At 36.1% G+C, this 61,739-nt stretch overlaps 1 protein-coding gene across 3 annotated transcripts; it reads left to right on the forward strand.

The window, feature by feature from the left end:
• The first annotated feature begins 3,128 nt into the window (after positions 1-3,128).
• On the forward strand, positions 3,129-29,873 carry LOC129259277 (uncharacterized). Of its 3 annotated transcripts, none has more exons than XM_064098726.1 (5): positions 3,129-3,310; positions 23,615-24,412; positions 24,913-25,076; positions 25,583-25,848; positions 26,423-29,873. In XM_064098726.1, exons 2-5 carry the CDS (start codon positions 23,630-23,632, stop codon positions 28,057-28,059), a joined length of 2,850 nt encoding a protein of 949 aa, XP_063954796.1. In that variant the 5' UTR covers positions 3,129-3,310; positions 23,615-23,629; the 3' UTR covers positions 28,060-29,873. The 3 variants fall into 3 exon arrangements, with proteins under 3 accessions (XP_063954796.1, XP_063954795.1, XP_063954794.1); XM_064098725.1 differs by lacking the exon at positions 3,129-3,310 and adding an exon at positions 22,809-22,969; XM_064098724.1 differs by lacking the exon at positions 3,129-3,310 and adding an exon at positions 23,013-23,432.
• Positions 29,874-61,739: the final 31,866 nt, after the last annotated feature.

A 61,739-nucleotide genomic window follows, 5' to 3' on the forward strand; every position in this document is an offset into this window, starting at 1 on the left:
CGTCGATAAAGACAAGTGAGCTGAATTTTGATTGATCCAGCAGGATATTATTTTGGCCTTAAATTGGATGATTCAGTTTCTTTTACTGGGCCTTAAGAATGCATGCAAGTTTTATTCAAGACAAGGGACAGGCTGATATAAACAGACAGACAGACAGCACAAACTCTGTGATCTTTTTTTTCTTCTTTCTTTTCTCTTGTTGTAATTTATACTTGTCGTGTTTGAACTTTCAGGTTATAAAATATGTCAAAAAGGAGATGTCTTTTTTGAGACGAATGATAATGTCCTTAATATGTTATCGTTAAATGTGAGAGGTATGCAAAACGCAACTAAAAGGAGGAGTATTTTTCATTGGGTGCGAAAGCAAAACGTAGATATTGTAAAGTTGCAGGAGACCATAGTTGCCTAAAGGATAAAAGCTACTGGGCAAGTGAATGGGGTGGCAATATACTATTTTGTCATGGAACGACGCATAGCAAAGGAGTCGCCATCCTTTTTTGAAATTGATTAGATATAAACATTAGACAAATATACAAAGACTATTGTGGAAGAATTTTATGTATCCATGCAGATTGTGGAAAGGTACATTTCCTTATAGTTATTATATATGCACCAAATATAGAAAATATGCAAATACAATCTTATAAAGATTAGTTGAATGTTATTAGAAAGGAATGGAATGGTGAAGAACACATAGTAATTGGAGGAGATTTTAATTCCATCTTAAACCCCAACATATATAAAATGGGTGGAACAAAATCTAGTAAAAAATTTTGTTGAACGGATCAAAGATATTATGATTAATTTCAATTTGATGGATATCTGGCGAAGTATGAATATAAATAAATCCTGTTTTACTTGGAGACAAAGAAGGCCTTTTGTCCAGTGTAGGCTAGATTATTTTTTTAATAGATTGCGATCTTAGGCAGAAAATTAAGGAAGTTGATAAAACTTCTGCCCTACGAACAGATCATTCTGCAGTATGTATGTCAATAAAGTTGAGTGAAATATCCAGAGGAAAGGGATACTGGAACTAAATACATCCCTTTTGCAGGATGACAATTATGTTAAAACACTATCAGAAATTATTAAAGAATGGAAAATAGACTTTATGCATATGGATCCACAAATAAAATGGGACTGGATAAAGTATCAAATTAAATCATTTACATTTAAATACTCAAAAAATATAAATAAAGAATCTTATCATGTTAAAAATGATCTGCGGAAGAGATTAGAAATCCTCGAAAAGGATCTAACAACCTTGAAAAACACAAAAAAAATTCAAGAGATAGACAAATTAAAAAACGAAATTGTTAAAATTGAAAATAAAAAATGGAAGGTGTTATAAGGGCTAGATGTAGATGGAATGAAAAGGGAGAAAAAAAAGCAACGATTATTTTTTTAGGATTGGAAAAAAGAAACCAAACAGGAAAATGATGCTTTTCTCTTATAAAGGATGATACACAGGAATTGATTTCAAATCAAAAAGATATTTTAAATATACAAAAGGAGTATTATGAAACAATGTATAAATCAAGAACCAAAAAACGACGCAAACCAGGAGGCGGAGAATTTTGTACAAAATTTACAAATGCCTTCTTTAAATGAAAGTGAAAGAATTATTATAAACAAACCGTTAAAAAAGAAAGAAATCAAAGAAGCATTATATAGTATGTCGATGAACAAAAGCCCTGGGAATGACGGCCTTCCAGCCGAATTTTATAGATTAAAAAAAAAACATTTTAGAAGATATCTATATAGAGGCGGTAAGCCTAAGTTTGGATGGGGGGGGGGGGGATTTACAACTTCGCAAAAACAAGCAATTATTACATTGATTAAAAAGGGGGGGAAAGATGAACGCTATCTAGAAAACGAGGAAAGAGATAGAGGGCGCAACAGCTGCGTTAAGACGTATTTTACATCCTCTGTTTTGGAACTAAGATATCTGGAAATATCAACGAGAGAACTAACCATCCATTTTCAGTAATTAGGATATTAATATTCTAATATCAACCTTTTTAAGATTTGGAGATCATTTTTTATATATTGCTGTTTTATTCCATATTTCGAGCGTTTTATTTGGTAATTGGATCAACATGTATGCTGAGAAAGCAACGCCACACCCTGAATCGCACCTTCCCCGAGGACCGAAACCCGTTTTCATCCGGACAGATAACGTAAGAAATGAGGACAAAAAACCAATTACGGGTGAGGAAATCTATGTTAGTCTTGTGAAGGTGTTCAAGAGTGATGTTGTTCCCGGAATTCAACAGATTCGACGTCTTTGGCGGATCTATTTGACTTCCCATGCCGACCGTGTTGAGCTGATATCGAATGGGTTACTGCTACGTGGGGCAAGCGTCCCTGTTTATGACGTGAACCCATTCACTCAGTCAAGAGATGAAAACCTTACGAGAGTTACTGTTAAGGATATACCCTTATCCGTTAGTGATGAAGTGATAAGAGCTAAACTACAGGAGATGAAGTATGAGATGCATGGCGAAATATACCGCCAAAAACTAAGGGTAAATGGTCAGCTAACTAACTGCTTGAACGGTGATCGTGTTATCTACATTTCTCCACCATCGCAACCTCTTCCCAGGAAACTTGTTTTTGGGAAAACATTTATGGCTCGCATTTACCATTCCGGACAACCTGAGAATGCCAGTGGCGCCCATGCAACCTGTTCCAGGTGCTTACAAATAGGACACCACGTCTCGAGATGTGTGAACGAAGTAAGGTGCCAAGTATGCAAGCAACCCGGACATATGAGGAAGGAATGCCCGAACACCCAACAAGGGATAGGGAACCTAGCAACGTACGACGCTTCTTCGTTTCAATCGCAAACGCAAATGCCTACTTCGAGCGAGAGAATCAACGTACATGATGAAATATCTCGATCAACCAACAAGACACGACAAACTCGTCTTGCTGAATTCGTATAAAAACTGGTACAACAGCCTTCGCAGACGCAAAATACGAGTGTCGACACTACAACAGCCGTAGCTTTAGATCTCCGATCACCTAGAAGAACGCGATCAGCTTCACGCCCAAAAGAAGGTTCATCCGCGTACGCTTCAGACGAGCGATGCACTACGCGACTATGCGTAACAACATCCGCGATTACGATGATCAAGTGGAAGCATCGGAGGGCGAAGCTGAAAACAATCGAAGTGAAAGCGATGTCGACGATGACACATCCATGTCACCCGAGACTCCCCCGAAATCGTCGACGAATAAAGCAATAAAGCCTGTGAAACGGAAGAAGAAAGCTACAAAGAAAAAGAAATAAAATTTCCACAACGATGTGAGTATACAAACATAGAGAAATCAACATGGAAACCAATATAAACGAAGGACAAGAGAATTATGAAAACGAAAGAACTAGGAACTGGGGTAAACATGATCACGTACATTTTATAACATTGAATGTGAGAGGGATACGTGATTCAATGACGAGAAAGAAAATATTTATTTGGTTCCATCGTCAAAAGTGTGACATAGCTTTTTTGCAAGAAACATTTTTGTCACAAAACATAGAAAATACAGTTTCTAAAGAATGGAAAGGTACATGTATATTTGATAATCGGACACATCATTCAAAAGGTGTAGCAATTTTTATTAAAGAAAGATTACCTTTAACTGTCATCGACACATATTACAAAGGTGATGGTCGGTCAGTTGCTGTTAGATTGTTATATCTAGATCGTTTTTATCTGTGTTTAAATTTTTATGCACCTGCTAAAAATACAGAGAAAGAGCATTTTTACTCATCATTATGTAAATGGGTACAAAATATTAAAAAACCATATGACGTTATAATTGCGGGTGGAGATTGGAACTGTGTTCAAAACAAAAGTAAAGACACGAGTGGAGTTTGATACGCATATTTACCAAAACAAAACTTTGTCAAATTTCGAAAAGAGAATTACTTAGTAGGTGTATGGAGAAAAATGTTTCCAGAGAGGATGCAGTATACATGGAGACAATTGTCAGTTAACATTCATTCAAGATTAGATTATTGGCTCATGTCAAAAAAGCACTTTCCATATACACATTCCATAGATATTAAACCTGTGTTAAAATGTGACCATAATGCAGTGTCAATGAAACTCAATATCTTAATACATGACAGAATAAAAGGTTGTTGGAAACTGAACAACTCGTTGCTTAAAGAAGAATTGTTTAAAGAGCATATTAAGCGTATTATTCACAAGGTTGATATGGATTTTAATAATAGATATGATAAACAATTTAGATGGGAAATGTGTAAAATTCGAATAAAAGAATTTAGTATGAAATATGCAGTTGATCTTAAGAAAAAGAAAAGAAAAAAACATTGTTCGGATGTAAAATGAATATGAGAATATAGATGTCTTGAGTGTAGAAGAAATAGATAAAATGAAGAAAATAAGACAAAAGATAGACAAATGTTATGAATATCAGTGCAAATGTGCTTTTGTGAGATCTCGGGCAAAGAAGCGGCTTGAATTTGGTAAAAAGTCAACCAAATATTTTCTTTAACTTGAAAAAGCAAAAGGTAAAAAGAAAGAAATAGATTGTCTTCAGATTAATGGAAAACTTATTAGAGACGAACAAAATATTTTGAAAGGTATACATGATTATTACAATGCACTTTATAAAAGAAGTGATATTACAGATTTAAAGATTATATATCTGATGTCAATTTAAATGTTCTGAATGGAGAGGACGCAAAATTATGTGAAGGAAAGATTACAGAAAATGAATGTCTTGAGGCCTTAAAGTCAATGAAGCTGAACAAATCACCTGGGAGTGATGGACTCAGCGTCGAATTTTATAAATGCTTTTGGGAGGAAATCAAATATATGGTAATTGATAGTCTCAATGAAGGTCATGAAAAGAAACAGTTGTCTTGTTCACAACGACAGGGCATACTTACCTTATTGTATAAAACGGGTGATAAAAAACTCTTAGATAGTTGGCGTCCTATTTCGTTGCTAAATATTGATTATAAACTTGCTGCCCGTATCCTTTCTTTACGATTACAGAAAGTGATAATTAAACTGATATCACAAGATCAAGCTGGATTTTAAAAAAATCGATCTGCTTCTGAATGTATTAGATTGATTCAAGATACTATTGACTATTGTGTGTTTACGAAGAAACAAGGTGTTGTGATGTTTTTGGATTTCAAAAAAAGGTTTCGATACCATTAATCATGATTTCCTATTCTTTTTGTTGAAAGAACTCAATTTTAAAGATTCGTTTTTAAGATGGATAGAAACGTTCTATAATGGTGCATGTGGACGTGTTTTAAATTTTGGTTGGATATCAGATGAATTTGCAATAGAGAGAGGCGTAAGGCAAGGTTGCCCACTTTCGGCATATTTATTTATTATTGTTGCAGAGGTTTTAGCTCAGAAAATAAGACAAAATAATCAAATACAAGGGATCCAAATTTCAAATAGATTGAACGATAGAGATATACGTATCGTACAATATGCGGACGATACAACCATTTTTACTGATTCTATACAATGCATCAAAAAGATAATGAAATAAGTCGAGACGTTTGGAAAATATGCTGGGCCAAAAACCAATTGGACTAAATCAAATCTTATGAAAATAAATAAAACAATGAATCTAACAATCTCTTTTTTACTGAAGATCCTATAAAATGTCTTGGTGTTTTTGTTGGAAAAAAATATTCTGTTGTTCAATCTCTCAATTGGGAAAATAAAGCTCAAAAAATAAAAAAAATACACTTGACACATGGAAAATTAGAAAATTATCATTACATGGAAAAGTGATGGTAATAAAATTTTTAGTAAAGTCACAGATAGTACATACTGCTACCGCAGTACCAATTCCTTCTAAAATAATCAAAGATATTAATAAACTAGTTTACAATTTTTTTGTGGAATTCCAAAAAAGAAATGGTGAAACGTAATGTTTGTCATAATCCTGAAAAAGAAGGGAGTTTAGGAATGGTTGACCTAAAGACAAAATGTCGATCACTACGTTTATCATGGATCAATAAATATTTTACAGGTGAAGACAGTGCTTGGAAAACCCTGTTTGAATATTGGACTCAGAAAATCGGCGGGGATTTGCCTCTTTGTTTGAGTTTTAATTGCAAAAAGAATGATATGTATCGTATTTGTATGAAAAAACATTTGCCCATATTTAATGTTGACATGTTCCGTTCATGGGCTGATTTAAAGTATATTGATATATTTAAAGTAACGAATATTGAAAACGAAATTATTTGGTACAATAGTAACATAAAGTATACAAAAGATGTATTATGTTTTCCTAAGTGGATAAAGAACAATATTTTGAAAATTAAACAAATCGTATCAGGTGGTGAATGGAAGAAGATTGATTCAATATGCACTATTTTTAAAGAAAGAGAATTACTTTCTACCTTTGAATTGTTGAAAATAAAAAAATGCGTTCCCGAAGTTCTGGCTTGAAAAAATACGTGATAGTGCACAAAATGTAAATAGCATGTCATCGAAATCCAGCACTATTGAAATATCAACAGGTGACTCTATAGAAATCAATGGCATGAAAGCCAGACATTATTATTATTTGATGATTGAAAAGGTGAAAAGAGACCTCCCTTATTTTCATTTTTTGGAACGATTTCTTTGGCTTGCCTCCTGAATTTAATTGGAAACGATTATTGGAATTTAAACTTGATTTTATAAACGACAACAGGATTAAACAATTTAATTATAAATTAATTCGTAGAATACTACCAAGTAAAGACAACCTTTGCAAATGGAAAATTAAAAATGATATTTTATGTAATATTTGTAAAGTTCCAGAAACCAGTATTCATATTATTTTACCTGTCAAGTGGTAACAGTGTTTTGGAAAATTGTTTCTAAATTAATAAATGCTTTGTTCGATGTAAAGACTGTTTTGAACGAAAAAAATATCTTGATAGGTCAGGAAATAGTAAAAACAGTAATGAATGTGGTTAACCTTATTATATTTTTTCACAATTTGTAATCTATAGGAATTATATTAGTAAATGTTTTGGAAACGACAAGCATTGTCATGTATTTTAATCATTTTATAAGAAAATATGGTGGGCACCTTTTACTCTATTGTAATTTTGATTAAAAAAAAGATTGTTTAAACTAAGATTTTTACCCTCTTTTTATAAAGAGGTCTTATATGCCTATTTTGAGTTAAGAGATCTGAGTAACCATGATTCATTTTCTCATGAAAGTATTGTTTGGAATAATAGACAAATGAAAATAGCTGGTGTCAGTTGTTTGGTGAAGAAATTGTTCAATATCGGTATTTGGTTTATACAAAATTTATTTGATGAAAATGGTCAATTAATCCCTTTTATAAAGTGGCAACAAATTGGCTTTAAAAACTATCTTCCTTGGCGTTCAATTGTTTCTGCTATTCCACAGACAGTTAAAGCTTGTTGTTTCGAGAGGCGACATTTGTTTAAAAAGTTAGATATTTTTATAGTTTTTGGTAATAAAAAATATTTATATCAAAATTGTCAACCAAGATCATAAATATGAGATTAAAAGAAAATAAATACCTAACCCCTATTTCTGAAATATATTGGAGATCAAGGTATGATATAAGTGAAGATGATTTTAGTTTTATTTACGAGTTGCCTTTTAAAGTTATTCCAGATACAAGAATAAAAATATTTCAATATAAAATAAATACAAGATGCCTACTAGTATATGCAAAGTTAAAGAAAATGAAAGTTGTAGATAATGAGATGCGTTCTTCTTGTAAACAAGAACAGGTAACAATTTAACACCTGTTGGTAGAATTTTCGCATACTCGAGATTTTTGGAATGAATTTCTAAGATGGTGGCATACTAAATTAAAAAAAAAGAAATTATCCAAGTAAAGGATGAAGAGATTTTATTTGGAATTAAAAACAAGCAAGATGTGTTATTGAATCATTGCCTTATTCAAAGAAAACTTTATATCTGTGTAGATATATTAGTATCCTTCCTTGTTTTGACTTGTTTACCAGTAAGAAAAAAGTGTACCAAACAGAAAAGTGTATTGCTTATAGGGACTCTACTATGTATAGATTTTTTAGAAAAAGGAATCTTTTAGATTTTGGGTAATGTAGACGAACAGACCTGTATTGCTTCTCTATGTTTCTTTCCTTTTCCCTTTGTTGTTTTTGTATGTATCTTTTTTTATCAAAATGTAACCTATCCATACTGTACACTGTTATTTTATATTGTTATTAAACTTCTTTTGTATTTATGTGTATGAGATGTTTATACTGAATAAAAGCGTTTCAAAAAAAATATCTGTAAATGTATTAAATGTACTGATTCATGACCATTCTGTCATGCAAAGATTGCCAACGATAATAATAATGATTATATTATTATTATCAATTTTATGGTTATGATTGCCGCCACCATTATCACGAAATACTGCTAGTGCTACTCTTACTACGTTTTATAGGGTTTGTTAGTTACAAACATCCGCGTTTGCAGAGCGGGGATAAGGCGGGATGACCGCACCATTTCGAGAAAAACCGGGGGAGATTTTCTCGAAAGGGTGGGTGGGGCGAGGGGGGTCAAATTAACGCACCCTTTCCGGACAACCGGGGAGCTTTTCACGAAAGGCCATTAGCTCTCCGAACCAGTTCGTTCTATTACAATTAATTAATTAACCAATACCAACAGTTTATTATAAATATATTATTAGCACTGGCGTACTGATAGAAGGGGGGAGCTGCTAACCACCTCACTTAATTTTTAAGACCAAGAAAAAAGGGAAAGAAAAGGAAACAGAGACATAGATGGAGAGGGGGCAAAATTTGACATTTCGTCAAAAATCTAATAGAAAATTTGATTTTCAAACGCATTAACCTTGAAAAACCTTCATATTCATAACTTAAATGAAAGAGGAAGTTCAAACGGCGTATCACCAACTTATTGACAATTAGTGTTTTTGCGCGAGTAACTTCCTTTTTGTTTGTTTCGGATGAGTCTGGTTTTCCCCATTTTTTTTTTGGGGGGGGGGTCAAAAATAAGTTTTTTTCCGCTATCGTGTCAAGCAATTTGCAGCAACAGTCGCACGTTTGTTAAAAAAAAAAAAAACATACGTAACAAATAGCAGAAAAGGGGTTATTGTTTTGTACAAGAATTGAACATTGCAAACCATAATGAATATTGCATAAAACATATGCTTAAAGAGTAGGGGAAGGCGGGGTAAGTTGTGACACTTTTTGCATTTTGCATGTTAGAATTGATATGACTAATAATATTGTAAAAATAAGTACCTAGCCTTTAAATTTGATTCTTGGGAAATATTTTTCACCTATATATAACTTTCTACCCCCAAATGGCTCAACTTGCTCCATATGTGGGGTAAGTTGTGCCACCTTCTGGGGTAAGTTGAGCCAAAATAACTATGTACAAAATGTATGCGGGAAGAAGCAGCATGTTAATTTTTCATTTCAAGTCTTTTCACTTGCTAATTCTCTATAAATACTAACATCCTCTAAAAGTAAAAGAACTGTCATGTGAATCTACACCTTTCTGCCTGCATATCAATGGCTTTTCGATTTTTTGTAATTTTTTCATTCTTATTACCATAAGGATTACCATGGCTCAACTTGCCCCATGTTGGCTGGCTCAAAGTACCCCAGTCCGAAATTAATGCGATATTTCACATCCACACATTTCTTATGCATCCATCATTTAAAAGACTATGACAAGAATGAAGATCCATACCTGGACTAAGAATACTGTTCTTATTTCTTTATTATATTTAAAGACGTGTGTGGGTAAAAAGCACTCCTCTATTTTACACTCTTTTTTACTTTTTTGGCTGAAATTCGTATTTTTCCATCTAAAAAAGTACTTTTTGTTTCAAAGTCGAAAACAATATGGTTGGGTAAAGGGTTATGTAATGGGTCATCAATACATGACACCACCACAATGTCTGACTCATTCATTATTGGCCTGGGGGTGGTGGCTCAACTTGCCCCTATGCTCAACTTACCCCGCCTTCCCCTACTGTATTAAAGATAGCAAATAAAGATCAGTACTATATTCAAAGGAATACAAAACTATGTGCTCACAGAACGGAATTTTGTGTTGGGAACGACGGTCGCAAGTCATTTGTGACCAGCCCTTCCAAAGTCAACTAGTCCTTAGGTAAACATCCCATTTGGTTCTGCTCTACATAGTCCTTAACAATGCGATTTTTGCATACATATTAATTTACGCATGTCCTTCTCCCACACCCTTCCCCGCTCGGCTGCTTTGCTTCCACGCCGATCATCCCCCAATCACCACAAGAAATCGACTCCTATGGTTGAAATAGTATGAATGTCATTACATTGTACATTCTTCACAATGTTGGTAAATGACATAATGTATTTAAGGCTAGGATTTTTTTTGCAATCATAATAATCATTAAATCATTAAGATGGCAACACATTGAAAGTTGAAGATCACTCTTTTTCATTTAAATTTGAAGTAAAAAAAAAAATCGAAATTCCTAACCATGTGTGTTCGTTTCAAACATATCACACTCAATTAGAAGCATGTAGCATTAAAATTGAAATATTGATGTTGCCAATTTGAGTAACATAATATAAATTTAACCCTTACCCATAATAACATAATTTCTTTTCTAAATGTGTTATTCAGTCGGCCTGTTCGTACAGCTACAACTAAAACTCTTGTCAATCTAACATGCTTAAACAAAACGACATTTGAATAAATAATCATTCCTTCAAACACAGCAACAACTCCAGCCACGTTCCCTTTTAACCAACATTATACTAAAGAGTTTTATATTCCTATTGAGCCAGATATTCGGCACACTTTTTAAACAGTAAAACATTTTACACAACCTGTGCTGTGTCGCTTTTTACCCAACAACAACAGCAACAACCATGTTTCCCTTTTACCCATCATATTCATAAATACTTAAAATGTTACATTCCTCCTCGTGTAAAATATTTGTTGAGTAAAATACTGCACATTTATTCTGAAATAAATTACTCAACCTGTGTAGTGCCGTGTTTTACCCAACAAATGTGTTCCCTTTTTACCCAACATAAATACTAAAGATTGTACATTCTCCATTGTGTCAAATGTTCTGCACATTAGATAAGTAAAATACTACCAAAAAAAACATGTTCCCTGTTTACATAGGTAAAGGGTTTTTTTTAAGACTAAATATTGATCAATTATTTTTCAGAGTGTAAATTCGAATCATCGCCCTTAAAAGCCAAGTCCACCCCAGAAAGTTGTTAAATGAATCGATAGAGAAAAATCAAACAAACATAATGCTGCAAATTTCATCAAAATCGGATGTAAAAATTAAAGTTATGGCATTTTTAAGTTTCGCTTATTTTTCACAAAACAGTTAAATGCACAACTCAGCGATATGCAAATGAGAGTCGATGATGTCCCTCACTCACTATTTCTTTTGTTTTTTATTGTTTGAATTATACAACATTTCAATATTTGAAGATTTGACAATAAGGACCAACTTGACTTAACCATAAGCTGTTAAAATAATGGTAACTCCACATGTTCAGGGAGTAATAAAATTTTGTTTCACATGACAATGAGGAGAGAATGAGAATATTTCATATTTCACATAATAAAATACAAAAGGAATAGTGAGTGATGTCATCAGTTCCCTCATTTGAATACTGAATAGGATGTGCATATAACTATTTCGTGAAATTAAGCGAAACTTTAAAATGTCAGAACTTTCTTATTTTACATCCGATTTTGATGAAATTTTCAGTGTTTTGCTTGTTGGATTTTTCTCCTTTTATTCAAATCAACTTTTTGGTGGGGTGGACTTTAACAATACTTATCCTTTTCCAGCATTGAATTCGTAAAAAGCTTCTACAGTGTATAAGCTACAATCTTCGCCTTTATGTAGAAAATTACAAAAAAGTGCATTACAATAGAGAATACCAAGTGAGATCAAAGGAAAAATATTTTTTATATATAAAGAATCGATGAATGAAGTCCCCGAAGGGGGTGGGGGGGGGGGGGGCACTCAGTATATAATGCATAGTGGGTATGTGCCGCGGAGGGGACCCCCATTTTTACACTCAAATTTCCGCTCCGAGGCATAGCATTTTTGTCTTATTGAGAAAAAGAACAAAGGAAGCCGCTCCAAAGCATAGCATTTTCTTCTTCTCGAGAAAAAAGAAGAAAAAATGTCCCTTGCCAGGGCTTCGCATATTTTCCGTTACGCCGTTCCGGTCGCAATTTTGGTGAAAAGCGACCGCAGCTCGCTGTCCGACCTTGCCTCTGCGCTAGCGCACCCGTCCGTCGTGCCGCCGGGTTAGCTGCATGCACGTTCCATAGGGATGCAAACGCGCTCGCACGCAGGCGACCCGTTCCAAGGACCCCCGTTTTCACAAACATTTGTAGCTCCGAAGCCCGTTCCGAAGACCCTCCTTTTTACAATAAGCCCGCTCCAGGGCCCCCGTTTTTTGTCTCGCCCGCGGCACATACCTACTACTTTTTTGGTCGAGTGCCCCCCCCCCGGGATGATGTCATATCATGGCCACTACATGTATTCAGACGGGAATGTGCAAACAATATTCCAATATTGCCCTAGCTATTCCCACGGTTGTGTACGAAACTCCAAGCAGTCTTTCAAAGATATTTGAATATACACGCCTGATTTGTTTTCCTATAAAATGGCATTATTTGACTTGTGCCAGACAAGGGAAGAACAAAAATATTACGTCTGGATCTATCAATGTATAATAAACTACAATGTGGCTAAAAATTGTCTGAAAATGAGAGTTCAGTGTGAACACGGGCATGCCCTTAGCATTTGCGAGTGACGGTACATAGTCTCCAGTATCACTATATACATACGCCTAATATTTTTTCTCTACATACTGTATGTATACATAAACGTGTGCATTAGCGTACCTACGGGGGAGGGGGGGGGGGGCACAGTCTGCCCCCCCCCCCCTGACGAGCTTGAATACCTTTTTTTTTGCTTGTCAGTTTTTTTTTCTGGTACGAAATCCTTTATTTGTGTATTCAAACGGTGTATCACCAACTTCTTGACAGTTATTCGTGTTTTTGCACGAGTACCTTCCTCTTTGCTTGATTCGGATGAGTCTGGTTTTCCCCAATTTTTTGGATTTCTGTAAAAAAAAATGAGTTTGTTCTCGCTCTCGTGTCAAGCAATTTGCAGCAAGAAAAACACATACATAACAAATAGCAGAAAAGGGGTTATTGTCTTGTACAAGAATGGAACATTGCAAACCCTAAATTGTTTTGCATAAAACAGATGCTAATAGAGTACTGTATTAAAGATAGCAAATAAAGATTAGTATTGTATTCAATGGAAAAAAAATACTATGTGCTCACAGAACGGAATTTTGTATTGGGAATGACGCTCTCAAGTCATTTGTGACCAGCCCTTCCAAAGTCAACAAGTCCTTAGGCTTAGGTAAACATCCAATTAGGTTCTGCTCTACACAGTCCTTAACAATGCGATTTTCGCATACATATTAATTTACGCATGTCCTCCTCCCACACCCTTCCCCGCTCGGTTGCTTTGCTCCCACGCCGATCAACCCCCAATCATCACAAGTAATCGACTCCTATAATAGAAATAGTATGAATGTTAACATACATTCTTTACAATGTTGATAAATGACATAATGTATTTAAGGCCAGGATTTTTTTTGCAATCAGAATAATCATTAAAATCCTTAAGATGGCAACACATTAAAAGTTGAAGAGCACCGTTTTTCATTTAAATTTGAAGTAAAAAATCGAAGATCCTAACCATGTGTGTTTGTTTCAAACACATTACACTCAATTAGAAGCATGTAGCATTAAAATTGAAATATTCATGTTGCCAATTTGAGTAACATAATATAGATTTAACCCTTAAACATAATAAAATAATTTCTTTTCTAAAGATGTTATTTAGTCGGCCTGTTCGTACAGCTACAACTAAAACTCTTGTAAATCTAACGTGCCTAAACAAAACGACATTTGAATAAATAATCATTCCTTCAAATACAGCAACAACTTCAGCCACGTTCCCTTTTAACCAACATAATACCTAAGTTTACTATTTCCTATTGTGCCAGATATTCTGCACACTTTTTAAACAGTAAGGCATTTTACACAGCCTGTGCTGAGTCGCTTTTTACCCAACAACAACAACAACAACCATGTCCCCTTTTACCCAACATAAATACTTAAAATGTTACATTCCTCGTTGTGTAAAACATATTCTGCACATTTGTTGAGTAAAATACTACGCGTTTATTGTGAAATTGTTCACTCAACCTGTGTAGTGCCGTGTTTTACCCAACAACCGTGTTCCCGTTTTACCCAACATAAATACTAAAGATTTCAAATTCTCCATTGTGTCAAATGTTCTGCACATTAGTTAAGTGAAATACGGCAAAAACATATTCCATTTTTACATAGGTAAAGGTTTTTTTTTTTTTACTAAATATTGAGCAATTATTTTTCAGAATGTAAATTTGAATTATCGCCCTTGACAATACTAATTCTCTTCAAGCATTGAATTCGTACAAATCTTCCTAGCTACAAGATTCACCTTTATGTAGAAAATTACAAAAAGTGTACAACAATAGAGAATACCAAGTGCAATCAGAGGAAACATATTTTTCACAAAGAATCGGTGAATGAAGTCGCACCATGTATTCAGACCGGAATGTTCGTACGATATTCCAATATTGCCCTATTCCCATGGTTGTGTACGAAGCTTCATGCAGTCTTTCAAAGATATTTGAATATACACGCCTGATTTGTTTTCATATAAAATGGCATTATTTGACTTGTGTCAGACAAGGGAACTCATAAATATTACGTCTGGATCTATCAATGGATAATAAACTACAATATGGCTAAATTAGAGTTAATGTGAACACTTGCATGCCCTTAGCATTTGCGAGTGACGATATATAGTAGCTTACATTTGTCTTCGCACATATTCATATCACTATATACATATGCCTAATATTTTTTCTCTACATACTGTATGTATAAACAAACGTGTGTTATGTGATGGGGGGTGGGGGGGTTATTTCCTATTGTCTAATGCCAATTCGTCCAATTACCAACTCGTGTACTATCAATTGGCCTACAATTAGTGGGTCCACCATCCACATGGTCTAATTGCCATTTCATCCACTCACAATTTTGTCCAAAACTATTTGGTTCGATGGCAATTTACCAGTTGGCCTGATCGGACTTGGTGTTGATTGAGTGACATGAATTAAACAAAAATAAATGGGTATTACACTAACTGGTTTTCAGACGAAATGGCTATCGACGAAGTGGTGATTAGACGAAGTGATTATTTGACTAAATTGCTGTTGAACCAAATGGTTGTTAGACGAAATCGTGATGGATGGAAGGGCATTAGTCCATGGGTGGCGGAACGTATTTTCGTCGGGGGGGGGGGGGGGGGTGGCAAAGCAAAAAAAAACACTTCAATGCCAAATTGGCATTTTGAAATGTGGAAACGTTTTAGATAATATTTTCATGTAGACGATTGACTGAATTTGTATTAACTGTTTAATGAATGAACTTCCTTTTTATGTTGAAAATTCACCTCAAAAAGATATAAATGTACTTCTAACAAGAGAATCTCAAGATAATTTTAACGAGAACTCAAAATTTCAAACACGTAAATTCCCAAAAGAAATGTGAATTAAAATATCATACCTTAATGTTAACAGTTTAATTAATAAAAAGGATGAAATAGAGTTGTTTTTAGAATCTAATCCATATGATATTTTTTTCAATGTGTGAAACCTGAATGGACAATGATTTTCCACCTGGAAGCTTACATATAATTGGATGTAACTTAGAGAGAAAAGATAGAACTTGTGGAGCTGGTGGTAGTGTTGGCTGCTGTATTACATGTAAATCAAATATTACATATAAAAGGAGAAATGCCCTTGAAAATATTTCTTTGGAATTAATGTGGATAGAAATCAAAATAACCAATCAGAAATCATACCTATACATGTAGGTATTGTGCAATGTCCTCCCAAGGCAACAATAGATATGTTGAAGAATTAGATAGAAGAATTAGAATATAACATTGAAAACATTTGTAATATAAGTAATAAAATACTAATCACAGGAGACATGAATTGTAATACGTTAACAAACAACCTTTGTCTCGGAAAATCACAGACTTGTGTGACTCCCTTCAGTTTAGACAAGTGATCACAAAACCAATTCGCATTACTCCATACAGTGAAACACTAATTGATCTTTTCTTATATCTGATAGCCTGGGTACATTGCCGTGTGGTGTTCGATCGGTCGGTATAAGATCATTCCTGGATATATAAAAAAATATCAAAGAAAATAAATTGAAATCATATCCAAAGATTACAACTATGAAATCTTTTCGTAACTATGATACACAAAACTTCAAACATGACCTTATTTTATTAAACTGGGATGAAATATTTTCAGACAAAGAAAACGTTAATATGATGTGGTTAACTTTTTATAATAAGTTTATTGAACTGTGTGACTAACATGCGCCTTATGTTAGTATAAAAAAAATAATAATACTGCTCCATATATAATAAATGAATATTTGATTATTAGAAGAGACAGAGAATTTCACAAATCTAAATTCGACTATTTTAAATCTATTGGAGATGTAAAGAAAATGAGTTACTTTTGGTCTGAATGTAAACGTATTCGTAATGAAATAAACAATATGAGTAAAAAATCAAAACGTAAATATTACAGCAATAAATTTAAAGATTTCTCAAGTGATCTGAAACAAAAATGGAAAGCAATACAAAAGTTTTTGCCAACAAGTAAAACCAATAATAAGTATTACAATTTGAGGGTAAAGTCATAGAGAATAGTAATGAAATTGGTAATGTTTTCAATCATATATTCAATACTGTAAGAGACAGAATTGGTTATTCAGACACACAAAGTACAAAGGCAGATGCTGGTGATGTAGATGATCCTTGCATTAGAAATATACCCAATGTTGATACGATATTTTGTTTTACAGAAATATATGAAGAATTTGTATTAAAAGAGCTAAACAATATTGATACGACTAAAGCTTATGGTCTAGATGGCCTCCACCCTCGATTAATCAAAGATGCTGCATATTTTATTGCAAGACCTATTACCTATATATTTAGGTTTTCTCTGAGAACTGGTTGTGTTCTAAATGATTTTAAATCAGCCAAAATATACCAATACATAAAAGTGGTGACACGTCACAACCAATGAACTACAGCCCTATATCGATTCTGTCGGTATTTTGGAAAAAATATAGAGAAGGGAATTCATAAACATTTGTATAAATATTTAAACAACCATTCATTGCTTACTGATAATCATTCGAGATTTCGACCATTTCATTCCACAAATTCTTGCCTCTTTGACATCACTGAATATATTTTACAAAATATGACCTCTGGCTACCAAACGGGTGCTGTATTTTTAGACCTTCGGAAGGCTTTCGATGTGATTCCGCATGATAAACTATTTAAAAAATGTTATTGTATGGTATACAAGGCACAGAATAAAACTGGTTCCAATCACATTTAACAAATAGAATACAACGTGTCATCATACATATTGTATACATACTTGTAAGCAAACTCTCTCGTTTCGCTGCATGTATACGTCGAATTAAGATTTATGTAACACAGAAAACAGTAACTGATTTATATTATTCTATGTTTGTACCACACCTAGATTTGTGCATTATTATTTGGGGAACCTCGACAAATTACTAAACTACAACAAGCTCAAAATAGATATGCTAGAATGATTTTGAATGTCGATAGATATACACCAACTAAGGTTCTGTTACATACCCTAAACTGGCAATCCGTCAAACAACGTATAAAATTCAATTACTCTATAATGATGTATACAATAATTAATAACCTTGTACCAATGTATCTAACAAGACTCGTTTCCTATAGACCAATTTATTACGCTACAAGATATGCTGCAACCAATCCTTTACATGTCCCTACACTTAGAACAGAATATATGAAATCAGCTTTTTCTTATCAAGCAATCGTCATTTTTAATAAATTTCCTTTAAATATACAAACTTGTGGATCATTTGTTAATTTTAAGCATTGTAATCAACTAAGTGTAGAATTTTTTAAAGTAAACCTAATACATTTTAACTGAGTCCTGATCACATAATCTTACGTTATATAGTGGGCTTTTAGTGGGGTTTGGGATGGGGAGGGATTTTGTAAAAAAAAATTATTTTAATCTATATTTTATATATATGTTTACCTGTTTAGCACTTTTTATTTGATTTTAATAAAAAAAAAACAAGGATAAGACTCCTATAATGACGTTAACTGGCAGCTGCTAGTATTTGTCTTCATCTGCCACTGATTTTATTATATTACTCTATTTTTAAGTATTTCTATTTATTATGCTGGTGTTATTTGTTGTTGTTTTCTGGTTTTATAGTTGCTTTCTCTGTATGTTGTATGTAATGTTTTACTCTTTTTACATTGTATTATATATATTGTTGTAATAATGTTTGTATTTTAACAGGGCTCTCTCGTAAAGCAGTTTTTTAATGACAAGACTAACCCGGGTAAATAAAACAAAATAAATAAATTAAATAAATAAATAAACAAAGGGCACTTTCCATTTGAAAAAGGGCATTTATTCCTACGAGAATTTTTTTTAGGGGGAGCACGTGCCCCTCCCTGCTCCCCCGATTCCGCTGCCCCTGCATTAGACAAGATAAAAGTAAACCATGTGACGAGTGGGCGAGTTGGCAATTGACAAATCGGCAGTTTACCATGAGGGGATGGCGACAGCATTGTGCCATGCCACAATGCTGTTTCCCAAGGTCACGTTCAACAAAAATAAAATGATAAAGGATAAACAATATCAAGAGTAAATCATCATAAACATGATATACATGTATGCGCATGGAAGTGCATCGTGTATGTGTGAGGATGTTGATAAATCTGTTTACATGAATTGTACTGTTAAACGTTTAAATTGATAAATCTGTTGACCAATACACATATGGATAAACAAAACTAATCGATTTGCTAAGTTGCAAATAAGTGAAATAGAGGAGGTACAGTGTTTGACTGAGTATATGCAATACTAAAATGGATATGAACCAATGTTAAAATGTGACAAAATCTTCAGAATATTACAACTGTATAATTTTACAGGATTTTTTCTAAGTGTAAACTTTTTTTGATACGCACTGTAGTGTAGATTTTGTTCACATAACTATGACTATTTTTAAAGTAATGTCAGTGTGTTAAGACGCATTTTGAAGCAATATTTGATCTTTTAGGCAAAATGGACACATTCACAACATTGTAACTAATCCAAATGGTAGTATTCATTGAAACCATAGTGTAGATTCTAAATCATATCTCCCAGGTGGTTTCTAAATTAACTATGTCCATTTTGAAGTAACAACATCCATCTTAGACTCCTTTATTGGAAGCCATCTTGGATTTTTTTAGACATGCAGGACCTTTGATTTTCTTTTTACATGTTGTAACCTATCCTTATGTACTACTTGACCTTTTAAATCAAGGGTTAGACAACATAATCATACCCCAGGTGGATATCAAACAAATTATGTCAATGATTTTTAGGTAACAAAAGCCATTTAAGACTCCATTTTTTTAAAGCCATCTTTGATTTTTGGACCGCAGACTTTACTTAGTTACTTGTCCCAGCATATTACTTGACCAAATAACCCAAGGGTAACACACTAATTCATGTTTCTCAGGCAGATATTAAACAAACTATGTGGAATTTTAGGGCTTTTTAGGTAACAGCAGCCATTTTAGACTCCAATTTTGAAAGCTATCTTGGATTGTTTGACATAGTGGATGGCTGACTGTCCTTGAAACTTGTCTCAGTTACTATTTAACCCTTAAAACCACCAATGAATAACACCCAAATTAGATACACTCAAATAGGTAATACATAAATTGTGAATTTTCAATCTATGACAGGCATTTTTACTGCATCTTAGAGTTCTAGGTACTATGTAGTGATTATGTTCACTCTTGACTGCATCAGCAGACCTTTTACGCCCTAATCCATTAAGTAACCCCCGAAAATAAAATCGAGACTGGATAAAGAGTCAGTTACACTAATTTTCAGTAAGCGGCTCCCATTTTACACGCCATGTTGAAAATAAATATTTCCCTGGATGCGAATTTTGGTGTATTTTTAGTATGTTATTCCTAAGATCAAACGCTATAAAAAACAGTTGACAAACATTTTTTTTGCAAGTTTGGAGTGTCAAAATAGAGCAAAAACTTATAGAATATGGCGGCCATTTTTTTTTCTTTTTGCCAAATTGAGGATTTTAACATCAAATTTTGACTCAGCGTCCTCAAATTATGCTCAAACACTTCTTAACTAAGCATTAACACGGTTTTCCTAAGGCAGTCCACTTTTTCTCAATCTGGACCTGATTACCTTCCCATTCTGTGTCGCCGTCCCTCCCTACGCCATATAGCGGAAGGTCGATAAAATACCTTATCTTGTTATCAAAAACTAGTGTACGTCTCAAGAAGTAGACAACGACACCCTGCCATATAAGCTTCTTAACCCTTACCGAAAATCACTACCGTTTCTGCAAAAGTTCCATGAGTATAGTATGGCAACATACCCCTTTCTTTTTTATGAAACTGGATGGTGCAATATCTTCATCCTCGCCACCAGCATTATCATCTTCATCATCATCATCATTATCCTCACTACCAGCACTACCACCACCACCACCATCATTACCATCATCACCACCACCATCGTCATAAGTTTAATCATCATTAGCCAGTTAGCAGGTGGGCTATGCAGAGTGAACAATAACATATAGGTTCCTTATAAATTCTGCATTTTGTTTGTGATAATCGGACCGATAATATTCAATAGTATTCATATTTGGGCATGGCCTCGGGAGCAGGAGTGTTCGGGGTACGTTGTGGGGAGGGGGGGGGGTGCTGCGTGTATGCGTGTGTTATTTTCCATAGGCAGCACCCCAAGGAATTCTAGACGGAGTGAATCAATGGGGGAAAAAAACTTTTTTACTTGTAAAATTTCTAAGGACGAAAATAACTTTCAGTTTGGAGTAATATATATATATATATATATATATATATATATATATATATATATATATATATATATATATATATATATATATATGGGTGTGTGTGTGTGTATACGTATAAATACATTTATGTTACTCCAAACTGAAGGTCATTTTCGGTACGAGAAATAATGATGTTGATGATTATAATTTTTTTTTGCTTGTCAATTTGACATCAACAAACCCATTCAAAAAATCGTTCCCAGGGCCATGTGTTTAGATTTTAGATTTATATATATTTAAACAAATATAATCGAAGTTGTAGTACATATTCAAAACAATATAGACAGTTCAGTGATATTTTATAACACATACAAATTACCTGAACTTGCCGAGAAAAGCAATGCTTGTATTAAAGGCAAGTCCCTAAACTTTGTTTCAATACTTATTAACAAAGCTATATACGAAAATGGGGACGGAAAAAACAATCTACAAAAACAAATCAATAACAAGAATAAATTCGAGGTATAGAATTATACTAAGGAGAAACAAAAAGGCAAAGGATACATTCTGGTATGCATTTCAGGAGAGAAAATAAAGACAGTTGGTAAATCAGATTAAAACATCAGCTCTAAGACCCACCTGCATTACCATAAAAAAGGGTTATTGTATTATTGGCGCTCACCAAAATCGTTGTTTATTATAGTACATATTTTTATCTTGAATGAACTTCCCATGTCATAAGAATGATAAGCCAGCTAGATGTTAATAAGTAAACGGATAAGTGTAGCATTCAGACGTTGATGGATATTTCCACCATTTATATTTGGGTTGATACGCTTGAAACAAATATGGCATGTCAATAATGATAAACTTGAACTCAAGAAACACTTAAAATAAAATGTATAACAAGACCATTCACATTAACAGTTAAATGTAAAAAAAAATGACAGAGGTACAAATTTAACGCCCCCCCCCCCTCTTGGCTATTTAACCTGGCAATCGTTTGAAAACGTTTGAAACAAATATGGCATGTCAATCATGATAAACTTGAACTCAAGAAACATTTAAAATAAAATGTATAACAAGACCATTCACATTAACAGTTAAATGTAAAAAAAATGACAGAGGTACAAATTTGACCCCCCCCCCTCTTGGCTATTTAACCTGGCACTCGTTTTGTTTACGCCCTCCTTGGCGTCTTTACTCTCAAAATTGTCAGAGCATATCAGGTAACAAAGTATCCCATTAAATGCCATCGAAGATCTGAAGCTGTTAAAAATATATATTGGATGATGGGGGGGGGGGGGGTATTGAGTGAGCATTTAATTGAACCGCCCCTTTAAATCATATTTGTATGTTGTTTTCCTTTATTGATTTATATTGAACTTTAGGCCTACTGCGTTCAAAGGGGTTAAAACACGGAAAGGAAGATATTGACGCACTTTACACAAGGCCTGATAGTGATTTAGGAATATTAGTTAACAGTTTATCTGTATCAACAACAATTTCAAAGTTCCTGTTTACTCAAATAAGAATCAAACAGAAATAAATAAATTTCAAAGTTTATGTTTACTTAAATAAGAAACAAACAGAAATAAATAGTGTGTCTTGTTTGAATAACTTTGATAACGAGGTTAATGATTGCTTGAATATCATGCTTTATTGTATGATAATTGTCATGATGATTGCAATTCGTCTGTAGACTCATGGGACATTTCACACGCTCACTTGAAAACTATGATTTGAATTCGAATTCTCGGTGACTTGCCAATCAAAACACCGCATCGAAAATACAAACTACGATTAGTGAATGACAATTGTCATGATTGTATTATCTACGGAAGGGCTTGAAAGGTCACGTAAGTTCTGCCTCCAAAATATGTTTTGGAGGTCAAGCCTTTCACACGCAAAATTCATACCATAATTTGACAGAGTAAAATTTGAATTCATGATTGTGATTAGCGTTCGTGGTTCTGTTCTAGTTTGGTTTCAAACGTGCTAACAATTAGTCATTAGCCTTATTATTCACTGGAATCATTGTTTAATTTACGATTTTTTCCGTGTGAAAAGGCGGTTTCAGGGTTGTGACGGCAACCTGCGTTTGCAGATATCTCTCTCACACACCCAACAGCCACACCTGCATAGACCCACATACACTCTCATCTCTGTTGTTTCAAAGGTGTGAGGACACTCCACTCCCACTCCGCAAACGCGGACGGTCACCACAATAATTAATTTATTTGCGTTGCAGAAAAGTAAAACAAGAATTACAATGTATGTTTTGATCCTTTTGAAGGATGTCATCATTTCATTTTCATTCAGGTATTCAGTATATGAAAATTTACTATTTTTCAAAATTATCAAACTCCTATCAATCAATATACTCAGTGTAAAAACAATTGAAAAAATAAGCATACAGTTGTTACTTTATAAGCTTATATTAATAATTGACATAGTGAATTCATCATCTTTTTACGAATGCATTTTTATCATTTGTCATGCAGTCTCCTGATGCCACCATGCCTGTCTCTCTCAGTGTCTGGCGTGCCAAGATCGGCACGTACATGCGCCGTAAGCAGAAAGTATATGACTACTTCTACTACCTGAGGAGGTATGTTTATGGTCTCAAATTAATTGAAAAGGCGAAGAAAGCAGCTGAACACTCAAAAGAAAATGACAATAGCAATTGCCACCACTCATCTTCTAACAGCTCTCCAACTGGTGAAAATGGTAAATCTAGAAACGCATCATGTCGACAACATCAGCCTTCTGACGGTGTAAACCTGAAACAAGCCGAAACTGAATCACCGGGTGACCGTGACGTCAATAGTAAGGAAGTGGAAGCAAGTTCTCAGACTGGTTACGTCGGGGGCAATGGTCCTTCTTGTCGCACCAAAACCCCCGATCACATCGCTCAGGATGGGTCTAAGTGTGCTGATGGTCGTACACTTGCAACACATCCAACATGTTCAACCGAGAAGCAATCCATTCCTGTCCCTGATCCTTCTGACACCAAACCTACCAAGCCTTGTGACCTAGACGAGTTGGACCTGAGATACATAACCATTCATAGCACATCACATGCTAGCCTCCACAATTCAACTCAGATACATGGACAAGACAAAGGTGGTGGCAAATCGGGGGTATACTCACAGGTAGCTACACACATCGCTGGCCATCAAGATGGCGTCAAGCAGGACCTGGAGAGATCGAACCCTTTAACGTCGGAAATAGATGACCAATCTTCATCTATTTCTGAACTGGATACATCTTGCAACGCTGAGCACACATTGTGTACTTTGGTATGTCTGAAATTAGAAAGTGTATCTCTCTCTTTATCACTACCTTTTCCGAAGTAAGAGTGATTAGGAATATACTGTTATCAGAATAGTAAGAGAGAAAAAAAGCATTATAAACGTTTGCCTTGCAAAATAAATTTAAAACCATTATAAATTAAAAAAATATATATGCATTATTCAACTTATAGAGTAATTGTAACGATTTTGATTGCATGAACAATTATTTCCTGGTACCAATAGTTACCATTGTACAATATTTATAATCCAATATGGTATCTGGAAACTGTATTGAATTTTCAATAAAGCTGATATTCAAATAGGCAGAGGCGTTTTTCAAAGTAAAAACAAAATAAGTTAATCAATTCGCAGGTTAGGTTTTGTTCGCACTCCCTGAAACAGAAAGAGTAGGAAAAATATAAATTTGATAAAATTATAAAATAGTAAAGTAATATGTGTAATATTTGAAGTATCTTTCTGCCACATGTCCCTCTCTTCCTTTCTAGGAGGTCGAAACATTTCATGAAACACCAATCTCTCCAGTCAGGAGATTACGTTCATCCAGTGGAGACGCAGATAAAATACAAAGGAATTTATTCTGTTCTAGTATGACCAACGTGATCCTCCTGAGGTCTGGTGACGTGGAGCAAAATCCTGGTCCAAATAACAAGTAAGAAAATGTAAATAACATCATTATTATTTTTATCATTTTATTATTATTATTATTGTTGTTGTTATTATATCATAAGTATTAATATTTTTGTTGTTATTAGTATATATTATCATTAATTGTTATTATTATTAGTATTATTAAGTACTGGAAGGGGCAATCAAATTACATGCATTGTATAACCAACCTTGCCTCATGTTTTGGTATATTTTCATGACGGCTTTAATCCAAAAGAATATCGACAGAGTCTAACCGTATATCGGTTGACTGTGTGAACACATATCTGTTTAAACATCATCATTTCTGCAGCCAGCATGGCCCGTTGCAGTATACTTCCTTCCCAATTTCATCTCTGTAAACTGCCGAATCTAACAGTATTTATGAGATATTCTGTGATTTAACACAATATATAATTCTTTCATTGTAACTAATTGAAAGAACTTCTCTCTGAATCTCTCTTTGGGCATATACGTATATGATCTCTTGGGTTTTTGTATACGTTTTAGCCCTGGGAATCTAACTGAGTTCGAACTCCATCTCCTTGCTGACGGTATGGATCCATCAGACTTCAGGAAGGTTGGACTGGCTTTAGGATTCACTGAGGCTCAACTAAGTCGGTTTGAGAGAGATAACACTGGGAACATAATGCAAGCAATCTATAGGATGCTTTGCGAGTGGCTGAAGACAGTACGAGATAATGAAGCGAGGGCGATACTGTCCAAAAAGTTAAAAGAAATAAATTTGGCACAGCTCGCCGACAGTGTACAGAAAGGTATTAATCACCACCTATACTACCGCCTTGCAGAGAAATTATAAAATGTCATTATGATAAAGATAATAAATATTGTTTGAACTATGATGATTATGATTGTAATGCTGATAATTGAAATGAAGATTGGCATTGATTAAAAGGATGAAAACATATCAATATGATATTAATATAATTATAGTTCAAGGTAATAATAAGAATAACAGTGATGACACTGAAAATGTTATTGATGAGTTCCTTCATATCAATAAATGAAAGTCATACTAATGATTGCAAGAGACCAAAGTTGTTATTCATTCTAAGCCATAATGTGGCGCAAATGATAAAAGAAAAAGAAAACGTCAAAAACATATTTTAGATATAAAAAATCGATATAAGAATATTAAAGTGACAAAAAACAAATGTGGCGCAAATGATAAAAGAAAAAGAAAACGTCAAAAACATATTTTAGATATAAAAAATCGATATAAGAATATTAAAGTGACAAAAAACAAGTTGTTAAAGTACATTTAAGTGAAACTCATAAAGAAATGAAATTCATTTATAGTTGAGATTTTTTATTTCTATATCATCACAGGTCAAGTCGGAGATCACATACTATCACTGACAGAAGACGAATTCAAACGGGTCATCAAAGAGGTCAAGAAATATTCTGCCGTTCACCACTGTCAAATTCAAGCCGATCCACTGAACAGCGACCTTATACTTGAATTTAATCGGATTTTCACAAATTTGACTTTGATGGAAGAAGATAAGGGAACAAAGCATAAGACACCGTTACTCTACGAAGACCTACTCAAGACCAAGGTAAACGGGGTCTTTCCACAACGCTTGTTGGTTGAAGGTGAAGGTGGTGTGGGGAAGACAACTCTTTGTGCAAAGATCGTTTGGGACTGGATTCATGAAGCAGCTTACCAAGATTTCAAACTGGTACTTCTCGTCCTCCTTCGTGAAGTAAAGGATAAGACTATTGGAGAGATTATAAAGTCCTACCTCCCAGACGACAATATGGTTACAGCCATGCAGCTAAACAAGTATGTCTTTTCCCATCAGACAGACGTCCTTCTCGTTCTGGACGGTTTTGACGAGTTTGCTGGCGATCTTGATAGCTGTTACCAAATCGCCCTCATCATCCTGAATCGGGTGTTCAAGTCAGGGAAAGTACTAATCACATCAAGACGATGGAGATCAGATGAGATACGGAAGATTACAGAGCTTAGAAAGCTTTATGCCTTCATTGCCGTGGAAGGTTTCTCTGATGAAAATCTATCTTCCTACGTCACCAAGTTCTTCCATCCAGACACAACTTCGGCTGAAGATTTGAATCGATTTATATCAAATAACGATGTGATCAGAGAGAACATGGCTCCATACCCCATATACACAGCTATGCTGTGTATCATGTGGAAAGAATTCGATGGCGAACGTCGCATAGCAATGTCGAAATTACAAACATTTTCTCAGCTGATTGATGAGATGGTCCAATTCTTGGTCGATCATTATCTTTCAAAGCTCGGTCTGACGTCAAGAGACGAGGAGTGGCATGTACAACGTGCAGAAATACTTCTCCATCTATCCAACATCGGTTGTCTTGCCTTCCAGGGGCTCATGGAAAGACGATTGGTGTTCAGCGAACAAGAGTTCAAGAGCTGGCCAGGATGTGTAAACACAGGTTGTCAAGTTGGAGTACTCACTAAACAAGCACCGATCCTTAAGAGGAGACAACAAAGGTACCATACACATCCCGCAGACTCATCTGTGCAGTTTCCCCATAAGCTGTTTCAGGAGTATCTATCAGGGATGTATCTGGCATCTCTTCACAACTCAAACAGAAGAGAGTACGACAGATTGATGAAGGATATAGTCGGAAATGCACATGAATTCCTGGAGCTTCTGTACTTCACTTCGGCCCAACAGAAGGAGGTCGGATTGGATATCATAACTCATCTCATAGCGTCAACGTCAACACGATCAATGAGATATGGGCGTACCGATGATGACTACATTGTCGATGTTGCATATGAGAGTCAAGACCAAACAGTGGCCAGAGCTGTGGCAGATCATCTATCGACTTCATCCAGCAACACACTTGAGATCGGAGAAGAGATGCAGGCCCACACGGTATCAGGACATATCTTCATCATGAATCATCGTAAAGTGGTAAACAATAACCCCCATACAAACGCCCTCTGTATTCAAAGATCTAATGTTTAAAATCATAGGTCTTTATTTATTTTATTTTTTTTACCCCCCAAATTTAAAACAAACGAGACCAAAAACTACAGTCCCTCAAAAACATTCAATAAAAAAAAAATAAATGAACATTACTGGGCCCAATTTCATTGGTTTTTAATTCTAATATCAGTCATAAAATGCACCCCTAGTAAAATAAATCGAATGAGGCAAAACAAACAATGAAGTCTCAAATATTGAGCTTTATTGAACTTTATTGATCCTCCTTGAAAAAGTAACATATAACAAGATACATGTACATTACAATTACATGCTAACGCATATGTCGAAAACGTTTAAAAGCAACAAATATCGATAATTAAAGGAAATTGATATAAAGACAAGGAAGACGAGGAGACCTTTGGAAGCCAGGCTTGTAATAAGGTCCCTCAGCATTGAAACAATACGTTATTTGTTTGTTTAAAGCAAAACCTGATTCTAGCTATTAACTGGTTGATAATACTAAAAATAAAAGAAAATATGTTGTACTAAGTTTATACAAGGATACATATGTGGTTAAAAACTATTTACAGAAGAATAATGGATATGTTGAAAAAAGGGAGTTAAAAAATGAATAGATAGATAGACAAATAGAAAGATAGAATAACGGGGGAGCACGAAGTTACAAGATAGTAAATGGCAAGAGATAAGAGATTTATAACAAAATCTATAATTGAAATGACTACTAGTACTTAATGAAAGGAGTACGTGTACATTTACCAGTTGGCCGAGACATTTTACAGAATTTATATTGCTAATCACATAGTTCTGCATGTATTTAACAGAAAAACAATTATACATCATCAACGTACTTTAATATTCAAAAATGAAAGTTTCAATTTCCATTTAAAAACAGAAATACTAACAGACCCGGTAATGTTGGAGTTCAAAGAATTCCATAACTTTGGCCCTGTACAGACCAGTGTTTTCTGAGAAAATATTGTCCTTGCATGAGGAATACGCAGTGCAGTAGCATTTCTTGTTGGGTAATTATGAAATTGGTTGTTCCTATGAATTAAATATGCTAACGTCAATGGCAAATCACCTCTATAAAAATTATACATGAGCGACCCCAATTGGATAACACTTTAAAAACAAATAAAACGTAAAAGGAGGGGTAGAAATAAAATAAATGTTTGTATGTTGGTTTGTTGTTCTTAAAAATTACAATAGTGTTAAGCCTCGGGTATGCAGAGTTTACTCAAACTGATTGGTCCAATTCGAAAAAAAGCATGAGACTTGGTTTCAAATTACTTAACGGACTTAATGTCACAATATTCAAATATTCATGAGGATAATAAATTCGGTGGATTCCCAATACTTTGCACCATTACTGATGCGCATGTTGGTATATGCATTTGAAAGCATACATGCGAATTTTCAACGCATGTCGAAGCGGTTCGACCGGAAGTGCTTGTTACTATAGGGTCTAGGAGGTACGAGAGAAATTTGCCTGCACATTTTTTCGCAATGTTAAATCCATTTTTGTGTGTATTTTTGCGATATGTTTGTCATTTTTGAAATTCGACCACTGTGCCCTGCCTTCGCCTGGGGGGGGGGGGGGGGGTACTCATTCACCCCTAGATCCGCGCCTACCAGTAATAACGATTATTAGACCAAAAGAGAATCGGACCAAATTGGTATTGGATTCAGTGGATATAAGACAAACGCTCAATTGGACCTAGTAGGTATAGGACCAAAATGACAATTGGAATAACTGCCAATGACGTTAGACGAACTATTGGACGAAATGGCTATTGGAAGAAGTGTCTACTAAACAAGGTGGCATTTAGACGAAAAAAGAAATAAGTACCAGCTGTGGCTGCATGCTAATAGACTTAAACAAATATATTGTTTTCATTTTTACATCATGTATAGGGATGGGCAAATCAATAAAAACTGCCAAGGATTTGGGAGAAAAAAAAATGACGGTTGATAACGGTGTCGGGCATTTATTTCAAACTCGATTCAAATGTCGTATGGCTCCCCTTACGACGACAAGTCTACATGCATGCTATGTCGCGAAACTCAGATCGTGGCGATTTGCATCGGGCAAAATAGCCAAACCCACTATTATATTAAACAGGGATATTGGATCGACCGGGAGTAACAAGGGCCCACCTCTCTGATACATGCACATACCATTTCTATAAATCAACACGGAGACGAGTCGCTAGCGTTTATCTTCAGAATTATCATCAACAAACATGATTTCAAAAAAAAATAGTGTAAGCTTACTTTACTCGTGCAACTTGTACGGTAGTAATAGGTCGAAGAAGATGAACATTTGAGGCAGAACAGAGTCAGCTTCTCCTCTCAACCAGGGGCGTCGCTAGGCCTTTTCCGGGGGGGGGGGGGGAGTGGAGGCCCTGATTACCAACCAATATCGTTGGCGATTACCGACTTCCGACGACCATGATTCTTGGAAGTGTTCTACATTTTCCCTTCCTCACCTCCCCCCCCGCCCCTCATACCCAGGATCAGTTTCTATTTATTTTCTTAACGCGCGGGGTTAGTATTAACTTAATTTTCATTTTTGTAAGCAACATAAGGTATTTCATATGGCCTGAAATATAAATTACCATGTGAGCGCAAGGCGCGAGCTTAATTTTTTGGACATTTTATATATCGATCCCTGAAAATTGAGAGCAGCTTTTGTAATTATCATGGGGGTATTTAACTAAATGATCCATCCGAGCGCAAAGCGCAAGCAGAAATTTTTTTTAACATTCTGGCCAGCAAAAAGACCTTTTAATAACTGTTCGCATTGCATTAAAGAATGAATTTCTCCGCAATTAAGAAATGCGAGCGCAAAGCGCTTGCTAAACCATGTTATAATGTGAAGAGGAAGAATATATACTAACCAAACAATAGTTGGTGCGAGCAGTGGCGTACCGTGGGTCACGGCATGGGGGGGGGGGCACCAGCAAAAAATTGAGTCACTTAGAGAGCGCGCAAAGCGCTCAGTTGCCAGGTATATTGACATAATAGAGACATTAAACGGATATTTATCTCACTGATCACATAATGCGAGCGCGAAGCGCGAGCTGAATTTTTTTAAAGGGACATTATAAGCAAATTTTTGTAATAAAAATAGATGCCTGTCTCGCTAAACAAACAATGCGAGCGCGAAGCGCGAGCTGAAATTTTGAAATATTGACCCCAAACAGGGACATTGTAAGGACTATATTTTAGGAATACATTAAGAGTATACATATCTCACCATAGTCATCTACTGTGAGTGCCAAGCGCTTGCTGATTTTGTTAGAATAATATACATCTAAACTCATGAAGTACTTGTCGTCATTGTTATCATGATTAACATACGCATCTCACTAATCAAGTATTGCGAGCGCGAAGCGCGAGCTGAAAATTTAGGAAATTCAGATCTGAAGAGGGACATTTTAAGGCTTGTTCGTAGGAATTCACAAAGATCATACGCATTTCACTAACCAAATGATGTGAGCGCGAAGCGCGAGCTGAAACTTTTGTATATATTGACCCCAAACAGGGATATAGTACACATATCTCACCATAGTCATCTAATGCGAGTACCAAGCACTTGCTGATTTGTTAGAATTACATCTTAACACATGAAGCACTTTTTGTAGTCATTGTAATCATGATTTTCATACGCATCTCACTAACCAAATATTGCGAGCGCGAAGTGCTAGCTGAAAATATTGGAAATTCAGACCTGAAGAGGGGCATTGTAAGGCCTGTCTGTAGGAATTCACGAAGACCATGCGTATTTCACTAACCAAATGATGCGAGCGCGAAGCGCGAGCTAACATTTTTGATATTCAGATCAGAAAAAGGGACATTTTAAGGATTGATTTTAGGATTTCATGAAGAACAGACATATATCACCAATCCACGAATGCGAACGTAATCACGTACAGGAAATGGTTTATATTAAGACCTTAAAATGGGGCAATCACTTTAAGTAGTCATGAAAAAGAAGCATACGTCACTACATAAAACAATAATAATTCGAAGTGCGAGGAAATATATTTGATGTATATTGACTTGAGGTTTTTTGAAACGGGAGGTTTTAGTACAACAGGATTATATATCTTGTTAAACAGACAATGCGAGCACCAGGAACAATGAAGACATAGGCCCTGCGCAAATTATGTTTCATAAAGTTATGTTATTTTTTAATGTAATATAACATAACATAATTTTAATATAATGTAACATTATGATTAACAGTAATTTATTCTTTCCCCACTACATTTGTCTCCCTTTCTCCCTCTTTTTCTCCTTTCCCCCGTTTTTTTTTTTTTGGGGGGGGGGGGGCAGCCGATTGGGGGGGGGGGGCACGTGCCCCCCATGCCCATTCACATTGGTTTTGGTAAATAGTCATGGCACATGGCACAAATTAGATAGATTAGACGATATATGCTATTGAACTATCATAATTGGTATTTTATTGTCTCCACATACTATGCCGCTGCCCGTTCTTGCAAATACTGTACACAATAGGAAAATCTGGACATTGAAAAGTCATGTGGACGGACTGCTTCAGAGGACCTGGCTGAATTTATGTGCTCCTCAAACACCCTGAAATCTGTGACGATCACTATGCCCAATGACCTTGAGGATGCACACATGCATGATGCGTTCTACTCGGTGCTTGCTCGTAATGCCACTAATACAAAGGTACGTAGAATCATGATTTCTTCTTCTCATTTACCAGTACCGTGTAAAATAATGATAACTTTTTTGTGTATGCTCCGGTGTTTGTACTATCATCATTGTAAAAAAAAACAATTACATATTATTGCCAAGAATGATTGCAATGACCACTGCAGGAAATAACAATTTATGGAGACTCCTGTCTAATAACGAAGATAAATTTTATTCTTATCAAAAATGTAACCAACATCTTTATTCCTAAACACCATCACGTGTTCCACTCGTTGCTTGCTCGTAACACCACAAAAACTGTTCATTTAACGATATTTTTTTTTGTTTCACATGACAAATAATATGATGTCAGTTCAAGTCATTGTTATATTATTATCAACTATAATATCATCATTGTAAAAAAAAATGAATAATTATGCATTTCAAGGAATGATACCACTGCGGCTATCTGCAGAAAATAAAAGGACAACATTCCTGATAAATGCAAATTGATATTTTCTTATAAAAAATATTACACTCCTCTGACTCACTCAGGCTACATAGGATATTTCTGTGATTTTCCACCCCTCACTCTCTCCTGTCCTTTCCCTCTATTCACCTGATTCATTTCGCTTCTATTCCCGTCTCTGTCCCTCCCAGACCCTATTATTCTTAATGATAATACATATTAATAATGGTAATGATAATAATGAAAATAATAATCCGCTTTTATAGTCATGTATAGCGCTTAATACATCGGAACGACGTGTCTAAGCGCTTTACAGATATATTATTACCCCGGTCATCGGATTAAATGAGTCATTCCCACACACAATGTGAGCACACCTTCCACTCCCTGGACAGTATTTCAGTCAGTCGCCGGTGAGGAGCACACAGTACTGGAAAAGATACACTGATTTCCACATTCTACCGGGCACCCATTTAGCACCTGGGTCGAGAGTGGCAAAGTGTGGATTGACGCCTTATTTTAATTCTCTCTACCTTTGCAGTTCTTTTGTGTTTTTAATTTTACTTCGTTTATTTTTGCCGTTCTAGTATGATTTCATCAATATCCTGTTTTTGTATCACGTTGTCATTCTTTGTTCTTGTATCGTTTATTTCATATATTCTTGTAACGTTCTGTTATGTCCTGTTTTTGTAACTTTTGTTTGGTGTTGTCCCTTTGTCAAAATAATGACAATAACCACCCATATTTTCATGATATCAAGGAGAATATATAAAAAACGTTATCGATACAATTTAAAGTAATTTATATTTAAACAAAAATGTCATGATTTGTTAAACATATTTATTTCCGTATCAATATGCCACTCATTCATTGAAGGGAGCTTTCAACAACATGGCTTGTTCCCAATGGTTTTCCATATGATGCCATTTTCTGTTGAAAATATCAAATGAACGACTTGATCAACCAATTAATTCATTAATAATAAAACTGTCGTTGCTTGGCTTTAGCCATAAAGCTATAAACATTATCTCAACCCAGACAAAATACACGAGAGGCGAGTAAATGCAGTTTCCGTGGAGTTTAATAAAAATTGTTTCTGAAAAGCATCTTCCAAATGATGTATACCGAAAAGTAAAATGATGTGTTGTCAAATAAAGCCAAAATAATATAATGCAACAATCAAAACATAATAATATAAACGTAAAGCCTCCTGAGATGTGTCATATGCGAAAAATTAAAGTTATTAAACCAATCTCCTCAATTGACAATTAAAACAGTCCATCCACATTCATGACAAAGACACCAGTTTGTCATGTGGCCAAATGTGGGCAACGTAAAATTCCATCTGCAAAGCTACGAAGCAAAGATTCCCGTTTGCAACACGAGCTTATGCAGGAAAACTTTTAAAACAGAAACTAGTGCTCAGAAGCCCCACCAACGGCCCTGAACTAGAATGTGAACGAGGCAACGTTAATGTTCGGTCCGAAATGGAATTCGCTGGTGGCCTCATCCAAATCGGGTGACGAACCAAGCCCCGTTCACATTATAACCTGAGGAGTGGAATATACTAAATTGGTCTAAATAAATAAAAAATATTATCTCAGGAAGCCCAAAATAAGTGAAGAATCATAATGTGATGGGAAAAGGCCGAGCTCCAGCAAGGGCGAAAACACCCCCCTGAACACCTGATGATAAATGAATTAAACTAACTGGTAAACCAAAGTAAAATACAAAAGGTATCCAAAAGTAGGTGAACAGGTTGGATGGAATTACCTTGCGGCCCACTTTGGGTGTGCGACCAGGCTTAAGGCCCGAAGCTCACATTGTTAGAATGAATAACATGAAACAAAACATCTTGACGTTGAAAATTAGTGGGGGTGACAAGGGGATGGAGGAGGGAAAAAATACAGGAAGTATGTTGCACAAAAAAGGTGAATTGAGATAAAAGATGCTTTCCAATCGACTCCACGAAGAAGAATGCTAACTTGTTAGAAATTTGCTTTTGCCCCCTCCCGAAATTACCACGTCAGCTAACGCGATGTAGCAATTTTAGCCACGCCTCCTTGTAATGTCCGAAAAATACCAAAATTCGCAACGCAACATTTTTTGGCCACGCCTCCTAGTGAAGTCCGACAAAATACCATATTTGGCATCGCAACATATCTCCGCCAGGGCAAAGGAATTCGCCTGACCAGGCACCTTGTGAAACACCTGTTACGTACCGCTGACGGGATATGTTGTTGTCCGGCTAGTCTGACCCGAGATAACCTCTCATTAACTTGCTTCGCACGTTAAGAGGTATTATCTCAACCCAGACAAAATACACGAGAGGCGAGTAAATGCAGTTTCCGTGGAGTTTAATAAAAATTGTTTCTGAAAAGCATCTTCCAAATGATGTATACCGAAAAGTAAAATGATGTGTTGTCAAATAAAGCCAAAATAATATAATGCAACAATCAAAACATAATAATATAAACGTAAAGCCTCCTGAGATGTGTCATATGCGAAAAATTAAAGTTATTAAACCAATCTCCTCAATTGACAATTAAAACAGTCCATCCACATTCATGACAAAGACACCAGTTTGTCATGTGGCCAAATGTGGGCAACGTAAAATTCCATCTGCAAAGCTACGAAGCAAAGATTCCCGTTTGCAACACGAGCTTATGCAGGAAAACTTTTAAAACAGAAACTAGTGCTCAGAAGCCCCACCAACGGCCCTGAACTAGAATGTGAACGAGGCAACGTTAATGTTCGGTCCGAAATGGAATTCGCTGGTGGCCTCATCCAAATCGGGTGACGAACCAAGCCCCGTTCACATTATAACCTGAGGAGTGGAATATACTAAATTGGTCTAAATAAATAAAAAATATTATCTCAGGAAGCCCAAAATAAGTGAAGAATCATAATGTGATGGGAAAAGGCCGAGCTCCAGCAAGGGCGAAAACACCCCCCTGAACACCTGATGATAAATGAATTAAACTAACTGGTAAACCAAAGTAAAATACAAAAGGTATCCAAAAGTAGGTGAACAGGTTGGATGGAATTACCTTGCGGCCCACTTTGGGTGTGCGACCAGGCTTAAGGCCCGAAGCTCACATTGTTAGAATGAATAACATGAAACAAAACATCTTGACGTTGAAAATTAGTGGGGGTGACAAGGGGATGGAGGAGGGAAAAAATACAGGAAGTATGTTGCACAAAAAAGGTGAATTGAGATAAAAGATGCTTTCCAATCGACTCCACGAAGAAGAATGCTAACTTGTTAGAAATTTGCTTTTGCCCCCTCCCGAAATTACCACGTCAGCTAACGCGATGTAGCAATTTTAGCCACGCCTCCTTGTAATGTCCGAAAAATACCAAAATTCGCAACGCAACATTTTTTGGCCACGCCTCCTAGTGAAGTCCGACAAAATACCATATTTGGCATCGCAACATATCTCCGCCAGGGCAAAGGAATTCGCCTGACCAGGCACCTTGTGAAACACCTGTTACGTACCGCTGACGGGATATGTTGTTGTCCGGCTAGTCTGACCCGAGATAACCTCTCATTAACTTGCTTCGCACGTTAAGAGGTATTATCTCAACCCAGACAAAATACACGAGAGGCGAGTAAATGCAGTTTCCGTGGAGTTTAATAAAAATTGTTTCTGAAAAGCATCTTCCAAATGATGTATACCGAAAAGTAAAATGATGTGTTGTCAAATAAAGCCAAAATAATATAATGCAACAATCAAAACATAATAATATAAACGTAAAGCCTCCTGAGATGTGTCATATGCGAAAAATTAAAGTTATTAAACCAATCTCCTCAATTGACAATTAAAACAGTCCATCCACATTCATGACAAAGACACCAGTTTGTCATGTGGCCAAATGTGGGCAACGTAAAATTCCATCTGCAAAGCTACGAAGCAAAGATTCCCGTTTGCAACACGAGCTTATGCAGGAAAACTTTTAAAACAGAAACTAGTGCTCAGAAGCCCCACCAACGGCCCTGAACTAGAATGTGAACGAGGCAACGTTAATGTTCGGTCCGAAATGGAATTCGCTGGTGGCCTCATCCAAATCGGGTGACGAACCAAGCCCCGTTCACATTATAACCTGAGGAGTGGAATATACTAAATTGGTCTAAATAAATAAAAAATATTATCTCAGGAAGCCCAAAATAAGTGAAGAATCATAATGTGTTGTGGCAAAAATGGAATGCCGCCAAACGGGATGACTCATAGTCAGCCCGCCGCCACAACACAATATGATGCCAATAGTTCAAACCATGCTGTAGTGTATTTACAATGTCCACGCTAAGAAGCTGGGAAGGGGGGGGTGCATTAAACTAACAGGGACGCCCAATTAAACCATCTAGGAGGATTCATGCTCATTCAGTCCACTTGCGAGGAGTATAATGCTCTAATAAAAATGGGGGAGGCGGGGTGGGCGGGGCTTAGTAACTAAATAGTGAAGTTTGTAGTAAGGGCTTGAGATCTGATGGTACCACGTGTGAGTTCTGGATAAGGTATTCAGGCAATAACATCTGCTCATAAAAAAGTTCCAACCGTTCGCGACGTCCGAGCCAGCGAGTGATCGACGGAGGTAAAACAGCTGTTACTCTATGATTTCGCTCCGCGACAAAGAAATCAAGTGTCCTCCTGTTCGCGGATGTATTGAGTTTTTTGTGTTGGAAGCTCCTTGGTTTTATGACCCGGCCACGTGCCGAGTTGTGAGGGCCCGCCCCCAGGTATAGCGGGAATGCCCGCGTCAGCGAAACATGAAATGTCCCCTTCCTCTCGTACGATTCCGTGGAATGCTGACACAAACCCACGTTGAGACTCCAAATAACTGCACATGGGAGAGAGAAAAGGAAAGAAACAGCGGCACCGATTGTACATTCTAAAGGGGGGGGTAAACAGATACCATAAACATGATAAGTGTAGCAAAGACCACAATATACTAACAGTGGGCGAGCAAGTCTGCCTGCGCCCATGGGGCTATTAATGGGTAAGATACCAACGCCGTCACCATGGCAACAAGCGAGAGAGAGAGTAAATATCTACTGCTCGTTAGAGGGTTGTCAAAAACAAAAACAAAGAAACATTAGGTATATTTTTTAATTGTGCACGAACTGGTATCAAACACAGAAGGGGGATAAACATACTGTCAAAATTGCTTAAATTAAGGGGGGAGAGGTTGTCGAATATACAATCTGTGTGTGTTGGAAGCCCAGCGCCCCATATTTTGAATGCAAACATCGGGAACACCTGCCATGGCTGCAGAAGTTGCCGCCCCAATACGGAAAGAATGGGAAGAGAAGTGAGCAACGGGTAGCCCGCAGAAACTAATGGCATGCTTTAAAACTTGGCCAAATTGGTGCCTCGTTAGGGGTGACGAGTCAAAGTGACGGAAAAAGGCAGAGCCGCCCGAGCTCCGCAGAGCGAGGTAATCATTTACAGCGCGAAGTGGGCATAAATACGAAACAACATTTTGTGGAATTAAAATCGAGCATCCGCGTCCAGTTTGATCTGTTTTAGACTTCGCAATCGTAATGCGCAATTTTGCTTGATTACCCATCCCTTGAATAATAACATCTTTTTCTGATAAAGGAACGGGTTCATGTCTAGATCGAGACGTGAACTCCCCTACTCGAAGAAAACCAAAGAAAGCGATTAGAAAGGCAGCCCGAAACAATGCCGAATCATACGTATTAACGCATACGTGAGTCAATGAATTTAGGATGGATTTGAGAATAGGCAGGGTTATGGGACACCGGGTATCACGGCGAGCATTTTTTCGCCTGCACCCGTCTACCAGCCGCCGGATTACAAAAGCGTCAGTCACATCAGGCCAACCCAATGTTTGCATCGTAAAAGCCAGGCCTGATATATATGTACTTATTGTTGCCCCCGCATACCCATTCCAGGAGAGAAAAGCAATAAATTGAGCGACCTGCTCAACGTTAGGACGTATACTTATATCATAATGATATTGCAGCCGAAACTGCTTAAACACAGACCAAGCGTTCCTGTAAGTATGATGAGTGCCGGGCGCCCGCGAAGAAAACAACAGATGCTCTCTCTCTATATGAAGCTGCTCCAAAGATGGGCGGGAAGCTTGCTGCCAGCCAGATCTGCGCCTGGTGCTAACCTGCGAAACCTGTCCATCTGAAAACGAGAGAGGGCATCAGCCTTTTCATTGCGAGAGCCTGGCACGTAACGTGCTTTGAACATAATATTATGTTCCAAACAAAGAACTACAAGCAAACGAACCAGTTTCATAACACTAGGACATTTCGAAGTTAAGGAATTAACAACATAAACAACTGTTTGATTATCTGACCAAAATAAGACCTTAGAATTAGCTAGAAGAGCCCCCCACATACGTATACCGACTACTATTGGGAAAAGCTCTAGAAAGGCGATGGAATAATTCTTCTCCAGTATTTCAGCTGGCCATCTCCCTTGAGCCCACTTATCCTGGAAGGATATACCAAAGCCAATGCTACCCGCAGCGTCAGTAAAGAACTGAAAATGAGCATTAGTTACCCATGTTGAGTGTGAAAACATAACTGTGCCATTGAAATCGGACAGAAACGTAAGCCAGGCCTGCATGTCCTCTTTCGCGCCGCGTGAAAGCCTTATCCGTTGGTTGGGGGTGCGGACCCCTTTAGTAAGATCGATAAGTCTCCTTAGGAAGGCTCTTCCGGGAGCCACGGCTTTACACACGAAATTAAGGCTGCCAATTAGCGACTGCAACTGCCGCAACGAGAGCTTATCTTTCTTAACAAAATCAATGAGCATTGCCTGTAACACGTCTACTTTCTCCCTGGGTACTCTAACTCTCTGCTCAGCCGCGTCGATTTCAAGCCCTAAAAATATGATAGTGGGAACGGGCCCCTCAGTCTTCTCCTCCGCTATCGGGACGCCAAAAACTTCGCACATTGCCTTAAAATGATACATCAAAGAACGACATTTCTGCCGTGTTGCGCCAACGAAAAAGAAATCATCCAAATAATGCAAAATTTGCTCTGAATTCGCAATTTTACGGCAACATGACTCAAGAAAAGTGCTAAAACGCTCAAAATGGGCACATGAAATTGAACAGCCCATTGGCAAGCATTTATCAAAGTAATACGCGCCATCAACGCAAAACCCCAGAAGGTCAAAATCGCAGGGATTTACTGGTAGTAAGCGAAAAGCGGATTTTATATCGGTTTTTCCCATGAGAGCACTAGCACCCAAGCGTGCAACGAGATCCACCGCCTTGTCAAATGAAGTGTAATTCACAGAACATAAATCGGAATCAATGTGATCATTAACCGAAGCCCCGCGAGGAGAAGATAGATGCTGAATTAGACGGAATTCTCCCGGATTTCGCTTGGGGACGAGCCCTACCGGGGAGCAGCGAAAGTTATTGAAAGGCGGGTTTTGGAAAGGACCTGACATTCTCCCTAAACTAACTTCCTTACCAACTTTCTCCAACAGCATGTCCCTATGCTCGCTAGCAGATTTCAAATTACGCGAGAACACAGAGCGACGCTCGCCTGTGAAACCCAATGAAAAACCAAACCTAAAACCAGAAATCAGAAAAGCTGCATTATGTTGATTATGGTGCCGTCGAAGAAATGGGAGCATGCTGCCAAGTTTAATTGGAGTTGGAGCTAGGCTTCTGTTTGGCAATTGCGGCGGCAGAGTTGCAGGCGTGTGAGCCATGCGCCGCTGAGGAGCATTTTCCGCACCGGTGAGCATATCGGCAGGCGGTGCGTTGGCATGACCCAGCGTTAAAGGCGAAACAGACTGGCATGACTGGTGAGGAGCGGGAGGGGGCAGGCGCGGCGCCAGGGGCCCGAATTGCCCCTTGTCTATTGGCATATCCTGAGGAAGGGAAACTACCCCGCCGAAACGACCGGTCGTATGGCCGAAAGGGCTGGTTACCCCCAAAAGACGAAAACGCTGCTCGACCGGGCGTCGAAGCTACTGTCAGCCATAGCTCGGTGTCTATGACAGCCCAGGAACGATGTGGATGACGGACCTGACGTAACCGAAATTGAATGTCATAGGACCGCCAATTGAAACCCCCAAAACGCACAATAGAGCGAACGATATCCATATACTTGAGGAGCTCGCGCGCACGCATATAGTGTCGCTCCAAGTATATGGACGCGTAAATAAGGAATGCAGATGTCCACTGTTCTATGCTGGCGATCACCGGAGCCTTGCTTTGGGGGCGAAGCATTAAAGCGGACCCGGTGGCACAAAGGCTGAAGGCCTGCAACTGTGATTCCTCGCTTAAGCTTTCCCTTTTAAGCAATCCACCTAACTCTACAAATTCACCCTTCCAAATCTTCTCCTTAACACTGGAAGGCACCTCCCCGCCCAAATCATCACACACGCAGCTAAGCATATCTGGCTGCGTAGGAAAAGGGGGGTTGGGGGCTGGTGTAACATTAGCATGACTATTAAGCCCCTCAACTACAGGGGCAGGAGGGATAGAAGGGGGAGCTTGCGATTGAATTTGGGGAAGGACCTGATCTTGTGGAGAAGTCACAAGAGGCCAGGAGCCCCCCATTGTCCCGAACTCACCGTTGGTTGTCGACGCCGAACTTCCAGCAGCTGGGCTCTGCGTAGAACTAAAAACTTGGCCAACGTCTGTCTCGAGGTCGACAGGAGAAGGCTGACTGGCAGCATCTCGGACCGAACGACGAGTAGACTTCCTCTGATTTAACTTTTTGCCTTGCTTAACCTTAGGCATGATTGAATACTTCAGGGGTGGCGAAATTAAGTCCTGAGAGCAAACTGTGACCCCAAACAGCTCAAAAGTCCAACAAACGGATATAAACACAAATATACAGGTATGTTCCAGATAAAGAATATAAATTCTCAACTGCAAAGCGTTCATTAAGCTATATGAATGGGTTAGAATGGCAATTAGAAGGATCACAACTAAAGAGTTCAACGAACGGATAACAAAAATACAGGAAGTATGTTGCACAAAAAAGGTGAATTGAGATAAAAGATGCTTTCCAATCGACTCCACGAAGAAGAATGCTAACTTGTTAGAAATTTGCTTTTGCCCCCTCCCGAAATTACCACGTCAGCTAACGCGATGTAGCAATTTTAGCCACGCCTCCTTGTAATGTCCGAAAAATACCAAAATTCGCAACGCAACATTTTTTGGCCACGCCTCCTAGTGAAGTCCGACAAAATACCATATTTGGCATCGCAACATATCTCCGCCAGGGCAAAGGAATTCGCCTGACCAGGCACCTTGTGAAACACCTGTTACGTACCGCTGACGGGATATGTTGTTGTCCGGCTAGTCTGACCCGAGATAACCTCTCATTAACTTGCTTCGCACGTTAAGAGGTATTATAAAAATCAGCAAAAAAAAAAATCAGCTGTGGTACACACACTGCAGACGTGGGTATACATTTGTAGACTAGTTACATTCTGGCCCTGAACCATTAAACGCCTTTTTTTGGTTGATATGTTAGAAGTAATGTTTCCTTTAATTGTTTATTGAAACGAACCCAAAATGTAGAAACAGTTGTTTCCTTTCCCCTTGTCGAAAAGTATGCAGATAGTGCCCCTGTATTATTGTTTTAAACAAACGAGGATAACACATTTTTTTTTATATTGTCGCGAGTCATTTCCTTGCCCAAAGCACTTTATAAGCACCACTGCGCCCCCTCCCCATCCCCACACACCAAGACCATCGTGATTATGTGATTTACACGGAGCTGTGATTCACATGAAATGGCTAATGCTTGATTTTTCTTTTGTTAACTTTTGTCAAGCTTGGGAAAGTGTAAAGAAATGTAAACCCACTTTAAATAATAAAAAATAGTGAAAAAATGATGAGTATCTAAAATTAACGTTTGAGTTATGTCCTCAGATCCAGCTGGCACAAAAAAAAAATGTAAAGGTTGTGCTTCCCTAGGTTTGAAATGTTAATTTGGGTAGCAAAGTCGTTATAAAATTATTAAATGTATCTGTTTTTTTTCAATTGGCTAAAAATGAAAAAACTTAATATAAAAGAAATGTACTCCATGGTCAGTTTGTTTTCTCCTTTTTTCATTGAAACAACATGAAAATGAGCATTTCTGCCATGTCTTCGGAAACCGGTTTCTGCGAGCTTTAAAAAAATAGACGGTACTCACTCGGGTGTAACATTCAGTCAAAATTTTCACTTTAATTTGATAGATAAGACCACCAACCAAGAATATATGTGAAAAAAAATATCCCGGTGTTGTATACCTTTCAATTCTCAGGACTGTTCCAAAGTGTAAACTCTTTATTTATAAGCACTGTAGAGGGCGTCAAACAAGTGAAACTCTCTATTTTATATCCAGGCTTACAAGCTTACGAACTGTATGCAACAGTTCATGGATGAATGAATTTAATTTCGATGAAATATCGTGATGGATCATAAACATCCTTCAAGAAAATGAAGCAAATATTCTCAAACTCTTTTCACATTGTAAAAACCCATTTTGCTGGAGTCATGATAGTAAGCCTTAAACAAATAAAACCAAAAACTGCAATATGTTTAATGCTTTTTCGACGACTAAAATGAAAAATCGAAATAATCAAACGCATTTGATTGACGATTGTACAGTGTGGTTTCCATATATTTTTTAAAGGTAAATTTTATTTCCGAAACAACTGTATTCCGATTTATTTTAAACGCACTACATTTCCTTTAGATATCAGCGAAGAAGGGTTTTTGGTATACATGTATATATTTAATTTCTTCCCAAATGCTTAGGGTAAAAAATCAAGTGGCACACTTCTTTGATGAGGAAAATGAAACCAGAATGTATCCATAGAAAAATAATCAGGAAAATAAAAATTGATACTAAACCTTCGTTTATGCAGCACATATGCGATAAAACACGTTGTATTCCGTCCCTGGAACATTAAAGACCATTTCCATTTTCGGGTATAGATATATTATAGGTAATGGTTTCTTTAATTGTTTACTAAAGCGAACCTAAATTGTAGAAACCGTTGTTTCATTTTCCCTTGTTGAAAAGTGTGCAGATATGTGCCTCTTTAATAATATTGTTTTAACAAACAAGGACAATACAAATAATGACAAACGTGTCCCTCTAGTAATGCGCATAATGCTTAAAATACTACAGTAAAATAATAAGCTATGAATATGGAAGTGCCATGGAAATTGTTTCATCAAATTTTTTAAGAGTCTGCCTCTTTTTTATTTAAGAAGCAATTTGCACATGTTTGTACCTTCAAATGAAAAATCGGAATTTAAAGGACACATAAACAAAATGACCGATCGGGGAAACCTGTTTAATCTGACCTTTCATTATCGACGTACTTTGCGCTGAATGCAATATAATAGATAAAGCAAACTTTGACAAAGAACGCAATTCGATTATATAACCAGACCGGGAATAACGAAAATTGCATTATATTTGATGAAACAGTTTGAGGCATGTCTTCAATGAACATAAACATGACACGTATGCTCATGTCAGATCCTCACTTATCATTTTTTGTTGTTTGAAATTACATTTATGAAAATACTTTCAACCGCGAAAGGACAATTGTTTTTTTAACAGCACTTCAGTAATCATGAGATGAAAATTATTGCATCTGATTTTGTTACAAGGGAGACAAATACAACATCCACGTGCTTTTCTTTATTTTTGTTTTTAATCTTTTCTGCTACTTTTGTCATCTTTCTGGCCCAATCCGCTCTCTGTATTTTGTATATCTTCTTTAAATTAGCCTTTCCCTTTACCCACCTTTTCTCTGTCTGTCTCCCATTGCCGTCTTTATCACTTCCCATCTCTTCTTTCCTTATACTTTCCATTTATGTACAATGTACCTCTTTGTATTGGTTATAATGAGCATACATTTTTTTTGCGTAGGCCTACTGAACATTTATAATGTTGAATACAAAGATGATTTTTTCCCCAACAATTTATTTCCTTGTATTTTGATATGAAGTACTAGTAATTGTATTCAATTTATATAATTTCATGTTTGTACTGTAAGTATTATTCTGTCTTTGTAAATTGGACACTTTTTTATTCTGCCTTTAGCTGCGAGGCATGTTTAAATAAAGCATTTTGAATTGAATTGAATTGAATCCACATGTTTCAATTTTGAATTGATTGTATATCATGTTATGTCCAAGGAAAGCTGGGACCTGAAGTCATCAGCACAACTATTGTATACCGCATTCATGGCAGCGTGCTTGGCCGTTTTCACAAAATAAAGCTTAATTATGAAATTCAACCATATCTTTTTTCATTAATAAGATATAAAGGGCAAATTAACATCCTTCGATTACATAAGAGAATATAGCATGATTACAAAATAATGTTCCTTTCACTCACCATATAGTTGTCAAAGGCTTTAGAGCAAATTACTGTGATTTTCATAACATTATGTGAACGACCAAGACATATTTCCAATGATTCGATGATCCATGTTTGTTCTTTAATCGAATGTAGAATGGAGTTCAATGGTTTAGTCAGACCTTTCTTTGATGATTATTTTTTATTTCAACATTATGTCACTACTATTCCAGATTGAGCGTCTTGATATCAATTACATTTATCTCAGTCGACGTCAGTCCGCATCACGTGATCTCGCTCAGTTTATTTGTAAGCTGACTCATCTCAGGGAACTTTGTCTCGGTGATAGATACCACAGTCCCTCATTTCATGACGAGTTCTATTCAACGGTATCATCCTTAGCATTGTCTGCAAAGGTATCTTTCCAGTTTCTTATTTTCTTCCAATTAGTGCAGTATGAAGTGATGCGGATATTCACTTTCTTCAACTGAAATTTGTTTAATGTTATATACCAGAGGAACGATATATCATTATAGTTTGAAAATTATGTATAGGCATAAAGTATTTGGCCTAATTTGAATTATTTTATTATTCTGTTGAACATTCTTAACTATTACCACGATTTCATTTTTAAAGTTATATTTTAATCTGTTAGTTATTCCAGGAAACCGATAAGCAGACTTTGCTTCAAAGTGGATTCCCTTTTCTTTTATGTCCTTTATATTTTACTTAAGTTTGTATTGTAATTTGTGTTTGAATTGGAATAGAAGCAGAATGAATTTAGTCAATCTATCAATCAATCATGGTCTTCTTGATTTCACCTTCTTATAGTCACAGACTCCAGCCCGCAACAATAAGGGTTTTCCTTTCCAGCCCGAGCAGCATTCAACGTAATAGCCTATTGTCGGCTGTTTTGTTGGAGAGAAATGCTTGTTTTTTCACCAATCCGACGTATAGGTAGACATCAAGCATGCTTTCGTCCAACCTTTTCTTAACCTTGCGTCGATCATATATTACGCTTTTTATCTCATGTGGAATTTTTTTTATAGATATGACATAGGTCAGTAGGTAGTGGTTTATTTGATTTTTAATCGAAATAAACCATTATTGGTTACTGTTTTCCCTTGTTGACATGTATGCATACAATAAAACAAACGATGATAATACACATAACGACAGACGTGTCCGTCTAGTAATATATAATGACCAAGATATTACGTTTAAATAAACTATGAACCTGTGGGTGTCATTCGAATATATTAAGATGCTGTTTCTTTTAATTTTAAGGACGTTCCACAGTTAAAGTGAAATCCATGTCATTTTCACCAAACTTTGCACATAGATACTTTAGAACCTTAATATTCGAAATATGCAAAAATTAACATAGGTCCATGTGCTTGATTTTTTGCTATAGAGCTTCAAAGTTCACCCAAATTGATGTTCTTAAGAATTGCGCATTCAAAAGAATTTGGCATTTTTAGACCGCCCAAGATTACTACAATGAGTTTAAACCTCCATTACTCAGTCAAAATACACGAAAAAGTCATCAAATTTCGCAAGAGAGTTAATAATTATATCGTTAGAATGGAGAATCTATTAATAGTGCTATTTGTTTGCAATTTTAAGTTTAACAGCACTGTCAGTTCGTAAAAGATAACAAAATCCCAATCTAAAAAATTGTAAAATTTCAGTAACAAACTACAAACGTACAATAAATGCTGCACTTTATTCAAAATCCATGTAATTTTCACAAAAATTTGCAGAGTTGTAGAGGAAGGTATACCTAAGAGGTACAAACATTAAAAAATAGGGGTTCATGTGCTTGTTTTTAAACTATCAGCATTTTTATTAGAGCAAATGTGCTTTTTAAAACACCCAAAATGGGCCGAATGCTTAGTATCTATGTGAAGAAAAAATCAAAACCACTCTACCATTTATTCAAACTCGGGGTAATATTCGTGATTCTTGGCAGCACTGCAGAGTAAAGTATTTTGAAATTATAGAGAATATTTTTTTGAATGGTCAATGGAATAATTCAATTTTTTAGCTTCATGAAATAACGCATCGGATCTGCAGTAAAAGTGCAGAAGATGAGAAAAATCAGCTCATACCCGCAGCTAATTAATCACCTGTTCATCCATTGTGACGTCAGCGCGATGAGTGTAAACTATGCGCAGATCATAATGCGCACAAATATAACTGTGGAACGTCCTTAAACAAGCGATTTGAATATCCTTGTACCTTCAAATTTGAATAAATAATATTTCCTACCTGGCTCACAATAAGGGTAACCTGTATGTTATATTTCTTTATTAAGGCCATGTTTCATGCTGAACACAATACAATTTGAATTGATAAAGCAAACTCAGACAAATAACATACTGATAATTTGATCGAAGTTACATGGAATAACATATATTGTATTACATTAGGTGAAGCAGTTCAATACATGTCTTCATGAATATGCAATGACCATGATGAAGACGCTTATGATGTCATTTCACTTATCATGTTTGCATTGTATTAAATTACATTAATTCAAGCATTGTCAACAGTGAATTAACAAAATAATATTTTACAACACTGGTTTAATGTGTAAGATACATATTTTTGGGACTATTTCGTTACAAGGGAGACATACCATATCTACATTTTTAATTTCGAATCGATAGGATATCATGTTATAACAAACGAAAGCTGAGAGCTGAAATCATAAGCATAACTATTGCATACTGTACTTGTGGTAGCGTATTTGACTGTTTTCTTAAAATGAATTTAATTCTATTTTTTGAAATTCAATAATTTAATTATACATCAGAATTTGCTGGAATTTACAGCTTTTGTTCGGTGAATTTTATATTATCTAGATAAAAATTGTTGCAATTTGTTCCGGGTAAAGTGTTGGGTCGTATATTGACCCGTCTATATGTTAAACAAAAAACAAAAATCCAGCAATATTATTTAAGGCACTTGCCGGCTTAAAACGAAACTGGAATTTCAATTTCATTTTCTTTTCCCAGAGTGTTTGTCCCATTGAAGACACCGATGGAAAAAAAATCGCATCGAAATCCAAAAAAATCGCCAAAATCCAAAACCCAAGTGATTTCGCACGCTACCCGAATAATTAGTATAAGCCCTTTGAAGTATTTTGGGCAATGAAACAAGTTAAGTTAAAAATAGTAAACGATATCTTTAAATCAATTTGTTTTTGTTCATCATTATTAAGATCTACACTTATTCGCATAACTATTTTAATGTTTTGTGCAAATCATTTTCACTAACTTTTCAAAAGTAAGTGGTGCTCAATCAAGCCGAAATATTTTTCGACAGTTATATCGAAATTTGCTTAAATGTATCTTTACCGATGTTAAGATGTGGAAAAATCTTTAGGATATTACAAGAGTATTTTTTTATACGCACTGTTTATTTGCAACTTATTTTGTTACAAGAAAGGCATATACAGCATCCACGTGCTTTTGTTTGTTTTTGTTTTTAATCTTTTCTACAACTTTCTTCATCTTTCTGGCCCAATCTTCTCTCTGTATTTTCTATATCTCATTTTAATTACCCTTTCCCTTTACTCACATTTTCTCTGTCTGTCTCCCTAGGCGTCTTTATCATTTCCCATCTCTTCTTTTCCATTACTTTCCATTCATGTACAATGTGCTTCTTTGTAGTGGTTATAATTAATTGTGCGTACTTAACATTATAATGTTTAATACAACGTATGATTATTTTCAACAATTTATTTCCTTATTTTATAATAGGAAATACTAGTAATTGCATTCAATTTATATCATTTCATGTTTGGATTGTAAGTACAGGTATTATTCTGCTATTGTAAATTGGTCACATGTTTTTTTATTCAGCCTTTGGCTGCGAGGCATGTTTAGTAAACCATATTTTAATTGAATCCACCTGTTTCAATTTCGAATTGATTGGATATCATGTTTTGTCAAAGGAAAGATGGGAACTGAAGTCATCAGCACAACTATTGCATACTGCATTCATGGCAGCGTGCTTGGCCGTTTCCACAAAATAAAGCTTACTTTATATGAAATTCAATCATACTTCTTATTATTAATTAAATATGAAAGGCAGATTTACAGCATTTGATTACATAAGCAAATATAGCATGAATAAAAGAATAATTTTCCTTTCATTTATAGTTGGTAGAGGGTTTAGAGCAAATTACTGTGATTTTCATAACATTATGTGAACGACCAAGAGTTATTTCCAATGATTGGATGATCCATATTTGTTATTTAATCAAATGTAGAGTAGAGTGGTTTAGTCAGGCCCGTGTTTGATGATTTTTTTTTGTTTCTTCATCACGTTATATTATTCCAGATTGAGCGTCTTGATATCAATTACATTGATCTCAGTCAATGTCAGTCTGCATCACGTGATCTGGCTCAGTTCTTTTGTAAGATGCCTCATCTCAGGGAACTTCGTCTCGGTGATGAATACAACAGACTGTCATTTCATGACGAGTTCTATTCAACATTATCATCCTTAGCATCGTCTGCAAAGGTATATTTTCAGTTTCTTATTTTCGTTCTCTTCATGTTTCATAGCATTTTTTTTCAATTAGTGCAGTATGAAATGATAAGGATATTCACTTTCTTAAACTGAAGTTTGTCTAATGTTATATACCAGAGGAATTAAAAATTATTATAGTTTCAACATTGTGTATAGGCATAAAGCGTTTGGCCCAATTTGTATTATTTTATTATTCCGTTGAACATTCTTAATTATTATCATAATTTCATTATAATCCGTTATTTATTTCAGGGAACCGAGATGAACAAACTTCGCTTCAAAGCGGAATACCTTTTTGTTATGTATTTCGCTTAAGTTTGTATTGTAATTTGTGTTAGGATTGAACTAGAAGCAGAATAAATTCAGTCAATTAATCAATCAATCGTGATAATCTTGATTTCACCTTGATCTTAGTCATCACAGACTCCAGCCCGCAACAAAAAGGGCTTTTCTTCCCCATCCCGTGCAGCATTCAATGTCAGCCTACTGTCTGCTGTTTTGTTGGGGGAAAGAAATGCTTGTAATAAGTAGAAATCAAGATATGTCATGTAGGTATGTAGGTAGTGGTTTATTTGATTGTGTATTGAAATGAACCATAATTTGTTACTCTTTCCTTTGTTGACTAGTACGTATATAATATAAACAAACGATGATAAAACAAATAATGACAGACGCGTCCGTCTAGTAATGTACATAATGTCTAAGATATTATGTTCAAATATTAAAATGTGAACCTCTAGGTGCCATTCGATTATATAATCAAGACTATTCGGTTGCTGTTTCTTCTAATTTTAATAAATATGACATATTTCCTAACTGGCTCACAATAAGGGTAACCTGTATGTTCTATTCCTTTATTAAAGCCATGTTTCATGCTGAACGCAATATAATTTGAATTGGTAAAGCAAACTCAGGCAAATAACATATTGATATTTGATCAAAGTTGCATAAAATAACAACGAGCGTATCATAATTGGTGAAACAGTTTAATACATGTCTTCATAAATATTCAGTGACCATGATGAAGACGCTTATGATGATATTTCACTTATCATGTTTGTATTGTATGAAATTACAATAATTCAAGCATTGTCAACAGTGAAATAACAAAATCAGATTTTTTTTTACAACACTGTTGTAATGTGCAAGATTGAATTGATAGGATTTCATATTATAACAAACGAAAGTCGGGAACTAAGATCATCAGCACAACTATTGCATACTGTATTCATGACAGCGTATTTGACTGTTTTCTTAAACTAAATTAGTGCTATTTTTTATTCAGTAATCTAATTATACATCCGAATTTGCTGGAATTTACAGGTTTTGTTCGGTGAATTTTATTTTATCTAGATACAATTATTTTACCCCTGGGTACCCTTTTAACTTCATGGAAATATATTTACACTGGCAAAGGCATTGTATATAGAAGATGAGTCAAAGTTAGAAGGGATGGTATCGTAATATATACACAACAAAAAAAATAAGTCCCCCTTAAACAAACATTAATAATTTCCGAACCAATTCGAGTTTTTAATATATTTTTACATGAGCGTGTAGGTAATTTTCTAAGCTACCCTCTGAGTAAATGTTATGGACGTATTTTACGTCATGCTTCAGTGAGCATTGTCAGAAGGCAAAAATGTCACTTTTCAAAAGTCACAAGCCAAATATCATCACTTTGATTCCATTTTATTGGAACTAATTCCACATTCTAATCATGAAAAATAGTCAGAAGGCTTGTAAAAGGTACTTTCTAAAAGACGATGCAACTTTTTTGGCTAAATTTCACGGTTGAATAAACACAGTCCAAATTTGTTATAATTGGATTTTTTTACACATTTCTATCAATAAAAATGATTGAATATGATGACAGTTATTTTTGGGAATAGCATCTACAATAATATTCATCGTTTCACGGTTCAATGAACATTTAATGAAAACAAAAAATACGATTTTCAAATATGATAGGCAAGTATTGTTTCATTTTTGTAACTGAACATGATCTTTTCTCAACTTTGTCATTATGTTCATGACCAATTAACATGCTTCAATGATTCAAAGGCGTTTAAATAAACATTCAAGCTTGAATGAACATGTGGAATGTGATTAGCTCTTTTTTACGTTATTGGAAAAAATGCAATTTGTAACTATGGATATCTGTCACAAACCTCCTTGCATAGTTCATTTGATTTGATTTTTATGAAAATCCCGATGTTTAATGCATCAGTGAGCACGCAATATTCGAAAATTATGCGAATGAGAAGAAAGATCAAGGCCTTGGCCCCAGTCGCGTATCTAGGATTTTCCACAGGGGGGGGGGGGCAAAATCGGCCGCCAAAAAATGTGACAAGCAAAAAAAAAAAGGTCTTCAATAACCTCATCAGGGGGGCAGGTATATGTATTTTGTATTGGTTGTGGCTCGTCAGGGGGGGGGGGGGCAGAGTGCCCCCCTGCCCCCCCCCCCCCGTAGGTACGCTAGTGCTTGGCCCCACTCTGTGCCGTATCGAATGGTTATTTTGGTGTGCGCGCCTTTTGGATAGTGTTACTCTGAAGCCATGTGCGAAGTTTTATGAAATAACTGTTGGCAGAAATAACAAAAATCGTCCATGAAACAAACCCTCATTTCATATTTGTTAAAATTATGACTTCCTCTCTCATGGACATTGTGTACATTATGGGTGCATATGTTTAAGAATAAGTAACCCCTTATTCAATATGCTGGAACTTTTTTTCAAAACTGTCTTTAGCAATGTCATTTGGCAGTAATGTTTATCAACCTATTAGTCCGGGGGCTGGGAGAGTTTATTCAGCTGATCGGGTACAAAAGGTTTAAATGGTCCCAAAATGTTTGCATGATATCAGTGGTCAAGAAAATGTGTTGCTGCCGGGTCAAATCCTGTACGGAAGGCCCACAGGGCCCCATTTTCTTCGGCCATCTTGAATTTTTCATGAAAATCAATTATTTTCATATTTTTGCACAAACAATGGAAAAGTATTAAATAAATACGCATTTCACACTGATTTAGACAGTAGAAATCGATTGCAAGTGTTTTCAGGACAGTCCGGTTAATATTTTTTGAAAAATATAAGAATTTATGCCAAAATTTTCACGTTTTTAGCCAAAAATTTGCATGTGCATTGATATCTTTCTGTTTTCTCATCAATATCAGCAATCAAATCAAAATATCAGCATTCAACACGAAAGAGAATATATTAACGAGGACATTGATATGCTTCATGACAGTATTAATGTCTTAACGTGCTTAGATATAGGAAAAATACTTGCATATGCATTCCCCGATATTGCGATAAAATGACACCAAAATGCAACCTCCGTCACTAGTCACACTAGTAATACCGATTTCAATGCGCTCGCTAGCTTGCCTTTCAAAAGAGTACAATAGACTCGATCGGTCTTGCCTCGCCTTCGTTGGTGTGACTAGCACGCATTAATGCATGTAATGAGCGTCGCGATAGAAAAGTATATATTGCAATATGGATATGAGGGCAAAAGGCGTTTTTTACACATTTAAGCAACTTTCATGTTAATGAAACTTCTTGGAAAAGTTAGAGGAGGGATTGCTCTGCATGTCGCAAGCAATTACATATATTTGGACACCTCAAAACGTAGTCCCGCAAGAGCCTGTCGAAGGTACCCCACTCTTATCCGAAGCTTGACTACTAAAATATCTTGCCTTTTGGAGCCCTCAATGTGGCAAAATGATGCTTCGGTTAGGTAAAAAACAACTTTTATTTTCTCAAATCACTTGGAGACGAAAGAGTAGGCTTTTCTCTATCAGCTACATTTAGAGAAGTGAGGGCACAACAAAGCCTACCCTCTCAGGGGGGCTGCCCCAAGTCACCCATCCCCTTTTTCGTATTTTGCCAATATCTTTGAAAATTCGTCATTTTGGAGCCACATGATGAGAAAAGTGTTTCTACTATGTAATGAAACCACTTTTATTGTTTTAAACCACTTGAAGACAAAAGATTAGACTTTCTTCTATCTGTTACATAATTATAAAGAATTACTAAAAAAGGGAAGCCACCCCCGTCAGTGGGATGCCGAAAACACTATCCTCTTTTTTTTTCCGTATTTTGCAAATTTATGGAAAATCTGCAAATTTGGAGCTCCCACTGAGGCTAAAGGGTGTTTCTGCTAAACAGCAATTCATTTTCTTGTCTTAAAACCACATGGAGACAAAAGAGTTGCCTTTCTTCTTTCAGTTACATAATAAGAGGTGCTGGTACAGCAAAGCCTACCCCCGTCAGGGGCTCCTGAAATTACCCACTCCTTTTCTGCATTTTACCTTTTTTATTAGAAAATCTGCGAATTTGGAGCCCAAATTGGGGCCGCGATGTTTCTCCTAAAAAGCAAAACATTTTCCTTGTCTTAAAAACACTTGGATGCAAAAAAGTAGTATTTTTCTATCTGCTACATTATAACGAAGTACCGCCACATCGAAGCCTACCTCATCAGGGGGCAGCTGAAATCACCCAACCCCTATTTCGCATTTTTCTAGGAAAATTCGCCATTTTGGAGCCCCAATTGAGACCAACGGCGTTTCCGCTTTGCAGAAAGTCATTTATAATTTTTTGTAATTCGTGGGAGACAAAAAGGTAGGATTTTCTCCATCAGCTTCATTTGAAGACGCACTCTCACACTGAAGCATACCCCCGCCAGGGGCTCCTGAAATCACCCACCCCTTTTCCTTTTTTTACCTTGTGATTAGAAAATCTGCGAATTTGGAGCCCACATTGAGGCACAAAGATGTTTCTTCTAAACAGCAAAACACTTTCCTTGTCTTAAAACCACTTGGATGCAAAAAGGAATATTTTCTCTATCTGCTTCATTATAACGAAGTGCTGCCACATCGAAGCCTACCCCCTCAGGGGGCAGCTGAAGTCACCCAACCTCTATTTCGTATTTTTCAAGGAAAATTCGCCATTTTGGAGCCCCAATTGAGACCAACGGCGTTTCCGCTTTGCTGAAAGTAATTTTTATTGTTTTGTAACTCGTGGGAGAAAAAAGGTAGGATTTTCTCCATCAGCTTCATTTGAAGAAGTGCTCGCACAAAGAAGCCTACCCCAAACAGAGGCTGCCGAACCCCCCTATTTCCCCGCTTTATTGAATAATTCGAAGTTTTTGACCTTGTTCAGGTAAATTAGAATTCTTGCTATATAATGAAGCCAAATTATTTTTTGAAGCAACTTAAAGATGAAAGAATAGGCTTTCTTCTACATGGAAAAAAGCTACAGGCAAAAAACGTGCTGGCGCATCGAAGCTACTCAATTCCAGGGCTGCTGGAGTCACCCCATCTTTTTACCTATTTTCCCTCTTTATTGGAAAATTCGCAGTGTTTAGCCCCATTGATGCAAAAAGGTATTTCTGCTATTTTTTCAACTCCCCTGGGCTTGGGGAAGAAAGAGTAGGCTTTTTAAATAAAGAAGTGCTGCATGGCACATCGACACCCAGGGTGACCAGACGTCCCGTATTTCCCGGGATTGTCCCGTATTTTTATTCTTTGTCCCGGCGTCCCGACAAACCCTTCCCGGGACGCCTATTTGTCCCGTATTTCAGAATATTGAACAAAATGTATTTAGAAGTGACGAATTTTCATCAAAATAACCAACAGATGATGAAGCAGAGACAACAATAAATCGTACCTCATAAACTTATGCGCAAGTTCTGCGGTGATTTTCTTGCTAACCCCAATACATCGCAAACGAAGTGACCTCCTGTCATTTTGTGGCAGGCTAGGAATGTATAGGATCGGAGCAGATTCTCTCCACCAAACTTGAAAAATAATCACAAAATCGGCGGGATTACTAATTTGGAGATGTAATCGGAGGAAAAAGTTGAGTTTTCATAACTAGATCTAGTTGTTTCAGCTTTCGTTTTGAGTCTTGTTTTGTATGATGCCGCGATGTTTCATCTAATTTTTAAGTAAAAAATCACTTTGAAATTTTAGTCATTTCTAAAACATTTTTTCTTTATTTTAAAATATATTTTAAAAACACCAAATATCATTATGATTTTTGTTAGATGATTGGATTTTTTGTTTGCTTGAAGTCTGAACTTTTTCCTCTTTCTTTTCTATCCTTTCTTCATCCTTCTATCCTTCCTGCTTGCCCGTTTTGCTTTATTTCCAATTTGTTTTTCTTGATCCTTTCTCTTTCTCTGTTCATTTTTCTTTCTTTCCTCCTTTTTCTTACCTGTCTTCTTTATCAAATTTCCCTCTTTTTTATTTCCTTCATTCTTTCTTTCTTTAAACCTTTTTTCTCCCCCTCCCTTCCTCTCCTTTTTCTTTCTCTTCTTCCATTATGTTTTCATTGCCTCCTCACTTCATTCTTCCTCCCTCTCTTTCCTCCTTTCTTTCATTCTTTATTTTATTTTTCCTTCTAATTCTTTCCCTTATTCTTTCTCTTCCTCCCTCCCTAAATTCTAGTTTCCTTCTTTCCCTCCCCCTTACTGTTTTCCTTCTTTCTGTCTTTCTTTCTTTCAAAGAATAAGGAAACGTTTTTCTTTCCTTCATTTTTATTTTCTTCATTTTTTCTTACCTCCTCCTTTTTCTTACTTTCTTTTTTTTCTCTCCTTTATTTTGTCTTTCACACATGTATTCTTCTTCCATTCCTTTATTTTTCTTTCTTTCTGTATTCAGTTCCAAGAATGACGGAAACTTTTTTCTCTCTTTTATTTTTGTATTTTATTTTTCCTTCATTTTCCCCTTATTCTCTTTTCTTTCTCTCCTTCATTCTTTCGTTCACCCTCCCTTCCAATTCTTTATAATTTTTCACAAGTCTAAAACCGTGTAGCCTTTTTGGTTGATCTTTTTGTCGATTGTCCCGTATTTCATTTTGTGAAATCTGGTCACCCTGTCGACACCTACCCTCTTCAGGGGCTGCCGAATACTAAGTCACCCGATCCTGTTTGTCCATTTAGTCTAATTATTAGAAAATTTGTTATTTTGGAGTCGCCATGGAGGCAAAGGGCGTTTCTGATACAATAGTAAAGTCACTTTATTTTTTCAAACCACCTGGAAATTAAAAAGTTTTTTTTTAATATCAGCTTCATACAGATGTTGACGCCTACCCTCTTCAGTTTCTCCAAATTGGCAGATTTTTCCCATAAATTGGCAGAGTACGGGAAGGGTGCGGGTGACTTTAGGAGCCCCCTGAGGGGGTAGGCTTCTATGTGCCAGCACTTCGTTATATGTAGCAGATGTAAAATATCAATTCTTCCTATCCAAGTGGTTTTAAGACAATGAAAGTTGTTGACAATGAAATGTGGGCTCCAAATTCTCAGATTTTCTATAAAAAGGTAAAATGCAGAAAAGGGGTGGGTGATTTCTGGAGCCCTTGACGGGGGTAGGCTTTGCTATACCAGCACTTCGTTATATGCAGCTGATGCTATAATAAATGGTATTATTTTGTCTCCAAGTGGTTTCAGATAATGGAAGTGGTAAACATCTTTTTGCCTCAATATGGGCTCCAAATTTGAAGATTTTCTAATAAAAAAGGTAAAATACAGAAAAGGGGTGGGTAGTTTCAGGAGCCCCTAACGGGGGTAGGCTTTGCTGTACCAGCACCACTTATTGTGTAACTGATAGAAGAAAAGCAACTCTTTTGTCTCCATGTGGTTTTAAGACAAGAAAAGTGATTGCTTTTTAGCAGAAACACCCTTTAGCCTCAGTGGGGGCTCCAAATTTGCAGCTTTTTCCATAAATTTGCAAAATACGGGCAAAAAGGGGATAGTGTTTTCGGCATCCCACTGACGGGGGTGGCTTCCATTTTTTAGTAATTCTTTATATGTAACAGATAGAAGAAAGTCTACTCTTTTGTTTTCAAGTGGTTTAAAACAATAAAAGTGGTTTCATTACATAGTAGAAACACTTTTCTCATCAATATGGCTCCAAATGACGAATTTTCTTAGAAATTGGCAAAATACGGGCAAAAAGGGGATAGTGTTTTCGGCATCCCACTGACGGGGGTGGCTTCCATTTTTTAGTAATTATTTATATGTAACAGATAGAAGAAAGTCTACTCTTTTGTTTTCAAGTGGTTTAAAACAATAAAAGTGGTTTCATTACATAGTAGAAACACTTTTCTCATCAATATGGCTCCAAATGACGAATTTTCTTAGAAATTGGCAAAATAAGATAAAGGGGATGGGTGACTTGGGGCAGCCCCCTGAGAGGGTACGTAGGCTTTGTTGTGCCCTCACTTCTTTAAATGTAGCTGATAGAGAAAAGCCTACTCTTTCGTCTCCAAGTGATTTGAGAAAATAAAAGTTGTTTTTTACCTAACCGAAGCATCATTTTGCCACATTGAGGGCTCCAAAAGGCAAGATATTTTAGTAGTCAAGCTTCGGATAAGGGTGGGGTACCTTCGACAGGCTCTTGCGGGACTACGTTTTGAGGTGTCCAAATATATGTAATTGCTTGCGACATGCAGAGCAATCCCTCCTCTAACTTTTCCAAGAAGTTTCATTAACATGAAAGTTGCTTAAATGTGTAAAAAACGCCTTTTGCCCTCATATCCATATTGCAATATACACTTTTCTATCGCGACGCTCATTACATGCATTAATGCGCGCTAGTCACACCAACGAAGGCGAGGCAAGACCGATTGAGTCTATTGTACTCTTTTGAAAGGCAAGCTAGCGAGCGCATTGAAATCGGTATTACTATATAGTGTGACTAGTGACGGAGGTTGCATTTTGGTGTCATTTTATCGCAAAATCGGGGAATGCATATGGAGGTATTTTTCCTATATCTAAGCACGTTAAGACATTAATCCTGTCATGAAGCATATCAATGTCCTCGTTAATATATTCTCTTTCGTGTTGAATGCTGATATTTTGCATTAATTGCTGATATTAATGAGAAAACAGAAAGATATCAATGCACATGCAAATTTTTGGCTAAAAACGTGAAAATTTTGGCATAAATTCTTATATTTTTCAAAAAATATTAACCGGACTGTCCTGAAAACACTTGCAATCGATTTCTACTGTCTGAATCAATGTGAAATGCGTATTTATTTAATATTTTTCCATTGTTTGTGCAAAAATATGAAAATAATTGATTTTCATGAAAAATTCATGATGGCCGACAAAAATGGGGCCCTGTGGGCCTTCCGTACAGGATTTGACCCGGCAGCAACACATTTTCTTGACCACTGATATCATGCCAACATCTTGGGACTATCAAACCTTTTGTACCCGATCAGCTCAATAAACTCTCCCAGCCCCCGGACTATATGGGCAGAATTCTGTGCAAAAATGAAATCGATTTGTTTATATACGGATGAGTGAGCAGGCATCAAAGTTGGAAAATTTGTATTTTCAATGTCAGAGACTCATTTTAAAGGGTAATAAAGTGAATATTGGAAGCAAATTCGGTTTCAAATGTGACTTAAATTGCTGTTGTTTTATTATCCATCATTTTATTACCACACACTTTCCGAACTTTAAACATTTTCATGGTTGAGCGAGCACATTCGAAAACTTAGGAATGAATACTCTTTATACTGCATAAATGTATTCTTTTCCTAACAATTTCTCATGATCAGTTTAATTCATGCACAAATCAGTAGCGGATCCAGAATTTTAAAATGGGGGAGGGGCCTATAATCGGGAAGCCACCAACATTTTCAAATTTTAACATGATCTAACAAGTTGTAGATGATACTACCATAAACCCCTATGACGATACGTCACAATACAGGGGCCGCGGAACGGTTTTCAAATGCAAAAAATCATAATCGTATGGTCATTTTTACATTTTTGTTCATGCTTTTGGAAAAAAGTGGGGGCTGAAGCACCCAGCCCCCCCCCCGGCCTCCGCGGCCCCTGCAATACATTGTGCTCACTCAACCATGAACATACGATATCAAAATTGTGTGTGGAGTGGCTTTGGTGGATAGTAAAACAGCATAACACCATAACATTCACCTAAAACAATTTATGCCCAACTTTGTCTTTGCACAATCTGAAAAACGACTCTTGTGACTTTCAAATATGGTCATTTTTAATTCAATCTTTAATTACTCATGCATGACTCAACCGATCAATCTCGTTCAAAAGTTACAGCAATTTGATTTAGGGGGACTTGCTTTTTTGTTGTGTATATTTCCAGCTGGTATAGAAAAATGAATATAAATATATACAAAAAACATCAACCATTTTTAAGAAGGCGATACATAAAATTTTTTTTTTTTTAGATGAATGTGACCTTAGACGTCTTTTGCAATGTCTTTCTTTCAGATTTTGAATATTGTGTATAAAGTAAACATAACACCCGAGTCACCATGCGTATTTAATGAATGATGCATCTACATGTAACTCCGATCAGATTTGCTTTATTAAGAAAATAGGGCAAATTAACATCCTTTGATTAGATAATAATTAGTATGATTAAAAAAAAATTTTCATTCATAGTTATTGGAGAAATTTTTTGTAATTTTCATAACATTATGTGATCGACGAAGAGTAATTTCCAATGAGTTGATGATCCAAGTTTGTTCATTCAACTGAATATAGATTAGAGTTCAACGGTTTATTCTGGCCCTTGTTTGATGACGTATTTTGGTTTCGTCATCAAAGGTATACTTTTACCTTTTCATTTCTTTAAATTGTTATTTTTTCTTTCTAATTATTGCAGCATCAAGGAATACGCATATTAAAATGATAATCTTGGTTTCGTTTTAATCATGATAAATTTGATTTAATATCACCTTAATTTTTGTTGTGTGTGTGTTTCGAAAAATATATTTAGTTTACAAATTAAAAGGTGTTTTGATAAAGGCAATTTTCTTTTAAAACTTATTAGTAGAGCGGCTAAGCACCAAAATCGTTCACTTTTTGAAGAAAGCATGAAATTTTGCACATGGTATCTATGATACATGAGGATTGTAAAAAAAAATGGATCAAAAAAAAAAGCGCCCTCTGGGGGCCGCCATTTTGAATTCCAATATGGCCGCCAAAATCATAATACTTTTGGCCATATCTCCTGTTCTATTGCACCTAGGACTGAGATTCAAACGTCTTTACCCATGTTTTCAGTGTCTAGGAACATGATGGCAGTGTTAAAATCTATGTCAGAGGTCCGCCATATTGAATTCCAAGATGGCCGACAAAATAAAATTACTTTTGCGCTCGTTTTGTGCAGGTTTTTTTTTTTTGCTATTTCACCTTGGAGTTAAATCTAAACGACTATTCCTGTGTTTTTTTGTCCAGAAAGTTATTACTTATTATCATAATCTATATCAGAAGTCTGCAAAATTGAAATTAAGAAATAACACCCTCTGGGGCCGCCATTTTGAATTCAAATATGGCTGCAGAAATCTATGAGGCGCCGAATGTACCAATATTATATAGAACAATTATTTGTTATATAATCATTATTTATTAAATAATAACTATTATTTATATATAATTTACATTTTATTTGTAAATAACTACTATTATATAAAATATCATTTCTAATTATTTATATATAATTCCAAGTAATACTTCATTATTTGTAAATAATAATAGTTCGACATTCCATTATTTATAAATAATGATTATTTGTTTTTCATTATTTATAAATAATGATTATTTGTTTTTCATTATTTATAAATAATGATTATTCGTTTTTCATTATTTATAAATAATGATTATTTGTTTTTCATTATTTATAAATAATGATT

Source organism: Lytechinus pictus, chromosome 4 (assembly GCF_037042905.1).
Source record: "Lytechinus pictus isolate F3 Inbred chromosome 4, Lp3.0, whole genome shotgun sequence".
Classification (NCBI taxonomy): domain Eukaryota; kingdom Metazoa; phylum Echinodermata; class Echinoidea; order Temnopleuroida; family Toxopneustidae; genus Lytechinus; species Lytechinus pictus.

Coding starts and splice junctions, on each gene's coding strand:
- LOC129259277 (XM_064098726.1), top strand. CDS start 23,630: ATGCCTGTCTCTCTCAGTGTCTGGCGTGCCAAGATCGGCACGTACATG. Junction 24,413..24,912: donor AGCACACATTGTGTACTTTG/GTATGTCTGAAA, acceptor CTTCCTTTCTAG/GAGGTCGAAACATTTCATGA. Junction 25,849..26,422: donor CGCCGACAGTGTACAGAAAG/GTATTAATCACC, acceptor ATATCATCACAG/GTCAAGTCGGAGATCACATA.